This window comes from Heloderma suspectum, chromosome 11 (assembly GCF_057233095.1).
Source record: "Heloderma suspectum isolate Gila_16-S chromosome 11, 16-S_ref, whole genome shotgun sequence".
NCBI lineage: Eukaryota > Metazoa > Chordata > Lepidosauria > Squamata > Helodermatidae > Heloderma > Heloderma suspectum.
The window spans coordinates 5,709,777-5,769,926 of NC_139468.1; the positions used below are offsets into that span (position 1 = coordinate 5,709,777).

At 43.9% G+C, this 60,150-nt stretch overlaps 1 protein-coding gene across 1 annotated transcript; it reads right to left on the reverse strand.

Annotated features, from left to right (window-relative positions):
• Positions 1 to 688: 688 nt before the first annotated feature.
• Positions 689 to 51,702, reverse strand: KLF13 (KLF transcription factor 13). The gene is made up of 2 exons (XM_084816693.1): positions 50,603 to 51,702; positions 689 to 11,069 (listed from the first exon to the last, which is right to left on the reverse strand). The coding sequence occupies exons 1-2, from the start codon at positions 51,144 to 51,146 to the stop codon at positions 10,789 to 10,791; spliced, it is 825 nt and encodes a 274-aa protein (XP_084672819.1). The 5' UTR covers positions 51,147 to 51,702; the 3' UTR covers positions 689 to 10,788.
• Between the last annotated feature and the right edge of the window lie 8,448 nt (positions 51,703 to 60,150).

Here is a 60,150-nt window from a genome sequence, read left to right on the forward strand (position 1 = left end):
CACAGTACTAAGCAGAATTAGGTGCACAGTATCCTCCCTCCAGCCCCAGACATCCACTCTCATATTCTTTTTTTTATTTTTCATTAATGAGGAAAGCCATTACTCCCATTCCTTATACACACAGCGTGCATGTAACCACTTGAGAATCTGGTTGTCTTAGTCAACAAAACTGACTGTTTAAATCGACATTCTGCCAGACACCTTCACCAGCTGGGAAATAAAACTGTCCTGACCACTTGATAGGATGCTAACAGAAAGCTTCCTGTGGGCATCTGTCTCATTTTAGAATGTCACCCTGCCAAAACAGAGTAGAAGCATTAAACATATACAGAGAATTTATAAACTTGTGTAATTATGTTGAGAACATAGCCTAAAAGAGTTAACTGACTTAATTGGAAACCATCTTTAAGGGACTTTGCTCTTCACTGAGTGCAGAACCAGAAATCATGGGCTTTTACCAGGAAAGTAAAATTAGGAAAACATCTTATTGTAGGAAAGAGCACTCTAGGGAGCTTGAGGAGTCACCACTGTCAGATGTTTTTAGGGGGAAAAATGGTCCAAATCCAAATGTGACCTATCAGATTGAGTTTCTGGGCTACTGGTAACTGATGGCATGGGGATAGGATTGATTTTCCTGGGTCTCCTCTACAGTCATTCCCCCTCTCCAGGAAATTTTTGGGAACAGTAGTTCTGCGAGGGTGGGGGGTGTAATAATCTCTAACAAACAATTCTCAGCACCCTCACCAAACTGCAATTCCTGGAATTCTTCAAAGGAAACCAGGTTGCTTAAACTGGTATAAAGCTGATATAATTTTATAGTGTAGATTAGATGACAGGTGATGTTCAGTATAGTTAAGTGCTGATCAAAGACAAAATTCGCTGGGTGTATTCCTTTTGTGATAAGTTGGGAAGCAATGCCAACATTGTTGCATAGAGTATAGTGATTTTTTCCCATTGTGTTTCAGCCTCCGTTCCTCTACGCCATCACTCTTTCCTGTGTTGTTGTAGCTTTAATTAGTCTCCAGTGAATAGTAGGTGGACACACTCTGGGGTTGTTTCCTTGAAAACCAGAGGTTAAGCAATGCTCGATTGTCAATCCCACATTCATTATCTCCAGCATAGATGGATGCAGGCCAAGTCTCTACAGAGTTAATGATAAAGTGTTGAGTCAAGGGCAAGGCAGAAACTCCCAGTAAACTATTTGCCAATAGTATATGCATTCAAATGTGTGGGCGTTTGGGCGTGGAAGCTGCTAACATTATTTTCTGGGCAGTGACGGTTGAGAAAACCCGTGCCTATACATTTCCCAAGAATTAAAGTTCTAGAAGGGCAGCTTCGTGTTTTATGTTTACTCTGAGGTAGGTCCCACCAAGTTCTAGGGGTTTGCTTGCTAGTAGGTACACTTAGGTTTGCAGCCTACATGTTCAAATATGCTAAATAAGTTCAATGAAGAGAAGTTATATATGACACATTCAATAGCTTTGAGCATAAACCACCTGGAAATTATCCTGTACAAGTCACATTGAAATCAAGGCCCAGTAATGCTCTTCTGCAGCTGCCATTGCTTTCAGTAGAGCTTGTGCAGGAGAATGTCCAGGTGGATTATGAAGAGGGAATGACTATTAAACCAGGTCTGTGATGCCGATATACTCTGAATGCTATGTATGAGTAAATTGATAGATGCCTCTTAATCATCAACTTTATTTAGAAATGCAAACATCACTAATCATGCATACAAGTTGACATTTGACATTTGTTAGTTGTCTTCTTTTCTGTTTGTTGCATAGGAAACTTGCCACAATATATAAATCTATGCAGTACAAAAACATTTTTAAAAAAACACACCAAAAGATTACAGAAGAGCAAGTAGAGATCAACATATGGCTGTACAACTGCAATACTTCAATGTAGTGATTCTATTAAAAAAATCCCAAAAAGTGACCCATGAAAGCATTGAGGTGCTGCTGAGAGGGGGAAATGATGACGAGTTGTCATCTTTCATCCCAAAGTGAAGATACGTATGTAAACATGTATAATATCCACATACTTCCATTCATGTACTTACACACACAGAATATATATCTATACCACTCTATACATTTCTGCACTATAGACAGTATACCAGTTATAACTTCAACAGAGAGTGGACTCTGAAATTTTTTACAAGTTGCATTTACCATGCAGAAACACCTCTCTGTCTCCATGTTGCCAGCCCTCAACCTGAGATACTTAGCATTCTCTGGGAAAGGTTTCAGGAGGATGAAGAAGAAGAAGAAAAAGGTGTTCTCCCCCCCCCCCAAACACACACACACACCACGTGAGTCTCTTGTTCCAGGCTGGGGGTGAGGGAGCCCTGAATAGAAACACTCCTATCAGGAGCTGGAGATGTGGCAACATCTTGCAGCTCTGCACTTAAAACCTAAACATCGACGGTGGTGAGAGATACAAGCAGGTAGGGATGGGTGAATCTGTCAAGCATGGTTTTGCTCAGGTTCTCATTTCTCCAAAGCAAAGTTGGTTCCATCCTGATTCCACATTGGACTGCAATTTTATTTTAGTCCACACAAAAAATTGTACCTATTTCCATGTGGATTTTTTTTTTAAATGCATGTTTTTGTATGCATTTTTGTGTGTACTTTTTCAACCATATGCATGTTTTCAAGTGATTTTTTCACTGAATATAGTTTTTTTGTCCACATGTTTTCCAAATATACTTCTTTTTTGTGTGCATCTTTTGAAATGTACACATTTTTGTAGACTTTTTTTCTTTGCAGACTGTATTGCAAACTTCAGAAATGTATGGATTTTGGCAGTAAACTGTTCTGGTTCATATTTAGGTTTGGGAAGTACACATTTGTTAAGTTCCCACTGAAATACAAACTGAACAAATTTCTCACCCATCCCTACCAGAGGGTGCGGTAGAAAGGGGTAACAAATACTGAGAAGGCAATGGGAAAGACAAAGCTATTAAGGGAATGAGAGCAAAGTGTTCATCCCTAGACAAATAACTTGTCACACCAGTAACCACATCCTACTTCCTCCTCACCTGGGCATATCCATGCCAGTGCCACACATTCCTGGGGGTCCTGGTGCTGTTGTGTTTATACCCTGTGTGATGGTGTGTGTGGTGCTGATGGTGATATAGCCCCTGTAATGTGGAAGTGGGGTGTGTTTACTGATGCTGCTACATGTTATGAGGAGGAGGAGGAAGAGGGGGAGGAGGACAGGTTATTATGAGCTGGCATTTCCTTGTGTAGAGCAAATATGTAGACCAGCCCTAAGTAACAGAGCATTGTTTGGGATGTTTTACTTCATCAAGGTTCAATGTTTGTGCCCTAAGTTTTGTCTGGGCTCATCACTATTTGTAATGAAATGAATACCCAGACTTGTTCTAAAGATCCCCCCACTCAAGTGTGGGAGAAATATGGATATGTTTCCATATATGCTGTACTTGATACATGAGGGACAAATCAACACAGCTCATTTCTTTTCCTCCACCCTGCCTGGACTATATTACCATCCCTAATGTGTAGGAGGCTATTATGCTGCTCTCTGCCAGGCATCCTGGTACACACAACAGGTGCAGGATGCCAACAGATCATCCTGCACAACTCCATTGAAGTAAATGAGAGCCACACACGAGAGAGAGAGAGAGAGAGAAATTGTTTCATATAATTCAATAGGGGCTGTTGATAGCAACAGCCAGATCAAGTGGTAAAGCTTTTCCTGACTGTATTACTTGTGCAGCAGTCGCAAATTTGAATATTCCCTCATTAAAAAATAAACCACAGCCCAGCAGATAGAAAAATAATATTTCTGAGAGAAGGCTAAGCTGAACCTTCCTCCTTGACATGTCAGTAACATTCAGACATGAAAACTACCTTCACCACCCCCATCTGCACCCTGAAGTGGTACAGTCCAGGAAGAGCTTTATCACTTGGTTCTACTGATTGTACATACTGACCTTGAGTGGTAACCTGCACAGAAAATCCCAGTGGATGTCTCCCATTTTTTTTTTTTTCATTTCAAGTTCTACATGGAAGTAATAGCACATAAGGCAATCGGTGTGCAGGTGTTGCCCGTTTAAACTAGCAAAATAAATGATAATGAGAAGGCAAGGTTTATAGTTATTTACAGAGTTTGTTTTCTTTATACTTCAATACAAAAAACTTGTTTCCAAAAGAATGCATAACTCACATGGATTTAACTTCTAGAATGCTTACTCTATTTCCTGGATGAAGCTAGGGGTGAACTAGAATTGCCTAAGTGGATGACAGTCTTATGTGCCCATGCCCTGCAACCTAATTCTACACTTGAGACTTAGCCTATATTTACAAAGCACTCCAATTGTTAAAGGTAGTGAGGTTTTAAAGCCCCAGTGGAAGGCTGCAGGGCTGGATGTTATTGTGAGATGTCTGCAGTAAAGGAAGCCATCTATTACAGTAAATGTGTATAAAGTACAGAAATCTTGTTGAACATCTATATGTGTTCAGTTATCAATATACATTGTCATACACCATTCCCAGGACACAGTTGTAAACAGCTCTCAAATAAGAATGGCAAGGTAAGAAGCAAGGAAAAACTAGATGGGAAAAAGGGGGCCATCCAACAACACAGAGCCCTAGTTGGCCTGTCATGAGCCCAGGTGTTTCATTAAACTGGGATACAAACCAACACATTAGACACTAAAGTTTCCACAGAGCTTTCTGTCACTAGATTCAGACAAACAGGTCATGATGGGAGAAGAGGCAGTGTGTGTGCTTGTGGTGTTGCGGGTGGGGGATGTATTAAGTTGTTTGATTTTTTGTGGGAGGGAAGATTTCAAAAGAGCAACAATTCATCCGAATGCTCCAGAATGTTTTTGATTCACAGGGAGGTCATGGCCCATCACATCCTTCCTCAGTCCACATTTCATGTGTGCTGCAGGATCTGGTGACCCAGGAACTCATCATGCATCATTGATCTATCCCAGCATTCAAATAAATGGTAATCATGTCCCAATAATCTAACCATGGTTATGCCAACACAACCTCAAGCGGACATCAGAATACCACGTTCAGAATGTTCATGTTGTATTCTTGATGCCAGCAGCCAACAGCCAGGCCACATAAACAGTCAAGGAGGTGGTAAAACTGTTCTCAGCCCATACCACTTCAGATGGCAGGTGTGGGTTGGGATGGCTGTTTGAATGCTCCCCTGTGGGAAAACAACTCTTCCCAGTTCATAGAAAGCTAGGCTAGGCTTCCTCCCTGATATCTGGTTTTATATATCCCAGCCATGAATTTTTGGGAGAGCATTCAATCATGCAAGCTCCCACCTGCAGACAGAAGTGGCACTGTCCAGGAACAGCTTTACTACCTGCATGTGTTGTGGCATCAGGGCCTGGCAACCTTGTGCAGCTGCCAGGGCTCCAGGACCCTTGCAGTGCCCAGAGCTAAAGTCTGCCCAGGACCCCTCTCAGCATTTTGGGGGGCCTGGCACTCTGGGCAGCAACAGGCGGCTGGATACGCAATGCCCCCAACGTAACATTGTTCTGGGGCACTGCAGGAAATTTAAAGGGTGGTTAGACTTAGGATCACAGCACACAGGTAAGTCCACCAGAGCTCGCTGACAGAGGAGGGGGTCCATCAGAGGACACTTTGCCCAGGGACCCCTCAAACCTGGGGCTGGCTTTGACCATCTCTGCTGTCTGTGAAAACTACCTCTAGCGTTGGTCTTCTTCAGATCACTGCTGCAGGACGGCAACTGGGATGAGATTACTGTTCATATGGCCCAGCATAGGCAGTAATGCAGTTAGGTTATTTTAGACCCTGGATTTAGTGGTTTTACGGGACAGGGGCTTTAGGTGGCCATGTACATGACTTCCGTTGTGAAGCACACAACTAACATGTCTCTTCTCTCCCTACCCCACCAAGTGCTTCTACATTCCTGATCTGTTAGAGGAGGAAACCTGTTTGCCGACCCTGATAAGGATTGCTCTAAGCATGTGCAGTGTTGCATTGTAAGCTTGCTTAAATCATAGTACTATCATGGCTACAGGAATAAAAATGGAGCTTGCTTCTGCTGCCCTGATGTGAAACACATTTAAGTGAGAATAAGCTCTATTCTCACATAAGGATAATATATTTTTAAAGCAAAGGATAATAAAATGAACCTGTGTACATGTTATGTGCATGTCTGGCTGGCCGCCCCTGACTATAAAATGTCTTTAAAAATAAGAAGAAAGACTACTGCATCAAGCAGTGCTAGCTCTGGTGGGCCCCATGTGTCCATGCTGGACCACATGCTGATGCCAGGCTGGTTTGCCATGGCCCCCATCCAATGGCCCCGTTGCTCTCTGGGTTCTCGTCGAGGGGGGCTAGGCTGCGGCCTCCTGGACTTTGGCCACAAGGTCCAGTTCCAGTGCGCTGCTGAGCAGAGCTGAGCCTCAATGTGTACCATTTGTTGGATTCAGATGAATACTGTGGTGGTTAGTCCACCAGGGAATTGGGATGTAGTGATTATTCATGGGACTCCTCTGAGTATCACCCTCTCTTTTTAAAGCACCCTGTGGTGTGTTCACCACCTTCTAATTTTTGGCTGAATCTTTCTGTTCCAAGCACATGCACACCTGGGACCATTGCGAAATCTCTGTGGAAAAGTCTCCACGTTGTTTATTCGACTGGATTGCGACACTGCAGAGCACCCTAAGGCTGGGCCCGTACCTGCTGCTATGAGGGTGCTATAGTAAAACAAACAGAATACATGTTCAAAGAAAAAACATGTAGGACAGAACAAACTGACAATGACACTCTCCTGCCTGAATGCAGAAACGGACCCATCCCATGGGCTGGTTGTGCATGTGCATGTACCACCCATCCCTGGTGCAGGGCAGATGAAGCGGGTATGTTCACTGGGCCATGTGACCGCTTCACAACAGAGTTTGCAGATGTGCTGTAGAGCAGACGTAGCCAAAGAAGCATGAAGCTGAAAACCCCTGGAGATTAATGCTTTATAGTTTTTTGCACAGGAGGTCTTGACAACTTTTGAGATAATTGCTACATAGAATCAAATACTTTTAGAAAAAAAAAAGAAAAATACAGGAGGAAAATGCATATTTGTTCTCATATCTTGCTCCATTTAAAAATCTAAAACAGAAATTTCATCAGATTGGATGCAGTCTACCCTAATAAAGAAAGAGTTCCCAGCAAGGCTAAAATGAGGTTTTGTGTCCTCTCTTGTCACCAGACAGGAGACTGATATGAACAAACCCTGAGTATTTTGATTATGTTTACTATGGTTTATGAAATTGTAAGAAACGGAAATAGTTTATTTTAATCTTAGAGGCATGTCAGAAGCATGGTTCATACTTCCTCCAAATCTCAAATTAGCAATGCCCCAAATAAACAGATAATGTTTTCCCTTTTGTTTGGGGCCACAATCCTGACCCATATATACTTGTATGTTGCATTGAGATTAACGAGACTATAAGCAGGTTTAAGGGAGCAGCAACCCCTATGAAACAGGGTCCAGAGCTCAGTGGTAGAGCACATGCTTTGCATGTGCAAAGGGTGCCAGATTCAGTCCCACGCCTCTCAGTAGTGAGGTTGGAAAAGACCTTGGAGAGCCACTGCCAGTCAGAATAGGCAGTACTGAGCTAGAGAGACTCATGGGCTCCCTCAGTATAAGGCAATGTCATTCAGCAAGCCAACTCTGAGAAATCAAGCAAAGGTAGGAATACCCCATGGACAATTAGTTCGAACTTGCACCATCGTTAATTCTTTGGCATAACTCTTGGATCACACATGGAATATGTCTTGAACCACATGCTGCTTCATTATGTACCCCTAAAATATAGCCACTCCAGCAACTGCTGTGGTTGCTTGTGCACTTGGGAGAGCCCTTATTTGGAGAGAAGCTTCAAAGGCACAGTACCATTCATTATTGCAATTTCACACTGCTCGTGACAAGGAAGAAAAATAGGGTTCCCTGGGAGATATAATAATGTCGTCTTAAGTAACTTCATTACAAAAGGTGATGTGGTTAGATTAGACTTTACTGTCCTTTATATCCCACCTACTGCGTGAATATCCGTTCCTCTCTTATCTAATCGATCCCTAATGCTAGCTATGTTCCTAGTGAGAATTTCTTTTTATGGGCAATTAATATTCCTTCTTAGTTGTTCTGGATGATTCTCAATACTACAACTGATACCTACTTCCATCCTTACCTACAAAAATGATTTGGAATCTGAATTTCTAATCTCTGAGTAGCCTCACATGGCCAATCTCATTGAATGCTGCCAAGGATATTATTGCGTTACCTCTAGAAACAGAATGCAGTGCCTTTTCCTGAACCTCTAGAGGCATAACAACTCATTACACAAAATGAACAAGATGTTGACCACCCATAATGGTAGCCAAACTGGTGTGTTGTTCCTGCATATAGTAATGAATCCACATCGAGAAGCCTTGCCTAGCCCAAAGGTGAGCTTTGAAACCAATGCCCATAAAATACTGGAGTATCTAGATTTTGACTTGTGTTTATATAGTAGGTGGCAGTATAGTAGAAAGAGTGCCTGACATTTGGAACAATCTTTGTACCTAGGAACTACTTTTTAAATTGATGACATATTATTTTCCTCTCTCAATTAATATACAGTACGCTTTTGTTTTTTAAACAATCTGGCAAAACGGAATTATTGCAAAGCAGGAAGGAAGATCTTGGTTAAGACACTTTTGGAATGTAGAGAGGATTACAGCTAATGTAAACAGCAGTTTGGGTTTTGGAGTTTGTTTTACTGTGCTACAGTTGACTGCATTTATATTTACAGTATTGTGTGTGTGTGTATGTGTGTATGAACAAGATCACAGAGAAAAGCACCTGAATGTTGAATATACAGCATCGGAACCTGCCAAGCCAACAATAACAAGGTCTTTTTCAAAAGTAGACCAAATTCTAGTTAAAGCACCTTGGTATTTATTGGGCCTGATCCAGCTGTATGTGCATAACAACTGGTGGCCTCAGATGTAGATGCACATCAAAAGATGCTTCCAGCCAGTTAAGTGAAGCCCAGAGTTTCATTAAAATGCAACTCTACACCAGTAATGCTCATGGAAGTCTACTTTTGCACACGGATCTCTCTTGCTGAGTTGAGTTGTTTGTTTTTGAAATGGTCAGAAATCCTTTTTTTGAAGGTAGCCAGTATAGGATGTTGCCAGAGTGGCTGGTCGCACTGTAGATGAGGGAGATTCTCTTGTGGATCAAAGCCTAGAGACGTGAGGTGAGATCTGTAGAAGGATGACAGCTCCACTGTGGTAGTCAAGGAAATGGGAAACCTGTCTGGGGAACCCTTGACTCGCTGACTGTGGCAGGAGGATCTCATATGTACATATATGTGTGTGTGCCCAGTCAGACCGGACACAATGCTAGGGCTGTAGGAGAAATAGAAAGTACTGTTGAGCTAAAACACCATATTTGTAACACTTTCTAGATGCAGGTTTTTGTTTTGTTTTCCAAGTAAGAGAACATTTTCTGATTACTTCTTCTTGGTTTCATCTTATTACTTACTGACTATAGAGCTACAATGCAGTATTGTTCGGAAGCGTTCTGGAACCTGGATTCTTTATAGCAGACAAGTACCTTGATAAGGTTTTGATGAATTTGGATACACAGTTTCCCCAGGCTTAAAAAATGTTTAAGTTCTGCATGCCTATTTTTGTTAGTCACATAATAGACGAGCAGTACAGAGGCTTAGGGACATGGCGGCATGATCCTCCAAGACGTTCTCCTGTGCGTGCCTAATTCATTTCCATGGATTTTCCACAGGAGAACTCCCTGCAAGACTCCAAGTTGTAATGCCTCAAAAGCATGATCCAACCATTTGTACTTAAATAAATTGTTCCCCAGTGTAAATACATTTACCTATATTTAGAAAATGCGATTAAGGCATCTAGTTCATTGTTGTTATTTTTTTTAAAAAATCCCACCACACCCCCAAAACGAAAAAACAAAACAAAAGTATTGAACTTTGTAGATAAACTTTTTGCAACAGGAAGCTGGTGGTGATACAATCATCTCAATGTGAAGTGACATGAAGAATAAGGAGAAAAATAAGAACAATTGAATGAAATAGTAGAGGGGCATGCCATATACGGTCCTCTTTCCCCAAGTGCATTTATACCAACTGTGAAACCAAACCATCCAAGCACAAAATCCAGCATTGGTTTCCTCCTCAGTGTGTGAAAGAATTCGACACCGCTGTTTCGAGTGCAAAATGTGTTTACCAAGTGAGGCTGTAGAAGGGTGTATCTTTATTGTACTTACTGTGTTACATAAATACATATCCCTGAGAAAGATTGGAGGTGGTGGTGGTGGGGAAATCAACCCGACTGAATTAGCTGTAGAGGCGTTCCTGTTTTGCAGTCTCTTCCTACAAAATTTGCTTTATCACCTGAGCAAATGTCTTTTTAAAATATGTGTGTATGTGTGTTTAAAAACTACTAACAGGAGCATCTTTTTAAGGCTTTGAAGAAAAAAACAACAGGAAAACTTGACCAAGAATAACTTGCTGGCAGGGAGACAGGAGGCCCTTTAGTTTAGGAGTTTCATTCTGCTGTGCCAAATATTTTCTGTTGTGAAGTTGCAGTGAAAGAAAACTACATATTTTGTTTTTGTTGATTTTTTTTTAAAAAAAAGGAAGCAGAAGTATTTGTTTAAAAACATTAAGCAAAGTGTGCAACGCAAATAAAATTCCAAAGATATATAAAAACTGTAAGAGCAAAGTGCTGACATCCAGTGCAGGCAGGTCTAAGGGGAGCTTGCGGGACTAGAGGCATCTGAACGGCTGTAGTCACTCACAGATCCCGTCCGGGAGCTGCTCCCACTCCTCCTCTTAAGCATGCTTGGGTGGAAGTTGGCATGCCGACGGGCATGCTTTGTCAGGTGGTCGCTGCGCATGAAGCGCTTCTCACAGAGAGGGCAGCCAAACTTTTTCTCCCCAGTATGAGTGCGGAAATGCCGTGCCAACTCGTCAGAACGGGCAAACTTCTTGTTGCATTCTTCCCAACGACATTCAAAAGGCCTCTCGCCTGTGTTGAGAGAGAGAATGAGATAGCCTGATTCGTTATATTATTTTTATTACAATATTTTTATCCTGCCTTCTCAAGTCAAAGATGCTAGAGGCAACTCACAACATTTTAAAATGATAAACATTAAAAAATAATTAAATTTAAATTAAAAAGAATAAAAACCATCTTCTATCTATAACAATAAATGAGGATGTCTGTCTGTCTGTACCATAGCACCAAGACCATGAAACCTAGTATGGCATACATAACTAAGGGGACCCACGTAGTGTGCACATCAGGGTTATTTTGTTTATAAAATGCATTAATTTTAATTAATTTCAATGTGTCTGTGTGGTTGAAGCCTGCAATAACATCTTCAATAACTAGGGGCAAACTTATTTAACCAGCACATAGCTCTGCAGCCCATACAGTTCGAAGCCAGGGGAGACTAGCAGGCTGTGGGACACAGCTATATGCCCACCACCTCCCCACTGCTGTGTGACAGCCACCCCTCTGGGGAACTGAGTGAACAGACCCCTCCCTTGGGGGCTATGGAGGTGTACCATGGCAGTAGGCTGACCATACGTACTGTTTTGAATGGGACAGTACCGTTTTTTTCATACTTCCTGACCGTCCCATCGTTTTAATATGTCAATTTTGTCCTGTTTTTAATTTTTGTAAAAAAATGAACGCATTTATCATAAGGCTCTATGCTAATCAATGCGTGCAGTAAAACTACTAGTGTGGCGGAAGAGGAAGTTCCATTTCCTTTGTCCAGTCAGGGCCAGGCTTCTTGAGCTAGCGACGATCAGACGCCGCCCCCTGGCTTGTCCGCAGTTGCGGGGAATTCGAGAGGCGGCCGCTTAAGCCCCATTCAGCATGTGGGAGCCAGGCGGGTGAGTCTTACTGTTATTTCTACCATCATTTTGCCCATAGAGATTCTTTCTACCCTACATTCAGTTTGATTTGGACTTTTCAGACTCATATTTTGGTTCAACAGGCTTTTAGCTATTTTTTTATTACAGCGGAACTCTCCAGTGGGACATTAGCATATACCGGCTTGTGATAGCCATCGGGGTGTTCATTCCTTTTTTTTTTCTTTTTGGTGTATGTTTATGATTTTTTGCAGTTTGGCCACTGCAGTCCTGCATTAGAGTGTTCAGTGTGGTATGCCATACAGATTTGTTTACTGCTCATGTGATATTTTATATATGTATATTTATGAGTGGGTTTTTTGTGTATATGCAATAAATTAGTGTTATTCATTTGCGCCCCTTTCCATGTTCTTTTGCAGTGAGTTTAGGTTGTTTTTTAGGTCTCTTATAGCCTGAGAGACCACAAAGGGAGCTGCAGTTGTTTTGTTATATTGTGTAGTACACAATAGGAGGTACAGCACCTGTCGAGAGAATATTTTCTGTTATGGACGGTATGTGGTCAAAGGAGAAATCTAGATTAAGTGTTGAGACAATAAGGGCTGTGTTACTTTTAAAACAAAATTGTGTCATGGAGTGTGAGAAGTTTTATGATAAGGTGTTGAAAGAGCCAAATTTGCTGCGTAAGATTACTTCATCAGAGAAATATTCATGGTACGATCATGGTGAAATACAGTCCCCCTCTATGTCTACCTAAATTTTTGTATGAGTTCTGTCACTGAAGAATAATTGTTAGCTCAATATGTTCATGTAATAAAACTTTTGTTATCGTCTTACTTTTTCATGAATAAGGAATATTACATAAGCCCGTCCCGTTTTTGTCATCCCAATATCCCGTTTTTGTCTCAAGGAAATATGGTCAGCCTACATGGCAGGGATACCAGTGGGCTTCATTCAGACAGGGTGGGGGGGTGGGGCATAGACACAATGCGTCCAGCTGTGGCAGCTGCATAAGTTTGCTCAAATGCTTTGCTGTATCAGACAAAGGGCCATTCCAACCCATGCAAAGCCAGGTCCTGTGCATGCTTATGCCGAAATAAGTCCCACTGTGTTCAGTGGAGCTTACTTCCAAGTAGGCGTGCATAGGATTGCTCCCTCTGTCAGCAGGAGAAATAAAATTGGATTCCATTAAATGATAGAAGGCCTTCAACGGTGGGTTAAAAGCCATGAAAGTAGGTGCCTGACTAACTGAAATGGGTAGAGGGAGTCAAAGCTGAGGCGCTACAGCTGAGCAAGGCCAGCCCTCCATTGCCACTCAACTATACGTCAGAAGGTGGGGCACTCTGAGCAGGCCCCCCAAGAAAGATCTCAATGGTCCAGCCGGCTTGTATTGGAGTAGGCGGTCCTTCAGGCCTAGATAGTTAAGGGCTCTAACAATGGGCTTTCTACATGGCAATGCTGTGGTGCCCACCTGCATGCTCTCAGCGTAAGTCTCTACTAGGCACCAAATGACACTTTTCCCTTTCCCTGTTCTAAATGCGATGCCTTATCTAAAATGGTAGTGTTCAGACATCCTTTGTTAGGGCAGCCATGCAAAGCGCTTGATAATTATGTATTTATTTAAAATATTCCTACCCCGCCTTGCTTCATAGACTTCAAGGAGGCTTAGAAAAATAGTAAAACGCTACACAATAAAAACAGCAAGCATCAAAAGAAACAGCAATAAAAGCTAACAACAAAACAGTTTAAAAGCAACTGCAGGAAGAAGCATCATAAAACATAATAAAAAGACAGAGTGAAAAAGAAACAAAGTAAAAAGCAAGAAGGATTGCACATAATTATGGTAGGCAAGCAGTCATATCCAGCCTCTAAAGGCCAAAGGTCTTTAGAGGAAGGTTTTAACAATGACACAGAAAGCCAAGAAGGGGGCAAGATGAATCTCCCTAGGTAGGGCATTCCAAAGTCCGGCTGCAGCAAAAGAAAAGGCCCTTTTCTTTGTCCTGATCAAACATGGGTTTGGAACTGACAAGATGGCCTCTGGAGATAATCTTAATAAGTGGACAGGCTCATATGTGAGAAGGCCGTACATCAGATACCCTGGTCCTAAAATGTATAGGGCTTTAAAGACCATAACCAGCACTTTAAATTGAACATAAGAAGAGCCGTGCTGGATCTGACTAAGGGTCCATCTAGACCAGCATTCTGTCCACACAGTGTCCAACCAGCTGTCGACAGGAAACCCACAAGTGCAACAGTATCTTCCCACCCTTGTTCCCCAGCAACTGGTGTACATGGGCACTCTGCCTCTGATACTGGAGGTAGAGAACTGGAAACAAATAGGGAGGCAGCGCAGTTGCTTCAGCAGTGGGGTGATGTGCTCCCAATGCCTGGCTCCAGTTAACAACCTGTCAGCCACATTCTGAACGAGCTGAAGCTTCTTGGCCCTTTTCTATGTAGAGCAGAGCACAAGCCCACTTGTGATGTAATTAAGGTACGAGTCACCATAGCCAGATCAGCCTTCTCCAGAAACAGGCACGCATTGCTGGTGCAACCAGCTTCAGCTGCGCAAAAGCCTCCCTTGGCCACAATGGTCTTTGGGGCATTTGCCTTTGGGGGCCTCCTAGCTGATGCCCTTCATGATCTGAGAATGTGACCCGAAACAAACCCAACACTCCCCCTTGGCTGCACTCAGCCGGGCATGATCAGTGCAGGAGCTAGTGCAGTTCCTGCATCATATCTGCGTGCTGCCTGACAAGGAATCTTGTCCCCAGACCCCGTTCCATATCTTCTCTTTGTGGACAAGCTTTCAATGGAGCCTATATGAAAATAGCAAATGGTATTGGTATCACCCAAACCACTAAAAAGGAGCTACTTGGGGTATAAGACAGCTATAAAGGATGGGTTCTTTGTGGTTCTTGTGTGTGCCACACACACAATCCATGCACTAGTGCAGCTCCTGCATCATAGCTGCAAGAGGGTTTCATGGTAACAATTTGAGGTAGACTAAGATTGTCCCATCCTTGATCCAGCATAGTATTGTTGAATTGTGCTGATCTGTTGAGCAAAGCGGGGCAATCACACTCTCCCTAGAGGCATGGCTTGGTCACTGATGGGGCATAATGCACAATGACGGTAATTTGGCTTCTTTATCTAGAGCAAGAGTAGGCAACTTGTGGCCCTCCAGATGTTTTGGCCTACAACTCCCATCCGCCCTGGGCAGCATAGCCAATGGTGAGGGCAAATGAGAGTTATAGGCCAAAACATCTGGAGGGCCACAGGATACCCACCCCTGGTCTAAAGCTAGCCATGGAATATACCATGTGTTGCACCCACCTGCAGAGTCTCCTGGCAGGATTAAGTCTACCATCATTTTCTGCTGGATGCTGCCTCTTGCATGGGTTGTTTGCTGATATGAATCTCAGTTTGGTGGGAAAATCAGCAACATTGACATGTTTTTAAAATATAGACTCAGGGTCTAAAGAAAGACCAGCTATCCTGAGAAACTGAGTTCTGTCATAATATTTTGGTTAAAAAAAGTAGTTTGGGGAGACAGTGTTGACAGAACTATGTTGGGTTCTTAAAAGAGATTTTAGGAGCCAGAGCAGTCCACCCCATCCCCACCCACCCTGTTTAGACTGAACTATTGTTAGAAACCTGCCTGCTGATATTCTAAGTCGCCATGATTTTGGCTGACTCTTTTTTGAACCTCAATATACATCCCATAGCAGTGAGTTCCACAGGTGAACAAGTTGATGATTTTTAAAATATGTTCAGAATTTGCATGAAAACCACACGCCTGTTTTGGGTTACTTTCACTGGAAGCTGTTTATATTATCTGATAGGCCATAAAACTACTCAGCCTCTCTGTTGCCAAGCCATTCATTCCTCCATTGCTTTCCCTTGCCTTCCATTGTTTAGGCAAATTGCCTGTTTCTATAGAGCTTCTCATTGCATGGTAGAAGAAATAATAAATGCAATGCATGCATCAGATTTGTGACCAGTTCCATGGGTTTTGACAGGGAGATGAATGAGGAGGCGTGAGGAGGCTGCCAGCCCCTTTTGCCCCTTGAATTATATCAGACGTGCTCCTCTTAATATAACAAGCACTCTACACTTTTAATCAAATCAGACCACAGAAACTGGAGGTACAGTGCCAAGCCTTAATAATGCTAAATCTATGAGGGAAGAATATTGGTCAAGTTGCCAGTGATTTCGTTGACTGCTAAGAGGAAAAGATAAATAACCAGACTATTAATGAGACCAGCTTGGCTACTCCGACTTCACCACAGAGCTCCCACTTCCTCCTTTCATCCATCAAGGAAATGTGAAATGTTGCATTCAATAAGGAAGGATGCTTGAATTGACTATTTCTTCCAAGGGGGCAGGAGTGCTTGCCACAACTCCTAGGACCAAGTACTCCCTCCTCCAATTCCCCCTGTGAGTTAAGAGCTATTGCTAGAACTTCCTGCAATATTATAATCAGTTCCAACATGTGACAATATTGTATGTTGTAGGAGCATTTCCAGGGTTAGTTTTGGCATTGGCCCATCAGTAGAGTAAATCAAAGAGCCACAGTAGGGCTTTTCAATTTCGGCGCCATTATCAAGACCAACTAAAATGTCACAGAGTAGTGATCAAGTCTTTTGAGTTTCCCCAGAATTCTTCTTCAGGCTGAATGTTAAGCAAAACAATAGGGGGAGTGGGGAGAAAAACCTAGGCACAATGAAAGACCCTAAAGCTTTATAGGTATCTGGTAATAAAGGTATGACTGTAGTTTTGGGTTTTCTAATAGCCCAACATGGCTACCTATGATTTCCATTTGTAGAATGCAAGTGTAAAATGTATTTTCTTTCCCCTTCACAAGATTCATGTGAAACAGCCTTCATTAAAGGACGGTCAAAGGCTTCCAAAGTTCATTTCAGGTGGTTACTCGATCCTTCCATGAAATTACTGCTCTTTTGAATGCTTACCTTCTGCCGAGGATGGAATGGGAACAAGACTGATTTACATCATCCAGTGACCCTATGCAGAATGAAGAACGTCCTTCATTTTGCTTTTCCTCTGTGTGCAATGTGCATGTGATATGGTGATGGATATATTTGAACTTTTCCATTAGTTCAAGCTACCAAGTGCAAGATAGTGTTAAGGGAGTGCTGGGTTTTCTCTCTCAGCTGGACCAAAGGCCCATGGCTTCTGATCGTGTTATCAACAGTGCTAAGTATCAGGTTAGAATACATTTTCATAGCAACGGCGATAAGCAAATGACGTTGTCAAGGCAGATATGATTTCTAACACCAGGATTGTAAGCGGGGGGGGATGCTAACTTTAGCTTTTTGCAACAACAACAACAAAAATTGAAATACATGAATGTTATGTTTATTTATTTGCAACATTTTAAGTGATGGATACTCTTGAATACAGAGTGCAGAGTGAGGGGACTTAGGGGGAAACTGCAAATTTAGCAAAATTATCATCAAATTCTGAATGTTCCAATATTTTAGTGCGATCTGGTTTTGGTTCTTATTATTTAATTCAGTGGCTATTGTTAAATATCAAAACTATATGTGAACCTGAAAGAGTTCTGGCTTTCTTCTATCGGGAATTGCTCCATAGCCTTGGAGCCCAAGACCACTGCAAGCTTCCCTCCACTTTGGGGGAGGTCTCCTACCTCCCAGGAGGCAGCCCTTGTAAAAGGAAGCAGGGAGGAACTGCTTCCATTTGGAGCTATTGACTATGCCTGGAACCCGCTTGCTCATTGTCGTGTTTCTGCTCTGACTTCTCCCTGAATCCTTCCTGGCCTGTTCGCCCATTTCTAGCCTATTCTCCTTAAGTTGTTCCCCGATCCAGTTAATGTCACTCACATCTCGGTCTTGTCCCCGTCTCCCATCCCCGCAACAACAGCCTCAAGGAAAAAGTGGCTGCTGTCTCTCTCCTTGGTCAGCTGCTCGTTCCTACTGTTGCATTTAGCTTTCGACATCAGTTTTACGTATCACCTTCCACTGTTAAAGCCTCCACCACAGCAGCGTTCTGACATACTGTGTTAAAACCCAATTTAGTTAGTAGTGCAATAGCACTTTAAAGCTAAGGATGCCATTTTTGTCTCTTACCCTTAAAAATGTGAATATGATTAATATGGCATGCCTAGAATATATAGGGCAGGCATTTGTTTAATTTGAATATTAGCCACTAGAAATATGGCTCAAGAATTTGAGACAGGATCTGAACTCCACAGACCAGAATGCTCTTGATCCTGGGAATCAGGTGATCTCAGAGAGCCAGTCCCATGTGGCTGCTTGATATACAGCTTCAAGGTGTGCGGTTGAGGCAGGTGCCCACTGCTGAGGCAGCTTGTCTCTCAGAGAAGCCACTGGGCTGGCTAACAAGCCAGCCAGGCCGGCACTGTCCCCTCCTGCTCCAGGCACTTGTCATGTCTTTACAGCCAGTGGGGGATGGGCCTTGCCAACATGCAGACCTGTCAGGCACAGGACCCCCCATGCTAGCAAATGGTGGGCATAGCATTTCCAGGCACCTGGAAGAATAAACAACTGAACATGCATGATGTGTGTTGGTGTGATAGCAGCATGTACTTGTGGGAAATGCAACAATATTTGTAGGTATCTCTTGGAAAACAGCCTATAAAATTAGCAGCTTGAAGCGTTGCATAAATGCCGCAGGAACAAACCTGCCTGAGGGTATTAATTAAGATGAGACTTAGCTCCGCTGCACAGCACCAACACCCTATATGGAAACTCTTGAGCTGTTATGTCATCCTTGTCTCTCAAACTGGGGTTGAAGGGTGGGGATGTGGTTTTCTGTGCAGGTGAGATTATATAAAGTGCCTTATTACTGGCAGGAAAGAAAGCAATCAAGAGAAACACAGATTATCAGAACTCATTGCCTCATAGGGAACTAGCAGTGTGGCAAAGTTTTCTTGCATCAGCCCGAATTCTGCAGAAGTCTTCTGCACGAAATAACTGTTCATCACAAAGCAATGCTGGCCACCTAGGACTTGGGGAGGGGGGAATCAAAAATTGCCCTCCCCACCCCCACCAAATATTTTGTTGGCAACCAAAGGAAGGATTGGCAATCATTTAGCTGGCCTAGAAACCATTCACGCCCTGCTCAAAACATTGCTAGCCCTTCTTCCTATCAGCTTCTCGTTTAAGGCAGCTTTGGATTATGGCAGAGATTAAAAAAAATAATGGTGTCCTTTTGCCAAAGCAGCACAGTGAAGATGCAGCCTAGCTGCAAGTCACACTCCTTTGCCAACACAAATTTGGAAGAGGCTGAGAATCTGGCTGAACACATTCATACATCCAGTGGATCTGGAGCAAATTTACTCCCTAAACCTATTCACACATTCCCCAAATTAGTGGACCACAGAATTTGGTTTTTTGGTCTAATCTCTCTTTCTCTTTCTCCCTCTCTCTCTCTCTCTCTCTCTCTCTCTCTCTCACACACACACACACACACACACACACACACACCAGAAATAGAAATGTCTTGGCCCATCCATCACCCACACTGGGAATAGGAGGAAGGAGCCTCAGAGCAGACAATGCAAATCTTCTCATGTGATCTCCTACCAAAGGAGTTAGCACTTGCATAAAAGGCAGGGTAGTCCCAGGGATTATGGAGCAGGAGAGAGCTGTAGTAAATGAGCTTAACACTTCTGGGGTGATAGAAATCTAAAATAGGCTATCATTTTATTTTCTACCATGGAAATTATATTGTAAATTAAATTATGTGCATTCCTCCTCATAGGGATGCACATAATTCAGACACATGTAAAACCCTAAACAATAAAAAATATTTCCAAAAATTATTTAAAAGCAAAATCTTGAACGCATCTATGTAGCAGCTTCATTTCTGTCCAAGAGAACACACAGAGCATGAAGAATAAACCCTGTCAACACATTCTTTTTAAATTGGATCCCTGAGGACACTTAAAAGCTGGGGCATTGGATTTGAATTCCTGCATTGAGCAGGGGGTTGGACTCGATGGCCTTGTAGGCCCCTTCCAACCCTACTATTCTATGATTCTATGCATCATCTCAGTGGCAAAAGGAGTTTCTTCCAAAGCACATGGCATGTTGCTGAACTAGCAAGCATTGTATGCTCTCAGAAGGAAGGAAGGGAGAGAGAGAGAGAGAGAGAGAGAAAGATTATTTGCAGCTGGAACAGGAGCAATAACACAGGCCCTGAGGTTGGCCAGGCACCATACAATAGCACTGCATATTGATTCCCAGTCACCACAGATGTTAATACTCAATCCTCCGTAAGATGAGTTTCAACTTTCTTTGAGGAGAGCAGAGAAATGGGTGAGGGGGTTATGGGTGGACATGCACACGCAGGCATTCACACACGCACACACGCGCACACACACTGATTTCTTAATAGTGATATCCTTGGGCCAGCAGGAGGCTGCCACTGACGTACACTTTATGCCATTGAGAATCCACCAGCGCAAGGGAGAGGCTGGGCAAGGAAGAGTTGGGAGGGAGGGATGGCAGAAGTAGACCTCAGTTGACATTCTAGGCTGCCCCCACCAACAACATAACATTATGCTTGCAAAAGAGGCCCTGTAAGTTAAAACACTTTCACTGGAGCCTGTTGAGAGCCCAGTCACTACCCCTATTTCCTGTCTCTATATCCCCATTACTTAATGGAGGCTGGAATTCTGACTAACTCTGCAGCCAATCACAGTGCACTAGATCTATTATATCAAGACACACAGCCCCATAGAGTGGCTCCCGCTCCCTCCCCCACAATATAGGGAAACTGTGTACTAAATTTAAAAATCATCTTTATTATATCCCACTTCTGCATGGGGCCTCCAATAGTCTTCCATACAGCTTTCTGATAAGGGCGGCAGTTGCTTAGCCTCAAACATGCTGCAGCAAAGATGCTGCCACACAATTCAGTGGGTCCTGACTGTATACTGACAACAGCTGTCCATTTTCAACATATGGATTGGCAGTGTTCCCACAGGACTATGAGCCCCTGTGTTCTCCTTGCAGCCCCCCAATGCCTCTTCATGGCAGCTTGTGAAGGGGGAGGCACCGTGTCCTTTTTCTGACTGTCTGACTGTGTGTTCCTTGTTGACAGAGTATGTGTACTGGGTATGGTAGGATCATGGAATCATTCAACTATTGCTGTGTGTTGATTCATCCTCATCCTCATCATCAACAACATTATTTATACCTTGCTTTCCCAAATTATGCTCAAAGTGGCTCCCAAGGACCGTAAACAAATTGTCAATATATACGTACAATAAAAACATAGTCAAAGATATGTCAAAACACATTTCCTAATATAATACAAACATGAACATTGTTGGTGCCTTCCATGCACGGATAACATGGGGGCATTATTAGTATGCAGAGTTGTGACTGGTGGGTAGTTGCAGAGATGCCAGGGACTCTGAGAATGCTTGTTGGCACTGCAATGCTAGCTTCTGTTTTTACAGCTCTTAGGCCATTGGTTAATGCTGGTCGAACATAGGATTACAACTGCGTTGTGCTGGTGTTAGTCCTGGTGTCATATCCACCCAGTGTCCCGGAGCCATAGCATCATTCTGCCCATGTCACTTGTAAAGTCACCTAGAAATACGTTTGATTAGACAGTCTTTAAATACCTGTCAGATCAGGTGTTCCTTGTATACATATCCACAGTGGCTTGGTTACTAGAGTCCCCTCCTTTTTGAGGAGGAAAGAAATATCACATGAAACCATTGCACATACCGGCCTTTGTATGGAGCACCCGCTGCACAAATGGAGGTGCGTGCATGGGCAAGGATGCTCTTCCACCATGTGAATTAGAGTGCCCGCTGTATTGCCCCATCCGTGGGCACTGAACTCTGAGGTTAGAGGTGCCAAGATAGTGATAAATCAGATTCAAAGGTTACTTGTAAGGAGACTTATTGGGTAACTTACAGCACATAGGCATACCCAATGGTTGGATCAGACAGCTTCTCTGAACCCCGAGCCATTGGGTCCAATGGGCCTTATAGTCTACAGGTTAGCAATAAGCAGCATTTCAGCAGCACGCGCCCTTAGCGTCCATTCTCAGCATCAACCAACAGCACTTGGTTCTCAAGCATAGCTACCTAAGATAAACCAACTTCGCTTCCCAGGCAGAGTGCTTGATAACACTCTCACTCATTAGTATGGGATGTGCTAGGCCGCGCTATCGGCCCTTTGAATCATCTTCACATGCTCAGAGGCTTACTAGCAAGGGAATTGCAACAATAATGTACTTAAGCAAGCATTATGGATCTCTAGGCCCCTCTGACACTATAAATGACTTGGCTACGCTCCTGGGGCCAATACACCAGCCCAGTGAACAAACCAAGACCAGTTTATTCTGACGACCACATAAAAGAGCAGCTGGAATATTCTTTCTGCAGAAGGAAGGAGTGGTTGGGATCTTTCCAAAGTTAGAACCATCATACATGATTTCTTGGGGTGGAACTGTAGTCTTCATCTGACTGAGCAAACCAATGAGTATTTTTAAACACAGCATCCTTAAATAACGCTTGGCGTGGTTTGGGAAGTTATTACCACTTCCACTGTTTTTACATAGGCACTTCAAACTGACCAACAAGCCAAACCTCGAACCATCCTCAAGGCGGCTGAGGCATGAAAGCATTTGCTTTGACTTTGCTTTGAAAGCATGAAAGGTGCTTTCTTTGAAGCATGCATAAAGGAAATAAAATCAGATCTCACTGTGCCCTCTTTCTCTAAGCTGAAAGCATGGCTGTTTTAAGTGCTGCAATTTATTTATTCCCTTTAAACTTTTCATTTATCTTTGGGTTTTCCATCCTCTGTACAGTTGCAAAACTCAGAGTCTCCAATACATACATACACCATCGTATGTGTCATCATGGCCTGATCTCAGTTTTAACTTTGGAATTGGTGTTGTTATTTTTTATCCCAAGATCTGTGCCACCATGAAGCTGGAAAGATGTCTTGGAATAGCTCTTCTCCTTTTTCCAAGAAAAATATAAAAATGAAACCTCACCCATGCCCCCCTCCCAATATATTACTCATTTTCTCTAGTTCTTCTGGCTTCTTCTTTCTCTACTCTCTGCAAATATTAATGAAGTAAAGTCATCTTGACATCAGTGTTCTTGATGAATATTGGATGGTTCCATATAGGGTGACTCCAAAGTTTACTTTTCCTGAGCCAGATAAATTATCTCAACTTGTCTGACCTGGGTTAACCAAGGGGCTTGCTCTCGTGGAAATTCTAAGCCATAGCAAAAGGGATGCCCGCCCGCTCTTTCTGAAGCCTGAGGAAACTGCCCATTGCCGACAGTTCTGCAACAGTTTCCAGTCTGGGTTTTTTAGGCTTTCTGCTGGCTACAATTGCCGTGAATTTATGCACAGAGCAAGCTTTAAGCCTATGAGAAGAGCAGTTTTAGGTGCTGAGAAAGGAGGATGGAAGGTGCCTTTCAGGGAAAATTAAGGTTTACAAATATTTCAATATCTTAGCAACAGAATTTCTAGTCATAAAAACAGGTGTCTCTCTGTTTTAAGGAATATAGTGTGTTTGGAGGATTGGTTCTAAAGGCTCGTGTACTTGTGAATACTTCAGGCATGAGGAAAAAGTTCATTCCCCTGACAATTCAAATGTGATGGAGCAGAAGAAAGTGGTATACAGACGGATCAATAGAAAAGGGGAGCGGCCAGAACTGAAAATGAGAAGAAGCAGGAGAAAGTAAGCAGTGCCTTTATAAAGCAGGCAGAGATTCAGGGCTGTTGTTTCCTTCTAGTGTTCTTCACAACATCAGCCAAAAAATCAAGGCCGAAGAATTTTCAAAAGCAACTTCCTTGGATTAGTGACGAAACGCTGAATAACCTTAAAATGCTTCACCCAAGCAATCTGTATTCTGTGCCCCGAAAGGCTGAATGCTGAATAAATGATGCAGAACGCTGTGGGGGTGCTGTGGAACACATGATGCTCTCTGTACAAATGAATACCCAGGGGTGGCCAAGATGTACTGCCCTGAGAGAACCTTGAACATCTCCACCAGCCCAGAAGCTGAGGAGAGGCAACTAGGGGCCCAGGGGCTCAATCCAGCCCTCAAGCTCTTTCCATCTAACCTTCAACAAAGCTGCTGGTCCAAGGACCTTTCCTTATTCTATTCCTCAGCCACTTTCTCCCATGTGAACTAAGACACAGACAAAAAGCTCTTGAAACATCCACCCCCTCCACACACACACACTTCAGTCACATATAATAACAGAGTTCTCTTCCTGTGCCCATCAGTCATTCACTCCTTCGCATTTGTCTGTGCCTTCCTTGGCTCATGCAGGGGAGTGAGTGGCTGAGGAATATAATAAGGACATGAGAAGGGCAGATCTCAGGCTGCTCACAGTTGGAGGGAGGGGTGAAAGAGCCCTGTGCCCATTACTCAACACATGTGCCGCTGTGTCAGCCAGCGCACACAGCCAATGTTGGTGGCCCTTCGGCTTCGATCAGTTCAAAATATGACCCACCTGAAAAAGAAAAACAGGGCTAGGTCAGCCACTTCCATATCACCAAAGAAGAGGAGGATATGCACCACCGAAAAAGAGGACACAAATTTGCATGACCATCGCATGTGCTAATTTATATGAATAGATGTAAATTTAGAAATAATTACTAGGATGTAAATTTCACAGAAGGCGTGCCAGTTAAGTTGCCATCCCAATCACCCCAAACCCAAAAACATTCATTTGTACCCCACCCCCAGTTCACCCCAAATCTTTTCACACTCTCAATACCAACCCTCCACCTTTTACTCCTCCAAAGCATAAAGAACTATAAATGCTGCATTTTCTGTGTGCGTGTAAAAATGGAGGCAGCAGTTAGGATGCAAAACAGGACCCTCCGAAATCCTCCCTCAGAGCTAGGGAAAGATAGGCTGCTTCTTACCACCTCTCCTTCCTCCTCACATTGCTAGGAAAGCTCATGCTCCTTTCCTGCCTTAAAAGTTGAGGTATGTCAAGAAGCACTTTGTGTAATCCTGGATATACATGGAAACTGGACACCACAATGGACAGAACTTGAAAAACTGGGCTGTCCGGTGTGAAAGAGGATATCTGTCCACCCTAAACAGGATCATAAATCTTGTAGATTCTATATATGCTGTATTCACACAGTGAATTAATTGTTCATTGTCCCCTTAAGCATAACCCAGCATCTAGATTCTCTCCTTCCTCACTTCCCTTCACCTAGGAAAAACCCTACTGCACGGTTGTATTACAAGCCCTGCCAGGGTGATGTATAAAGCTCTGCCAATAAAACCAGTTAAGGTACCAATGCATGTATGGAACCTGAATTCCAGAATCAAATTTCAACAGACAACGCAGCACACATGCCCACCTCCGATCTGTGGAAAAAATGCTGGCACTGCTCAGAATTTCTGGAAGTGTAACTGGTAGCTCTGTGTGGCTGGTAACTAGAGGTAGCAGTGGTGTCTCCGACATCTTGCAATAACCATGGCCACTTGCCTTAGGCATAAACAAGATGCTTCATGGAAATGTTATGTAGACAGATAAATAAGACCCATTTTCCCATTTCCCCATTTTGCACATACACACCAGAAAGGGAGAAGATGCTGCCAGACTGATAAAACTGAACACATCTATGAGGAACCTCCTGGCTGAGGTATCAGAAAACACACATTTTCTACTACATTGTGCTGTCCAAGTACACAACCCATCATGAACCCTGATGGAATGAAAGTACCATGCTCTTGTGCAGCTCCCATTAATTTTAACGTGGCTTGCTCAGAGAACTTTCTGATGGATTGTGTCCCAAGGCTTTCTTCAATGATTGGCAAGGGAGATTTCCCATCTTAATGATTCCTTTCACAGGGGAGAATCTGCAAGACACTCTAGGGCAGCTGCATTCATAATATTAAGTAGAGTTTATTCCCTGTGTCTAACAGCAGATTGCCAAGTTACAACAAACCATTTCTGAATTTGGAGCACACCTGTGTCTTACTCATCATGAGTCCACAGAAATCCTTCTCACATGAACAGTTGCCATCATGTGGTCTTATCTGCCAAAGAAATGTTGCATTTGAAGAAAATAAGCAAGCAAACAATGTTCAGAGACCCTCACCAAGAGCCCAATCATCAAAGTTGTGTGTGGACTCTGCTTTTTTGCATCAAGAAAATCTGAATTCTTCAGCCTGTATAAATTATGATATTTTGTATGTTTGTGCTTTTCTTTTTTTAACCATGATGTATTCTGCTTCTGCTCAATGTGGAGAGGACAAGATATATAGGACATTGAAGGCCTGTTCACAGATGGCAATGCACTTAGTTCCTCTCAGGCTTCAGAAATCATCTTAGCAGGACTGCCTACACAGGGACTAGAAAGTTGCCTCTTTCGTCCCTCCATTTTCTGAATGAAAGGTCTGATTCTTAAGATGCCAACGTCTGTTTTTTTCTGTATGTTCGTAGAATTGCAGAACACACACACACACACAGCCCTGTCTGTCACTATCCTTCCTCTAACCCCCGAAACAGTATCTTAGGTTCCACCTTGGACACCAGAGAAGTTGAACCCTATTTGACCTTCCCCTTCCTTCTGCAAAAAACTGACTTCCCAACGTCACATCTACCTTGGTTCTTACTCCGCACTGCCAAAAGCTGCTGAACTGCTGACTTCTGCCCTTAGGCACTGCCAGTATTAAACTAGCTAGCAGACAAGAGATTGGTACTTCAGCTCTAATTCAGCAGTGCTCAGGTGTGGAGATGCCTGAGAATTTTGATCTTTGCACATTCTGATACAGACTGACCTGATCTGCCCTACCTGCACGAACTTGCAGATTGGAACTTGGTTATTCACCTGATTTTGCACTTCCTGGACTCCTGTGTAGTTCACAGAAATCAAAATACGTTTTAAAATGCATCGTTTGAGAGAAAATACATTTAGAAATATATATTTAAATATGTATTTAAATGTGGATTTTTGTGCAGATTAAAAAAAATATCGCAAATTAATGCAGAAATGGGATGGAATGGAGTTATGGATGAGCACAAGCAAAAGTAACATAGACCGGAAACAGACTGGTTTGTCCTTCTCAGGTCACACACAGGAGCCAGTACGACTCCATCTGACCTTTTGAGGCCTCAGACTTTGGCCTGGCTCCTCAGACTGAAGAACTTGTTAACTGAGTGAACATGGCTTTCAGACTGCCCAGATCTGCTTAATTGCTTGAGATATCTCCAGATCATTGCTGAAAGTACCAAAAAGCAAAGCAGGAGTGAACAGGGTACACCAAGCCAGAAATACCTACAGGCTACATATTGTTTAGTAAAACAATCCAAATGACTCAAAGCCAACCAGAACACTGCAGGCAAAGACAAACACACCAGAGCTGCTAGACAACACAGAACTGGGCAACATTCCTCCTAGACCCCAAATTAGGCAGTCAGTGCTGTTCTCACAAACTACAGAGGAGTTGGCAAACCTATTTCTGGACTGCACCACTGCATACTTAATTCAGGTGGGGCAATCATGATTGAACTCTCCTGTTCCAAAAGATATCCTTGCATATAGAAAACTTATCAGCAAAACGTCTAGGCTAGAACCCCTCCTTCCTAATATGCAAGAAGGGACATGCAGGCATTTTGATTATTTATGCATTTATGGTATGGAGGAGCATTCAGGTGTGAGTTTCCACCTGCAGTCTAAAGTGATCCAGACCAGACACAGCATAGCTGTTCTTTCTAAGAACTAGACCACAGATCCTGAGCATATTGAGAAACATTAAACTGCTTCAAGATAAGCGTTTCTTGGCCCTCTAACACAATTCCATTTCTCCAAGCATTCCAAACCACTATCTCCCTGTGGGTTTCAAATCCAGATTGAAGGTTCTGGTTCTAATATTCAAAATCACAAATGGTTGGGGAGCTGGATATCTCAGGCGCCGCCTCTTCCTGTATGAATCTGCCCAAACGCTCCCATAATCTATGGAGTCTTCGCTTTACATGCCTCCTCAGTCAGAGGGTGGCAATGAGGTGCAGGGACCCCAAGGTACTGAAATGGACTCTGCACTGAGGCTTATCTTTCTCCATCTTTATTAGTTTTCAGTCACCAGGTAAAAACAATTTTATTTCTGAAGGTGTTTGGGTCTCATTGGTTGTTGTATTTTACTCCTGGGGTTTTGGTTGGGATTTCCCATTTTGCAAAAAAAATGTTTTATTGACTTTGTTCTGTTTTTAAGCTGTTTCGTGGGGTCAAAAAAAGCAGGGATATGCATTTCTCAATTAAATAAATAAATAGTTGCCACCAAATTTTGCCCGAAGTGAAAGTTCAAGGCTTAGGAAGTTCCTGCCTAGGTAAAAAAGGCAGGAAAGCCAAAGCAATGTCAACAAGACCTGTGAAATACCTCAGTGGGATCCCACACTTCCCCAACTTCTTTTCACTGGCTGTGGAATGAATGTCAAGCTATTCTGACCAAAGAAGGCGTCAGGATTGTTGCTCAGTAAATGGCTGCTTGATGTCCAGTCGCTCAAAGTCTTCATCAGCATCTTGCCTGCTGAAGGTTATGACTTTTGTCATGACTGGCTCTCCATAGTTCTATTGCAGGATTTCATTTGCACCTTTCAGATGCTGAGTTTTGAATAGAGTAGAAAATGGCATAACAGAGACATTCCCTGTGTGTGTGTTTTGAAGCTTTTAAAACCTGTTTATCAGAAGCCCTCTTCACACACTAAAATGAGCACACCTGTGGGCAGGGAGCAGTACTCTACTCACTGTCCTCGCTTCGGTCCCCCTTGTGTGTTCATCCTAACTTGTGAAAGAGCCAACATATGTATAGATTGTACACTGCGTCCACAAAGACTGGGAACCCTGGAAAAGGCCGGGTTCCTGATCCCATGTATAGTCTGTATGTTTGTCGGGTCTTTCACAAGATATTCTGGATGCGTATCGGGGTGGAAGCAAGGACAGCAGGCGTGACCCAGCTCCACCCTAAGTACACATTCGTTATAATGTGTGACAAGGCTAATGGCCACAGTGGGATAAGCATGCACGCCACAGGCAACAAAGCTTCTTTCATTCCACCTTTGGTGTCTCAAATGCACGTGCCTTCAAGATTGCTTTTCTAATGGGACAGATCACGTCTCCAATATTCTTCTCTGTGGGCTTCAGCATTGCTTAGGCAGCAACTGTACAGTAACTGTCAAGGGCTCCTTGGAGGCTTCTCTCAGTCTAATCCAGTAGCCAAGTCCGGACACAGACAAAGGAATTCCTTTCAGAGCTTTATTCTTCTTTTACAACTTAACAACTATACCGATTGCAACTAGATCTGAGCAGCACAGTACCTATGCCCTAAGTTGGAACAGTTGGTCCCCGTTTGAAAGGGCAGACCCCTGAACTTAAGGACTAGGGAGAGTCCCTCCCCTTTTCCCTTGGATCCTCTGGGCGCAGCCGTTGTTTGCGCGCCAGTCGGGCACTACGCCTCCTTTCCGCACCCTCCATCTGGCGCCGCTCTCTGCGTCTGCTCTCTGCGTCTGGCGTCGCGCATCCACCAAGTCTGCTATCTGTGCTTGGTCGCTCCCTGGACTGCTAACTAAACTAGGAATGCTGGTGGGAGGAATCTCCGTCAGCTGTTGGCCATGGGAAAGAGGAGCGCGCTCCTCTCCCAGGAGCGACTGCTCTTCCTCAGAATCAGAACTGCTCTGGGATTCTATGGGCTCAGTGTCCACCCTGACAGTAACCTTAGTGCCCAGGATAACAGAAGGTGCTTTAAAACAGAGGCACAGTCTGATATCATGAGCTCATGGCTGTTATACAGTGAGAGGAAGGCGGCATTTCCTTTATTTTCTACTGATTATAGAAACACAAAGGAGTGGGGTGGGAACACTTAAGCAGTTCACAGCAGCTCCAGCCAACTGAAGCAGTGCATACTGCTACTGCCAGTGGGGTGGTCTGAGAAGGTGTTTCATTGGCCAATAACTCAACACTAAGACTGTGTTCCAACAGCCTGACAACATGCAGTTGCTGTTTGCTGTGCATATAAACCCACCACATCCACTTTATAAAAGCTTCTTCCTGAAATTAAAAGCTGCACTTGTCATTATAACCCTTGGACATACGTGCAGTTACAAGCATCTGTGTGTCTAAAGAATTGGAGCTGCGTTCTACAAAGCAATGTTTTAAAGCGTTTGTATTTTAGGTAGCCCTTCCCCTTGATTCAATAATTGTTTCTTGGTTGATCACCTACCTTTTTACGGATTAATTAAAATAAGTGTGAGTTTATTTTAAACTTCACCAATATATTACCTTTTTGTGATATTGAAGAAAATGAGAGATAAGTAAATCCAATAAACAAAGGCTACGATTCAGTGTTTGGGGGGGGGCATCCTTAATAGTTTATTTTTTATTTCCCTAAAAGGGCAGTAAGAAACCTGGAGCAAAATCGCTTGAAAGAAAGAATCAGGTATACCATTAACCAATTAAAAATAGGTCCTGCAACAGTCAATCAACTAAAGATTAATCGTACCAAGTAAAGATTGTGGACTCTTTAAAAAGCAGCATCTAAGACAGGGATGAGCAACTTGTGCCCCTCCAGCTATTGTTGGACTGCAACTCCCATCATCCCTCACCATTGGCTATGCTGGCTAGGGCTGATGGGAGTTGCAGTCCAACTATGTCTGGAGGGCCACGGATTGCCAACTCCTACTCAAAGATGCCACCCTTAACAGTCACAAGAGAGTTGGTTATCCTGACATTCATAGGCCATCACATTATCTTTTCCCCTTATTCAGTCCTGCCTGTCAAGTCAATTCCAAATGCACAGAGCAGAGTAGCAGGGTGAGATTTTAAAACTCGAATTGGGTTAGTATAATCCCTTTCCCCTCATATTTCTTCAATTTCCTAGCTTACCTACTTTGGCCTCAAAACCAAGAGCCTTGTTGAGTCCTCATGAGAGTAGAATAAACAAGTTGCAGCAGCTTTCAGAGGTAGGTGCATCTAGGGTTTGTCCCAGCTGTTCAAAGAACCCTGTACTCCAACCCCCAGCTGTTCAAAGAACCCTGTTTGAAGATGGCCGCGGTGGCTTAGTCGGGCCGCGGTGGCTTAGTGGTTAAGACGCTGAATTGCAGACCGGAAGGTTGGCAGGACAGCAGTTCGAGAGCCGAGTGCTGCGTGACGGAGTGAGCTCCTGTCTTCAGTCCCAGCTCCTGCCAACCTAGCAGTTCGAAAGCAAGAAATTGCAAGTAGATAAATAGGTACCGCTTCGGCGGGAAAGGTAACAGCATTCCGTGCACCTCGGTGTTCAGTCATGCCGGCCACATGACCACGGAAGCGTCTTCGGACAGCGCTGGCTCTTCGGCTTAGAAATGGAGATGAGCACCACACCCTAGAGTCGGACATGACTGGTTGGGGACACCTTTACCTTTACCTTTTTACCAATTTAGGCACCCACCTGATCTCCTAGATAGGGTGGGTTGAGAATCTACAATATGTTTTGATATACTGTAAAGCACAGGACATGGAAAATAGCTTCCTTAGCAACACTTCCAATTGGTGCTTCCCTTTGCACACTTTATTACTCCTTGCGACATTGCTTTTTGGAAAAGGTATAGCTTGGAAAATGGCCAGAAATGTGTAAAAAAAAGAAACAGCATGGCCTCAGCATATCATTAGGACTTAAATAAATAAAGGAATGAGTGGGAAATCAAATGTAAATGCTGCAGGAAGACTTTATTTTCTGTAAAAGCACTGCAAAACCTTTTTGTGTTTTGATATATGCCATGAAATATAGGCTATTTCTGAACAGACCCTCTGTATTCCAGAAGCCACCTATATGATTATATGGTGTTATGGTTGCCATGATGAGCAGGGCATTACTAAATACACAAGCAGCAGGAAGCAGATCGTTAATGGCCAAAGCATAAATTAAGAGTGCCCAGGGCCCATTTACTTCAATCGCTGTTATAATCCCATGATTTATAAAAGTAGCCACGAGCCTGAGCCAGCTAAACATGCCTTTTTATTTCATGTTCTTGGTGAGGAGAAGATAATTGTGATCCCCTTGGCCAAAATATATTTTGGTTCTCTGAATATGCTGGGGCCACATCACCAGTTTCTCCCAAATGACCTGTCATTTCTGACATTGCCAGAGTTGCCGGAAAGGAGCCGCATGCTGCTCAGAAGGGCCCCTGAGTATTTTTAAGGGCCGGGCTCTTACATTTTACATGAACACAGGCTTGATGAGAAGTATGTGTATTTGGTATTCATATAACTGCACCCGAGCAGAAAATGTAACACCAGAATCATCCCTGGGAACTGTTCTTGGATGATAGGAGAAGACACGACAGAGTCTGCCTAGCAGAACATGCTTTGTTGAGGTGGAAGTGTCAGTTGCCCAAAGAATCATAAAGCTGCAAGGCCGTCTAGTCTGGTTGTTTGAAAACTGTGTTCTGAGGAGCCCTGAAGTTCCTTGGAAGCATATCAGGAATCTCCCAGTAAGAGGTTCAGTAGTGGTGGACAGTCTCGCCTTAATGACATCTTGCCCATCACTCACCACCCATCTTCTCCTGCAATGTACAGGAGAACATGGGAGAGTTGGGTGTGTTCTTGAGCACATTGTCAGTTCACATGAGATGCTGGTGAAGCTCCAGAAGCCTAGCCAATGGGTCATGTGCCCTGGAACATATCTCAGAATTCTTGCAACGCTCATGAGCTCTGTAGCAGATGAAGAAGGGTTCCTCAGTAAACATGTCAGTGATTCCCTGGAGGTAGACAGTTTGAAAAGTACTGATAATAGACAGTTTCCTGCCTTAAGGCCACACCCTCCATATATTGTTTCACACCACACCACACCCGAACCATTACAAAGTACCCACTTATTTTTGTCGGTGGTATGCTACAAGCTGAGAGCTAAAGAAGACAACGTGCTCCATGCCAGAGCTGCCAGCATGATTCACAATACAACTTTAATATATTAACCTCCTCCAGGTGCCTCCTCCGAAGGAGGCTTGGAAGGTGGCAACAAGGGAGAGGGCCTTCTCAGTGGTGGCCACCCAATTATGGAATGATCTCCCTGATGAGACTCATCTGGAGCCAACATTGTTGTGTTTTGGTGCCAGGGTAAGACCTTTCTCTTACCCTTGCCAAATGCGGGCATTTGGCAGGACGTGAGGTCCTGGATTTGTCTTATGGTTGATTACTTAAAATTGTTTTGAGATATATGTTGTCTCTGTGTGTGCTGTCTGTTTATATGTTTATGTAAATGGTTTTACACTTTGTATAATGAATTTTTAATGGTTGTAAACAGCCCAGAGTGTTTCGGCTATGGAGCGGTATAGAAATGTAACAACAACAACAACAATAATAATGAAATCTAGATGGTTGAAACAAGTGACCCTGTTAAGGTTCATTAATGGCCATTGGTCAGAGCAGGACCATAGCTCAGTGGCAGAGCCCCCGCTTGGCATGCAGAAGTTCCCAGGTTTGATCCCCGGCATCTCCAGGTAGGACTGGAAAAAGTCCTGCCTGACGCCCTGGAGAGCCATTGCTGCCAGTCAGTGTCAAGAATACTGGGCTAGATGGACCCAGGGTCTGACTCCCATGTTCCCATTACTTGGGATCCACATCGGAACGACTTTCTCTGCCAGCAGTTTTCAATCTGTCCCTGGGCTTCCTTCAGAGCTTATCGGGGAGCTCCTTGGCAAGGTCAGTAAGGGTGGACGAGCTTCCCTAAAAGACTGCTTGCTCAGCACTGCAGATCTGCTGGATGTGGCTGTGTTGCTTGTGCTCTAGAGTGACCCTCTGCATTAACCCTGGGAGACAGTGAGTCCCAGGAGGCCTTGCAAGTGCTCTGTGTGAATGAACTCTGGCCCCTCGAAGGTGCCCCGAGAGTGTAGCTCTGTCGCACTGTGTGTAACTAGGCTTCCGGCAGCCAGTCTGTAGTGCCTTGTCGTGCACCCAATACTCTGTCCCAGGGCCAGCGCAACGCACTGTGCCACCCGAAGTGGCCATGGCCGCCGCCTCTCTCCCCACCCCTTTTTAGACAGGGGTTTTGGTATTGCATTAGTAGTAGCACCATGTGCTCTCCCACAACTTCTGAGCTATCACACCCCTCAGTGCCTTTAAATGCCGCTGCCACCGTGCCACTGTTGTAACGGCAGCAACACAGGCGCTCCCCAGGGCGACCTCAACAATGCATTGTTCTGTGATAGCTATCTTGGATCTGGTTCTTGACCCCAGCCTGGCTTTGACTATCCATTTGCCTCTGGCTCCTCTGATCCTTGTTTGCAGTTCTGCAACTTGCTCCTCTCTCGTTTTGGGTCACACACACACACCTGGGCCCCTTGGATCACACTCATATCTCCCTCCAAGTCCCCGAACGCTACTGCTTGGGCCATAACCTTGCTGTGGGCGGCCTGATAAATGTGCAGGGGTTCTGTGGCAGACACCATGATACTGAAAGGTCTATTCCCTGCAGATAGATAATTTGAAAACCACAGCTCTATGCCAATTATAAGCTGTGTGGGTTTTAAAAAATTTGCCAGACCTAACAGAGTCCACAATAGCCAGCCCAAACAAGAAATTATGTATTAAACAGGAACAGAACAGCATTGAAATGTAAAAATAAACACATTGCTGGAACAAGGTTATTTCCCTCTGATAAGATGAGGAGCTGTGTTTTCCCTTTGAGATCATGCAGTACCTACTACAATGTCACAGATGCAGGAGACAAGGTGGGGATGGGGCTCTGACATGTGATCTGCCATTCCCCGTCTAAGACTCTGTGGCATGAAACCTCTTGAGGGGCAGTTTATACAATCAACAGAACCAAGTGAGTAAAGCTTTTTTTTTATACTGCAGCTTTTCTGGCTGCAGATGGAGCAGTTTGCATGACTGAATACTCCTCAGTATCACAAATCTCCTTGCTGGTGAAAAGCTAGCAAGTCAGGGAGAAGGGTCCAGCCTGGCTGTATCCCCACCATCCTCACTTTGAATGAGAGGGGGTGGGTGGGGGTGTTAATGGCAGAGCATAGGAAAATGTGTGCTTATTTTGTAAGGAAACAATTTTCCCATTAAAAACAACTGCAGCAGCAGAAATAATAGCAAAAACAACAATAATGAGTGTTTCTCATTGTTCTCAGACTAAGAGGGTGTGGCCAAGGCTCAGTACCAGTTACTGGGGGGTGGGGGGGGGGCGGGACACATTGGTGATGGCACCACTACAACCCCAGCTGATTCACAATACTACGTGGGTGACTGTGCCTCTTCCCCCTGTAGCCCAGACAGGGCACATCAAATGCCTAACACGCCTGTCTGTAACGTGCATGTGTTCTTGCATAGCTACTCTTCATGTCAATACATTTTATGCAGAAGAACTTCTGGATGGATTGTGCTCCAAAATAATTAGTGAGGATCCATTTGGATTTTTTGTCTCCAGCACCAAAATGTCTCGCTAACACTGCTCCAGACATCAGTTCACCAAAAAGTTTCCAACTTTTCTTTGAAGGCCAAGTGGATCTGCTGTATTTAAACTGCTGAAAAGGCAAGCTTTGCAAAACACAGGAGACATTTGTCTGGCCTCTGAGCCTGCACTTAAATAACCTCCATTGTCTGACTGTTGTCTCACCAAAATACAGTAAGATAATGATCTCACCGACCACGTGAGCCTCGTCTCCGGCAGCCAAGCGGGTGACCAGTAAACAACAAAAATAGAAATGTACACAGAGGAGAGATCTTTCAAGAAGCACTTCTGAAATGGTTGCCCTTATTTTGGGTTGTGGTTTTTCCTCTCTATTTGGCTGTGTCAGCAATATCTCGCATCCAGACAGCTGATCCAGGATTATGTGGAGTGGAGAGCTGGGGAAGGGGGGGGGGGAACAGGCCCACGTGAAGTTATAAAACAGAACTACGAACCACGTGGCCAAAACAGGCTCATTCCAGGTTTGGACATGCCCCAACCTCACAGAGCCAGACAATAGATAAATATGAAATCTGCACTTTGAAAAGTTAATGTGATGCTTTCTCTTCAAATGGATTCTGAATTGTTGTTTTGTATTAATGTTTTGAAGGCTGAGTTCATGGCCATTTTGTTCCCCTCCCTCCCAGTGAAAACACACGCGCACATCTTTTTCTTCTGTGCGGTAAAGAGATGTGTGAAGTATTATTAAGCATTAAGATTATCAATAGAGGCCCTCTTGTGTGTCCCAAAGTCACTGCAGACCGGGACAAGGGAAAAGGGTTTTTCAGTGGCCACTGCCTGCCCAGGAACATGTGCCTCACCCCTTCCCTGACTGTCTTCTGCTGCAATATGTAGACCTTCCTTTGTAGGAAAGCCTTCATTTTTTAGTGTCTTCATTGAAACCTGCTTGGCTGGTTCTGATGCCTGTTTGTATTATTTTATCTGGCAGTCCTCTGCTGCTGCTTTCTTTATAATAATGATTTTTTAGAGGTTTTGCTGTATTTGTATTTCCCCCTCCCCTTTTTGAACTTCTTAGAAAAGGGGGGATCTAAATATTTTAAATAAATACGTTTGTGCAATATCTAGTGCCATGCTCCGAAACATTGGCACAGGCAGACAGATCTGCCTTCAGCGCTGGTTCCACATCCTTGCAACACCAGTGTGATGATGCCATGTTTCCTAGCAAGATGTTGAGGCAAGAGCTGATGCCCCATTCTGAGGATTTCTTTGCTCATTTGCGTTTTGCTTACGTTTGAGAGCCAAATGACATCTGACGTTAAGCGTGCACAAGATGACCCACTTTTCTTTTTGACAGAAGGCCACGCAGGGCTCCAATCTGGACTGGGTCCACAGCATGTGGGAAGAATTCATCCTTTCCTCCCCACTCCATTGTTTCACCAAAAATTGCTCCGCAAGCTGCTCTTTACCCCAAAGGTGCTGTTTATTGCAACAGCACCTCTAGGGGCAAAAAACAGCCGAGGAGGGTGATTTTGTGCATAGGCAGAAAGGCGTGATAGCTGGAGGGAGGGACAATACACCATAATAATCAAGGACATCGATCCCAGGGATAGTGGGAGCCAGCACTGCTGATAGGATTTACAGGCTCAAAATATATGTAAGTGTCTAGTATACACACCTCAACCACACTGCCATGTTTGGTTATAAATATAAATTAGGCATCCAGAAAAGTAAAGGGTCTGAACAAAGGAAACCAAAGCAAGCTGAAAGACAACAATCAATCCTCCAGTGTGTTCTACTACCACCTCCCGCAAAAAAAACAGACAAGGCCTTTCTGAAGTCTGGCTCTAGCAATACACTAAGTAGGGAAGTAGATGAACAAAAGCAAGATGAAAATGATTTCAATATAGAGAAATTACTGATGAAAAAAAGTTGCCAGGTGGACTTGACCATGGCAGAATCTAAAACACGTTACGGTAAGCTGGTATGCATTTTTTAAAAATTGCAAGTGTTCTACTATGGGGCAAGAACCGTTAAGCCACTTCGGGTGCAATCCTAACTAGATAGGCGGCTGCATCCGACCTCAGAGGTGACCACTTATCCAAAGCAAGGCAGGAGAGGCATGGGGGGATCGTTCCCTCCACGCCTCTCCTGCCTTGCTATTTTTCACTAGACAGCAGTTTTTGGCTGTCTAGCGGCAGGGGGGCCAACCGGGAGAGGAAGCTGCTGTACGACACATTGGATGTGTCGTACGTGCAGCTCCGCTCTCCCTGCCCCGGAACACCCCTCGCCCTGCCCCTTTTCAGTCACTCTGCGCTCTCTTGCGTGGAGGTTGGGGCTTCTCCGCGCTGCCTCAGAGGCAGCGCAAATGAGAGGGGTGGTTGGTTTTCCGGGACCCAATCTTGGAGTGTGGACTCCGAGGTCGATTCCTGGAAATGAGCATATCCTATGGCCCGTTAGACAGTGTCTAGCGGGCCATAAGATTGCTCTCTTAGCTGTTTTGTCTATCAGGTGTGAACTTGCATGATACATTTATTTTGAGGAGATCATTCATGATTTGACAATTAAAGAAGACCAGAAAAATGAATTCGTCTGTTTATTAAATGTTTGCATCTGCGTTGGTCTATTAGAATGAGAGATATAAAACATTAATAGGATAATTAGTTTATTAAGGTCACCCCAAAGTTACAAAATAGTCAGCAAGCTTTGTAGGACTCTTTTTTCAGGAGGATTATGTTCAACAAAGATAGCAAAAAAGGGGAAGCATGGTAGAAAAGTCCCAATGTAAGCCATGGTACAATTACAGAAATGTAGAAAATATCATTTCCGAATTAAAATAGAACCTTTTCTTTCATGACTCCTGGGACTGTACGTACGGTGAGTGATCTGTGTGCGTGGGTGCCCCTGTTACAGGTTTGTTCTGGACTACAAAAATGAGGCCCGCGCCCTGGGTGCACTGGCCCTTGTGTCACTCAGCAGTTCCATGCAACGCGAGGGGGGAAGCAACCGTGTTACAGTGCTTCCACACAAATATCAAGACATGGATTGGCTCTTGCCACACCTTTTTATGCATCATCCTGGTGGAAAAACCCTTTTGGACTGAGGCCGGGTTCGCACAATCAGTAGGGGAAACTACGCAGTATGGGTTGTTTCCTGCGTCCCAAGTGTGCTGCTTGCACGCCTGGCATTCCCTTAATTGCCTGTGCCACGGGTTGCCTGTCATCCAAACCCAGTGCGCAGCGTGGCATGGATGGCTTATAACCCACCCCACAACCCCTATGACAAGTCACATCATCTAAACCCGGCACGTGCTGCACCACATGGCAGGTTTAGATGACATGGCAACGTATGGCACGGGTAACTAAACAACCTGTGTTTAAACAAATGGTGGGCACGCGCAGGGGCAAGAGAAAGAACCCATACTGCGTCGCTTCCCCCGTTGATCATGTGAACCTACCCTGAGCCTCCCATTCTTGAAAACATTCCTGTTCCAGGAGGTTTTCCACTTGCAAGCAAGATAATGTTTTTTGTGGTGAATCTTGTGCTGGGATTTTATCTGCTGCGCCTGTCTTCATTTTTTGATAATATTTTATATGTCTTTGCTTTGTATATTGTTTTTATTGTGTGGTGTGATATTTCACATTGTTGTAAGCCACTCTGAGCAATGTGTTTGCATTGGAAGAGCAGGTTATACATCTTTTGAACAAGTAAATAAAAGAAACTTAGTACATTACACAGGGTCCGGCAATAAGACAGTGTTTGCACTGGCACAGAGGGTAGGTGGGGCATTACATGACTGAATGCTCCCCCATAAAAGAACTACTTGCAATTTTTAAAAAATAAAAGCTCCATGAGTGCCAGCTCCAGATTTTCAATGACCCTTTGGCAAGACACCTGCAATGAGCCCCCTCCTTCAGTGAGCCTACTTCTCACCGCCATTGTCACCATTTGCTGTTGCTCCTCCTCTTTCTCTCGTCATTGCTACCACTTGCTTGTTTGACAGGCAGAGAGCCAGGGAGCAAAGAGGCCGTGGCACCGATCGCTCCTCTTTGTCGCCACCACCCTTGTCTTGGCCGGAGCAGGAGGCAGGTAAACAACCAGGTGCCTGACCAGGCCTACCCTTGACGCCAGTCCTTGGTCAAGGAGAAGCGTTTTGTCCTTGTCTCCTCACTAACTGGGATTTCTGTCATGGGGAAGTTTTTGAAGGTGTTATTCCCTCCCCTGCCTGCATTCTGGTGCAGTCCAGAAACAATTTAATCATGTGATCTGTGGTTTGTATAGATGGGCCATGCACACGTGGAAAAAGAATTTCCGTTTCGGGTCCAAACAAACCCTGCCTATAAAGTACAGCTCCAAGTGAATTGCCCTTAGCTTTTGACAAACCCACTCAGAACGTATTTTTGTCATTTCCATTCAGCCTTTTTTCACTGTGCCTTTCATGATTGCTGTGCCCGGGTGTTTGGAGAGACGTTTCCAAGCTCCACAATGACAGTTTTCTCCAGCCTATCCACAACAGATGGCACTGGTCTTCTGCCACCGAAGGTTAGGCTAAACCTGTTAAACCAGTCTTGTCTTCACCTTTGGGTGAATTTATATTGTAAAAAACAGAACAAAAACTAAACCTCAGAATCCTTTTTACCTTTTAATTTTCTGTTGGAAAATGGAGAACAAAGTCTACTGTCTTAATCAGGAGCTTGTTAGGTTAACAGGGCTAATTAGTCACTTGGCACTCCCTCGTCATTATCGCTTGCTAGTGTTGCCAAGGAACTGATACGAAGCAATTCGGCTCCTTCTTGAGAAGAGATTGGAAAAGGGAATTGTGGGTGTTGGATAAACAGAGACCCGGAGACAGAAAAAACCCTCCATCACTTATTCTTTTGCCCACAGGCCAATTTATTAAAATGAGAAGTGCCATTCAGAGCAGCTGAAAACAAGATAGCACACTGGGCCTTCCTCTTGAGAGTCTAGATTCCGACAAGAAATGCTTCTTGACATGTTACCTTTTTAGTCGTACACCTAAGATGGTTTGAGTATACGCTTACAAATGTAAAAGTGCAGATGTGACAGAAAGGTTTGGAAACACACGCATCACGCAGGTGCGCTTGGGCTGGCAGTGCGTGTACGCTTTTGGTGGCAACACCCGGGTTTGTTGCTGTGTAATGCGTGGTCGGCCTCCCCCAACCGGGTGTCCTCCAGATGTTTGGGACTTCAACTCCCACCAGCCCCAGCCAGCAAGGCCAATGTCAGGAATTCTGAGAGCTGTAGTCCAAAGCATCTGGAGGGCACCGGGTTGGGGGAGGCCGACCTAGGGAATCTGCTGCAGACCTGCCAAATTGGCTGCTGTGGATGGTGAGCCATGGACCGCTTTGCACATTACTTGGTATACACTTGGAATATTTTAAATATACCTCTAAAATGGAAGCTGTATATGAGGCAAACACATGCTCTGAAATGTGTATTGGCTGCAGCTCCCTGTCAAGAAGTGGTAAACCTCAGTTTGCTGTTGAAAGATAATGTGTGGAGTGGCCCTGTCACTATCAAGTCTGATTCCTTTCCCAATAAATTCCATGATTATATCATCCAACCCTGCCTTTGCTTGATTCACACATTTGACACTGCGACATTGTTTGTTTAATATGCCCCAGTGTTTATTGCATGTTTGCAAACACACAGCAGCATGCATTTGGGAGAAGGAAACATGATGCCTCTTAATATTATCCCAGCTGTTCAAGGGAAACAATCTTGCTTGAGTTGAGGAATAACAGCTTTCTGTGCATGAAAGCACTCATGCTTCCCTGCAAAGAAGCATTTATCACAGTCAACATTAGTGAACCTAAAGCTCTCGCTCATTCTAGCCACCAATTAAAAAGCAATGAGGGCCAAAGGCTGTGGGAGTGTGTGGAGGCAAGTTGAGGAAGAGAATTAAAACAATCAACAGTGAAGATCCCCTCTCTTCACTGATAAAAGTAAGAGAAGAGGGCCAGGCCAACACACTGTGATTCTTGGAGTGGAAAATCCAAAGGCACCCATCCTCATGGGCTAAACATGCCGGACAGTTCACTGCAAATTGTTCTAGTGCAAGCCTCATTGACACAAATGGAAAGTGCACTCCATGCTCTTGCCCAGCTCCCATTTGCTTCAGAGGTGCTCGTACTGGCTGACCTCCCAGTGGATTGTGCCTCCTGGGTCTGACCTTTCTGTTTTCTGCTTAATGGCCCCCAAGGCCTCCCCAGGTCTGAACGCAGGTCTGCCCAATGGCCACCAGTAGAAGTACCGGAGGAGCGAGCCTACCTAGTGGTCTACGGATACACTGAAAGCAAAACTCCTGTTAATGATAACAGTGGCCTTGATTCCAGACATCACTGGTGCCTTTCCATAGTGTATTTCTCTAAGTGAAATGACATTTCACTCCTCTTGCATTTTAGAATATACTCCTTCCCTTGACCTGCAGGAATTATTGGGATTTTTGTCAATATCTCCAAAATCATGGGCTCCTGAGAAAATCAAACTGAAGAGGAAAAGAAGTACTCTTGCCAGGTAGGTCAGTTGCTCCTCTAGTCAAGCTTAATTGTTTATTTCTATGACTCAAGTATTTTGGGACATTTCCTGGGGAAAGTTTTCTGGAAATATAAATATTAACACTATGCCACTATATGATGTCTGTTTTGGTTTGGATCAGGACTTAATTCGCAAAAAAGAAGAAGAGAGAAAATGGGTGGAGGGGCTCAGGCGTATGCCCCTTCCTGAGCAGGAAGTCCTAATTCCAGATTGGCATTCAGCACATGCTTAGAGGCACACTGTCCCAGAGTGAGCTAGTGTTTTGAATATGACATTTAGGTCTTTGGTAAGTGAAAAGGAAAAGCAACTTATCAAGGTTGTTAATAATGTATAGTCATGGTTTCTTGTCTTCCCATGCTGCTAGTGCGTTTCTGCCATTGTGCTTTACTTCCACAAATGGTTCTCCACTCCAGGGACAATAACAAAATATCACATGCAATAGATTGGGAAGAGAGCCATGATGATGCTCAACTCTTTTGTTTTCTTTCCAAGTCAGGCTACATGTGCACCCATGTGCCGGAACCTTATGGCAGTAAATGCTAGGGGGTAGCTGGCAAGGGCTAGATTCAGCTCTTCTGAATCTGGGAGGCTAGGACCCTGGGGAGCTGAGCTATCTCCTGACCTGTTGGTTAGGGTTGGGCATATGCCTCAAACAACATTTGAAAACCAATTCAAACTCTGATACATTCACAGTTCAGGTTTTTAATGTTGACATTTGACCACCAAATTTGCCATTCAAAATCTGGGATCTAAATTAGACATCAGCATTTGAATTCTAAGTGGTTTGGATCCCGCTCCCCTGTCCAGTGGGATATTTCCTGATTGATTGGTTAAAGAAATTGGTGAAATTAGGAGAATGCTTACTAAATGCTGTTGCAAACCAGCTATCAGGGCTCTGTCAAATACGAACTGCTGCCACATCCCAGATGGTGCTACATCTAGAGTCGAGATTACAATGTGCTACTAAAACATCATCCCAAAAGTATTTTAGATGGGACAGAAAGTTAGGGCCCATTTCTAGGTGCCCCTATCACAACCTCTCATTCTCCATAACCCAGAATGGGGCCAGGGCGAACCCTTGGCCCAAAATGAAGTAACGTGCTACTTCTAGGGCTTCTGTGGGATTCAAATGCTGCAGTATTGCAAAGCTATAATTTGATTCTATATTTATATGCACAACCAGACTATGATCTCGCAGCACCATCCTTATTCTTCCAGTGGTTCCTGCATTCAGAATCTGATGGGAGCTGAACCAACCCCATGAGCCATCAATTTTTTAATTATATTTTTATCATGCCCTTCCTCCAAGAGCTCAGGGCTGCATACATGGTTGGTCCTCTCCCTGCTTTATTCTCCCAACAACCCCATGAGGTAGGTTAGTCTGAGCATTGATGATTGGCATGAGGTCACCCAGTGATCTTCATGGCTGAGCAGGGATTTGGACACGGACCTCTCCTTGTCTAAGTCTAACACTCTAACCACTACACCAAACTGGCTCTCCGATGGAATCTTTGACATCTATTTCTGGAGATCATCTTGTGGCGGAAGGAGAATGCTGTGCAAATACCCTGTTGTGAAATGAGATATGGACCCCAGTTCAAAGTCTCACTAGCAGTTTTTTAGGTATACACCTAAGATCCTCTTGAAAATGCATACCCTCCTCAAGAAGCCAAGATGAGAGAAGCAGTTAAGGGGCACCTGAATCTGCTCGTGCTGAGGGCTGTATGCATCCCATGCTTTAAAGAATAATTTCAAAAAACCTGCACCAATTAGTCCAAATTCTAATGCTGGATTCTATAACTTGTATTGGGGTCACGAAGAGTCGGACACGACTTAACGACTGAACAACAGCAAATAACTTGCATAAATTATCCAAATAAAGTAGATATGCATGATCTCTTTTATTTTTGTATAATTTATTTTGGGTTTCCTGGTCAGGGGGAGGGTGTAAAAAGCTATATGGGGCATGGAAGCCCTAAACCTCTTGTCTTCTGACATTTCAGGAAGCATTCCAGATCCACCTTTATGCTTCTCTTCATATTTATGAGGACTAGAAATCTGGTTCTTTATTTCAGTGAAAGCTGAAATTCTCATAAGCTGAATTCTCTGCTTGGTACCATGCTCTATGCTTTTTCTGTGCACCCAAAAATGTACAGCATACACCCAGCCCTGTTCCTGTTCCAGTACTCCATTAATCCCAACTCTGTGTTGCTTCTTCTTTCTCCTTCTGGTAAGCGAATTTAGGTCCCTTTGATCATCTTGCAATTGGAGAAGTTCTATTTATGAGCACAGCAGCAAAAAAGAAAAGAAAAGACACGCAGGCATCTCTAACAAGTACAAGGTGTCCCATATGTCTGTGTCTCACTATGATCAATCATTATGTGATAGTTTGCTTCTAGCCTGAAGGGCTGCTCTTAACTTTCAACTGGCATATAAAACCTCGTACAAGCTATTCCGGTCTTGCAAAGCATATGAGCGACCCTGTTCCATCATAGCTTTGTTCATGCAGGAATTGAGACACGCTGGGGGATATTATTCAGGCAGAAGGTTGTTAGCACCTTGCAGCCAAGGTTCTGAGAGCAAACTGCAGATGCTGAATCCAATAAGGCCAAAACAGTTGATGTTTGGGGATGACAACCACGGTTTGTTGTCCTGTTATATTATAGCAAGGCAAATTGTGACAAACATGCTGTGTGTGGCCCTAGTTTAATGCAAGTCAGTGCTAATTCCAAAAAGAACCATCAACAATATGAAGTCCTCTTCTGCTCCTCTGAAGCACAAGTACAAGGCAAGCCCCACCTCTCCAACCCTAATGGGAACAGTTCTGATCAATTTCCCATCTGGGTATTTTCCTAAGTTCAAGTTCACCTCTCCCAATAAGCATATTTCCTTCTGTCTACTTGAACTTCCTGTTTCCATAGATCCTGTGAAATCCAAATGTTTCATATCTGAGCAAGATTTAGAGGTCCTACCAAAAAGTGGCATTTCCAAAGCAGAATTTCAGCTAGAATCTAGCTGGTCCTACTCATGCTGTCAATTCTTCTCTTCTTAACAAACAAGTTCTAGATCTTTTTGTATATGCTTGGTTGGTTTGCAGTTTCATTACCTCATTCATTCAGTGGATTTTTAGTCGATACTTACTACATGCAGAATTGGTATGCAGCAGATATAAACTTCAAATGCCATGATACAATGCAACTGTGAGCAAACTCAGAATGTGTGACTGATGGAATTGGTGGAGATCACATACCCCAAGCAGAGGGTTAATTTGATTGGTTTTTTTTAAGCAGTTAGTAATTACCATGACAGGGTACTGGAGGTGCAGAGCTCCAGTTGAATTGAAGAGCCTTGGGTGCAAACAGGGGTCAGAAGCGTGGGGGGGGGGGTGTTGCCTAGCAGCCAGATGCTTCCTTTTAGCTTGGGTTTCTTGTATATGAAAGGACTAGAATGTTGAGTATGTACTGTAGTAGTAGTGGTTTCATTCTGTTAGAAGCCTGGCCTGATTTGCTTTGCCATCTTGTACATCTGGCTTCTTAGCCAGGGGACTGTTTATGACTCGGTAAAGTTTGCCAAGCCCTTCACTTTCTGGATGCCATCTGCATAATTCAGCCACTTCTGCTAACATTGACAACATCTGGGCCTGTCTAATTTTAAAGAAAGAAATATTGGCAGCCTGAATACAGCCAGGCATAATCTAATGGGTTCCATCACATTTTTCCTCTTCTGGACTAGGCTAAGGGGAATTCTTGGGAAATTCCTCCAGGGAAGGGTGTTGCCAGCTTACGTGTTAAATCCACCATATAAATACAGCTTTCAACTGGCACGTGGCACCTGTTACTACATGATTCATTCACTTTCCGCAGGTCACTATGCATTTTGAGTGCTGCAAAAATTTTGCATGAACATTTGAAGGGGTGTGGTGGGGAAAAAAATCCTGATCCACATGGTGAGCTATTCCACAAGGACTGTCACACAGCGAGCAATTGAATGTGGCCTCATTGAGGCAGCTATAATGTGTAAAACAGGGCTAAGATGAAAGGGGAGGGATAATTTTCACAAACACCTTTGTCACTTTGGTGACTTTTGGAAATTACTCCAAAAGGGGATGAAAGTTCTCACCTGTTTAAGAAGCATTGCTCTGAAAGGAATAGGCTTCCTTTGCTCTCATATATCTGATTGGGTAGAAACATGCATGTGACCAGTCTAGGAAGCATTGCCCTCACTTGAAACAAGCTTCATTTGCCTTCAGTAACATCATCACATTCACTGCATATTTCCTGCTAGGCTGGGGTCAATCTTAAGGCGAAGAAAATTCTAGCCAAGAAATAAACAATGGTGCCAAAGTAGCAACGTATACGGGAAACAATGGCAGACAACAGACATTAAGAAAAAGTAGAATATTCTCAGTAATTAAAGAGTTTTGGGAAAAACTTTCCATCCATTTTCTCAAAAAATCTGGTTTTGCCCCTAATATAGCAGTGGGTGAACATCCATTGCAGCCCTCATGTAAACATTTTCAGTGGCTAACTCACAATTCAAAGACTTCCTTTTGCTGAAGAGGAACCCTTAGCACCTTAAGTGGAGCAGGATCTCCCTGCTTGGACTGACCTTTGGGTCTTGAGGATAACTCAACAAAGGAAATGGGAAAATCTCAGAGAAATTTTAATCTGATAAAATTAGTTGCAGGACAGCTCCAGGCACTCTTGAATGCAACAGATTATCTAGATCCATTTCAGTAGGACTTCAGGCCTGGTTTTGGAACGGAAACTGCTTTGGTCACCCTGTAGGATGACCTCTGCCGGGAGAGGGAGAGGGGGAGTGCAACCCTGTTGATTCTTCTGGACCTCTCAGCGGCTTTCGATACCATTGACCATGGTATCCTTCTGGATAGGTTGTCTGGGTTGGGAGTTGGAGGCACTGCACTACAGTGGTTCCGCTCCTACTTGGATGGCCAATTCCAGAAGGTGGTGCTGGGGGGTTATTGCTCTGTGCCGTGGCAATTGTGCCATGGGGTTCCACAGGGCTCTGTTTTATCCCCCTTGCTGTTTAACATCTACATGAAACCGCTGGGGGAGGTTATCCGGAGGTGTGGGCTGAGGTGCCATCAATATGTGGACGACACCCAGCTCTACCTCTCTTTCTCATCAAACCCAGGGGAGGCAGTGGCTGTTCTGAATCAGTGCCTGGGCACGGTAATGGACTGGATGAGGGCCAATAAACTGAAACTCAATCCAGACAAGACGGAGGTACTGTTAGTGGGTGGTTCATCTGCCTGGCTAGGTGATATTCAACCTGTTCTGGAGGGGGTTGCACTCCCCCTAAAGGATCAGGTTCGTAGTTTGGGGGTGCTCTTGGATCCAGAACTGTCATTCGAGGCACAGGTGAACTCAGTGGCACAGACCACTTTTTATCACCTTAGGCTGGTATACCAACTACGCCCTTATCTGGACAGAGATAGCCTATCTACAGTTATCCATGCTCTGATAACTTCTCATCTGGATTACTGCAATGTGTTATATGTGGGGCTGCCTTTGAAAATGGTCCGGAAACTTCAGCTGGTCCAAAATAGGGCAGCAAGATTGTTAAGAGGGACTGGCCAGCAAGCTCATATTATGCCAGTACTTTTTCAGCTGCACTGGCTGCCAGTCCATTTCCAGGCCCTGTTCAAAGTGCTGGTGTTAACATTCAAAGCCCTTAACGGCTTGGGGCCAGATTACCTGAAGGATCGCCTCCTCCCATATGTGCCTGCCCAGACCTTAAGATCATCCTCAGGGGCCCTTCTCCGTGAGCCCCTGCCAAAGGAAGTGAGGTGGGTGGCTACTAGGAGGAGGGCCTTTTCTGCTGTGGCACCCCAGCTGTGGAATGAGCTCCCTAGTGAGGTTCACCTGGCACCTACACTGTATTCCTTTCGGCGCCAGGTGAAGACCTTTTTATTTTCCCAGGCATTTTAGCATTTTAGCTTCCTAGACTTTTAGCTTTACTGTTTTAAATCTGTATTTTAAATCCCTGCACTGCTGCTAGGTTTTATTGTGGTTGTATTGTTATATTGTAGTTTTAATGTTCTGTATATTTTATATTGTTTTATTGTGTGCCGTTTTTGTGAACTGCCCAGAGAGGTTCGGCTATTGGGCAATATACAAATGAAACAAATAAATAAAATTGTAGACGATTTTGCAGGAAGCAGCAATTGCTTCAGTTACTGTCCCAAACATTTGGGATGAAACAGGCTATGAATGAATCATCATTGGAAAAACTTCAGATTTTGCCCCATGTATACTTTTCTATTCATCAGGTTGCTCTCCGGGTCAATAACATTAGACTGGATGAATCTCTCCCCAAACAAAAAGCCCAGAAGAGAATGTGACCTGTCACCAATTATGAAGCTGCTAAACACACACCTCATTATTATACATGAGTGTTTCCCTCCTTCCTTCCTTTCTCTTGTCAAGGTTTGTTTTGAGCTGACTTCCTGGGCTGCCAAGAGCGATTCCTACTTGTGGAACACACCCACTGAAATAAGTCAGAAAGAAGGAATGTGAACATTCCCCTTGAACCTCATGGCAAAGTATTTTTGTCATGTGGGAGGGTGGGCAGATGGCATTTTCGTCCATCTAAAACTGTATTCAAAGAAGGTTCCTCTTGGAGAATCTTGGAAGGTCTGTTTTCTTCTTCTCTTTAGGGCCTTGCCTGGATGTGAAAGTGTTAAACGAAGGAGCTAGGAAGCCTTTGGGAATCAGCCACCTCCTACAACTGAGCCCTGTTGCCACCTCTGTTTTCCACCTAGCTAGCTATACTAACAGCACAACTAAAGCCTGTAGTCTGGGAGAGAAGTAGAAGGTTAGCATTTTTAAAAACAGCAATAACAAAGAGAGCGTGGCTGAAAGCCAATGTCCCCATTTGACTCCTGCTTCCTCAGCCCGCTCTTGAATGACGTTACAGACTCTTTCCTCCCCTCCCTCTCCCCAGAGGCATGAGCTGCCAAGCCCTCCTTCTCAGTATCAAAGAGAGGAGTTTTCCCCAGCAGCCTCCTCCGCTTAAGTTTCCAGTCGGTTTTATGAGCTTAAAGTCCTTTTGTCTCCGTGTTTAAAAGGAAAGAAAGGAGAAGTTTGGGCAAGAGTAGAGTGGGGCGTGATTCATGGACAATTTGCCAAGTTCAAGTGGCAAGGGAGAGGATAAATATTCTTCATTAGACATGAAAGCTACAGCAAGGGAGGGTGGTGAGAGCTGCAATTCAAAGAATGCTTACTTGGAAGTGACGCCCTTTCAAGCCAGAAGGACGTAATTGTGAAGAAAGCATGTAGGATCAAGATGTCCTGTTTGGGGGGAACTATACCTAGGAAACAGACATGTCCTTTGGGCAGCATGTCTTTTACGCTACTGAATTCCCTTGGCCTATACCAAGCTAAGTTTAACAAGCAACGCCCCGATTCATTTGATATACTAGAATACAAAATGGGAGAAAGGATGGGCCAGAGATGGCCATACTGTGAGGTAGCAACCTCTCCTTGCTTTAGGCAGTAAAAATCTTGGGAACAGTTAAATGTAGCAGTTCCAACCATGGTGCATAATCCATCAGGAAGCTCTCCTAGTTTAAATGTAAGGGAGCTATGCAAAAGCCCTCGTGTGCTTGCAAAGCTCCTGTTCACTTGAGTATACAGGAGAATTTTCTTGTGGATTGTGCCCCATGTCAACTAGCTGTGGGAAGAGTTCCCATTTTCATTTCCAGTCTCAGGTATCAAATTGCCTTGTGCCATCCCTGCATCATGCAAAATCATTACACAGAATAAGCCACATGAACAAATCTAGCAGCAGCCACTGGTTGTATGAATTTAAAAACAGCACCAAGTATTAAATGGGAAAAGAAGGGGGGTCGGAATAGGTATTTGGTTCCTGGCACTCCAGCCTACCGTTCCCTTGAGAATAGCAAAAGTTGAAATGATATGCCACAGTCTTGGTTGGTGTTAAAAGGGGACCCCACCATTAATACTATCTAGCATTAACTCAGCATGGCTAAAATATTTCCAGGAGAGGATTTTTCCTGCCTGTGAAACTTTGTAGAAGAAAAGCCATTAGAGAATCTTGAAAATATGTCAGCAATGTCTGTTCCAGGAAACATCAGGGTACACTTTGCTTTAAGCAGCATTCGCTCCACTTCTCTGCGGAGATTGCTCTTTTGGTGTCTCTTTCTGTTTATGAGTTCTGCTCAATGCATCCCTCTCCTTTTCATTTTATTTAATTTCTATGCCATCTTTCAATGGACACCCCAGTGCATTTTACGATAAGTTCTACTATTAGGTTTGTTGCACAGATACCATACAAATGTAAACTCAAAATTTGCCACTTTTCCACATCGTACATTTGAACAGACACCAACAATGCTGGTTTGCATAGAAGGGGCTGCTCTGCTGATTTCAAGGAAACACCAGAGCAGAGAAGTTGAAACCATGCCTGGAAATAGGGCACTAGGTTAGAAGAGGGCAGGAGAAAGCAGAGAGAGGGAGGAAAAGAGGGCAGCAGGTAGCAATTACAGTTCAGCATTCATTACGTGCGTGCTTGGCTAAGCTACCTGTTATGGTAGCAACAGGAGTTACGATGTAAGCTTCTAGGTTCTCATTAACCTGTCCTGGACTTCAGCTCTGGAAGCATGAAATCCAAACGTCAGCTAGTTCCACCATCACCACCACCAAGCTGTTAAAAATAAGCCCTCAGGCCAGCCAAGAACTAACCTGTATGGGTCCTCAGGTGAGCTTTCAGATGGGAAGACTTGCCGTAAACCTTTTCACACCCCACATAGTGGCATTTATGTTTTTTCTGAGGTAATTCAGGGTCAGGCCGGCATTTCCCTCTCCTGCTTCTTTGTTTGGGGCTTGGCTCGCTCCTTACCACCAAGCTGGTAGGTGTGGCTGCTTTCACTCCTCCACATTTGCCGGCCGGCAAGATACTTTCTTCCCCAAGCTCTTCACAAGATAGAGAAGGATTTTGTTCCTCCCTTCTATTGACAATCTCCAGTTTCTCCACCTGAAGAGAAGAAGGGTTTGGAACATGCTGGTTTAAGTCAGCTAAAATGCTGGCTACGGCATATACAGAGGATCCACCTCCATTGTCTCTCCCAACATCTTTCACTTCGCGTTTCTCTTCTCGGTTTGAGACAGCGAGAGGTGAAGCTATCCCGCCAGGTTGAGGGGCTTGGTCCCCTGTAGGGCTGTGTATTATAGCACGACTGGACATCGAGACAAGGCACTCGGCAGCAAAGTAGGCAGCTGTTGCCATTTTTCACACTTCAGGTGTATAAATCAACAGCAATCTCTCTTTTTGTTGACTTAAGAACAAATATATCTGAAGACTTCCCCACGTGTGCACCTTTTGGTAGAAATGATGATAGTTGGCTTCAGAACTCCCAGAAAAGTACTGTGTTTGTAAGGGTCACACCCAGTTTCTCTCTTTCTCAGGGGGAAAGGCATCCATTGAAAATGTAAAGCAAAACACCCCGTCCGGAACAGCTTGTTGCTTGAAACAGAATTAACGGCAGCCGTCCACAATAACAAGCTTGTGGTTCCTCCAGTCTTTCCATTGCATTCTGATGGCAGAACTGAGCTGGCCCGTTATTGCTCCTTGGATTGCTTCAGACCCCCTTGGGGGTGTGGCTTTGCCAAACATCTGGCCGTGATGTCACAGAGAAGTTGCATCCTGGGCTGATCAGGTTAGCAGCAAACGAAGACTTCAGCTGCCTGCTAAAGCAGCTTCTGCTTCTGCTGCAGCCACCGGAGAGAGCCAGTGAGGAGAGCAGCAGCAGCAGCAGCAGCAATGTACAGAGAACGCTGTGGCTGTGAGCTTGAGCTTGGCAGGAGTGTAAGAGCAAGTCAAATGAAAGCAAGGAACTGATTGGCTTGGGCCAGGCCAATCAAAACAAAAAGATCCACATTGGCACATTTCTAGGGCTAATGAATTTCTCTTTCCTGTATGACCCAACAGAAGGCAAGAAATTCAAGATTAGTCTTTGGCTCCTGTTTTGCAAGACAAAATTGCTTCTTACACAAAGAGGCTGGTAATGACGGATCTTCCTCTGGCAATGACAATAAAAAACAAAACAGTAAATGTGCAATTGAAAAGACCTCTTGTTCGCACACATCTGTCAAGCCCAACATGACTTATGATGTACCATACGATAGCTTCTTATTTGTTTTCAGATGCATTCCTTCTGCAGTGCCTTAACAGCTCTGGGGCACAGTACAGTAAACTGTTTACTAGGAAAGGGCAATTTAACAGGTCTGGAATTCTCCAGGGCACATCGGACGTGAGATCTGAAATGTAAAAGTGACACTGGTAACACCAACCCAGGAATGTTTCACAGAGTTGTGGAAGACAAACGAACCCACTGAAAAACTGGTGAAACAGGGAGGCACAGAAGACCTTCTTTAAGTTAATGGCAGTACCGTACTAAAACAATTCCTTCCAAATCTGGCACACACAAAAAATAGTGGTCTTCTGGTGACTTCAATCATTATCAGCAAAGTGTCATTCAATCCATCACCGTCAGCAACCCTCAAGTGGCATGTTGGGTTGCTGTGTACTTTGTTGACCAATGCGGACAGCTTTGATGGAAACTCCACCTAGATGCAAATGTTTTAAAAGAATAGATGCATAAACGCCCTTGAGAAATTCTGCCAAGCTTATTGAAATTCCTTGGGCTTCTTTTGAAATTTCTACCGAGATTTTGCCCTCTGAAGTTAACTTTAGGCGAAATTCGATCACAACTCTAAAAATAAGCCATGGGCCACACACCAAAGGGTGTTAAGCAGCCCTGCGTTCCTAGCCCCTCACAGCACACAGCTCCCCCAGTGTGATGAAAGGAGTACAATGTAAGGGTGGAAGAAAACACAGACCTTGTAATTTGAAACCTCACTGCAATTTATGAAGCAGTTCAAGCCACTTGATATATGCACCTGGACTTGTTCAAAATCCAGGTAAGGCCAGTTTACAGTGTCAATTCTGGTGAGGCCTGTTTTTCTTATAGCAATTGAATGCACCCATGAGCACATGCTGGGGTTGCAATGCAAAGACAGAGCACATTAAGACCAAGTTGCAAAGTGGAATGGAGAGACATGACTGATATTGTCTAGGGGATTCAGAGAGGCCTTAAGTATAGCCACTATAGGAAAAGCAATAGGGAAAAATAGTATTTGATTTATTGTTTATTACATTTCTATCCTGCCCTTCTTCCAAGGGGCTCTGAGCAGTGTACATGGTTCTTCCCCGCCCGCCCACCCCCTCATTTTATCCTCACAGCTACCGTATGAGGTAGGTTAGGCTGAGAGATGGCAACTGACCCAAGCTCACAGAGTGAGTTTCATGGGATTTTAACCTGAGTCTCCTTGGTCTTACTCTGAAACTCAAAATATGTGGCCTGTAAGGAGATCTAATTATATGGTTTTCTTAAGTTGTAGAATTCAGAAATTCCTTTTCTTAGATGTTGGAGCAATTAAGGTATTCCACACTTTTTAATGCTCTGCATGTCTCTGAAACATGCGCCATTCTCTTGCCCATCCAAAGCCCCCCAGCTACTTTTGGTCTACATTCCACAGATTCCAAAAACCACCAAGTTTTCCATATGTCCATAGTCCACCACCTTATATTCCTTCCCTTCATTGGTCAAAACTGGTCCCATGATCAGGAGCTTGTCCTCACTAGCAACTCCAATTACAAGGGCCCCTTCTTTCAGAGCTTTGTCTTGGGAAGCAAAGAATAATACACTGGCAAACTATGTGCACACACAAGTGTGTACACACAAATGTCAGATGTGCAAGTACATTTTCAGCACAATCCTACGCATGTCTACTCAAAAGTAAGTCCTGTGAGTTCGATGAGACATGCTTCCAGGTAAGTATGCATAGAATACTTTACATTTTTACCACTCTGTGTTTTGTTTACACTGAGAGGGGAGCTTGAGAAATGAACAGCCTCTGCTTCAAAAGTGAAGCAATAATAATTTCAGCACTATTTGGGCTGGTTCAGAGGATCCTTTTCTGCGATTGTGACCCAATGCATTGGGGGGGTGAGTGTGTGCAACATCTCCCCTCTTACCTGGCACACCATCCCCACCTCAGCTCTCTGCTTGTAAATGCAGGCAAGATTTATCTGACTGGCACCTAAATACATGCATTCATAGGTGGCAATCAGACAGGTGGGAACAGTGTATCAGGTGGAGGGGAAGAGTTGTGTGTCCTTCCTCCTCTCCACACATTGGGGAGTCTAGGAAGAAGATCCTCCCAACCAAACCTTTGCATTATGTTAGAGCAAGGGTCTTGAACCTCCAGCCAGGGGCTAAATCTAGCCTATCTGGGGTCGCAGTCTGGCCCTCCAGCTCTCCAGATGACCATGCCCCTTTCCCTATCTCATCAGGTGGTTCCTGCTTTTTCCCTTTGACTGCCAATCATTTGGTGGTTCCCCATATTTTGTGCAATTTCTTCCCTATTCTAAATGGTTGAAATGCCTCTCTGAAGGCTTAGTGACTGGCAGTGAGAGTTCTAAGCTAAAATATGCTGGTATTTTCATATGTTTGCCCCATTCCCTTTGCTGTTGACCCCCCACACCACTGGAATGTGGCCCTTGAGAACTTCTCTGAAATTCAGTTTGGCCCTTGGACTGAAAGAGGTTCGCCACCCCTGTGTTAGAGGAAGGATGACTTTTACTTCCAAGGGTGCCTCTATTCACTACAGAGAGTATTGATAATTCTACTGGAGGAATCAGAGCCAAGACGAACTCTGAGATATCTCCACATGGTTTCAGTGTATATAATCCTCTTGAAGGATTATATACACATGAGGAAACAATGTTGTGTACTCATAGTCTTAAACATGTACAAACAGCAAAGAGATGAGGCATACACTGTTCTGAGTAACTCCTATTAGTTTTGGTACTGAAGTCTGCCTATGGTGAAATTTTGATGAAGATTTGGCTGCTGCTGAGCAAGCAAAATCTTTCAGGAATTCTAAGGGGAAGTAAAACCATTTTCAGGAAAGGCAGGTTCCACCACAAACCCCAAGTTGCCACAGAATTTTATCTAAAGCAAATTTTTGAGTGAAATCGGGAGGTTCCTACAGATGAGAAACATCTGAGGAATACTGAGGGAAGTATAAAAACAGTTTTGTTAAGATTAGAGATATTTCTCAGGGGTGTGTGTGTGTGTAAGAACATAAAAAGAGCCATGCTGGATCAGACCAAGGGTCCATCTAGTCCAGCATTCTGTTCAACAGTGGCCAACCAGCTGTAGAATTTTACTGCTTCTTAACTCCTACAGCAGAACCTAATACTGTTTATGTACATTATATAAGGCAGCATGGACGAGGAGACCTGGGTTCAAATCTCTGCTCAGTCAAGCATCTCGCTGAGTGTTCTTAGGCCAGTCACGATCCCTCAATCTAACTTATCTCACTGGGTACTTGTGATGATTAAAATATGCGGGGAGTAGGAGGGTACGTACATCACCCTGAGCAATTTGCAGGAAAGGTGGGATACAAATGCCGTTAAACAAATCAATACATAAAATGGGGAGAAGGGAACAAAAAAATCTAGACCTGTGTGTCATCTGCACACTGATGACAATTCATCCCAAATCTCCGGATGACTTCCCCCAACAGCTTCATCCTGTTGTTATGTTTACATGCTCACTGGTTTTGCCAAGGGTTCTTCACGCTTTTCATCCTCTGATTCACCCCCCAGAACTTGTCAAGAAATGAGAAGCTGTTACCTCCAGATAGCTGATCAGGCCCTTCAGGATGTAAAATTAGCCCAGACCTCGGCTTGACTTGTCGTGCTTCTGTCTGGAGCTCTTTGCTTATGCTTTCCAGTATTCAGCCACCTTCTTGCAAATCAGTTCTCGTTTGTTGAATGAACCTTGTAAAATTGTGTCAAGAGAAGTGCACCAACCTACAGAATCCTACTCATTTATTGTGGTGACAGAAGATGATGCCATTTAATTCATTCATCAGCATTCTCCCTGAACAAGCCAAGTTTTGTAAAGCAGGTGTAGAGTCAGACTGTCCTTTATTATGTATATTCCTCAAGTTTACACTTGTGATTTCCTCTGAAATTCTAGAGGAAATTCTATTGCAATTCTAAAGGAATTCTAAAACTTCAGTTAAAAATGTGTCATATGCAGACACAGCTGACCTAAGACATTTTGATGCCTAAGGCGCAAAATCGAAATGCCATCCATCCACCTCCATGCACTAATTATCACGGGGTACCATAACAGTGCTCTTGTATAGCCCCTGTTCATTTCATTGGAGCATGTGCAACAGAACATCCTGGTGGATTGTGCTCCATGGCTCAGATCTGTTTAGCTCCCACTCTGCCAGACTTAATGGAGCCCCACATCTGTCACCATAGATGGCTGCCTCTCCTTGCTTCATGAGACTTGCTCAGCAGAATTTCCCAGCGGATGCTGCCCTGTGTAAGTTAGTGGCAGGGAGGCATGTGGATTGTTTGTGACAGGCACCAGAGTGTCTGAGGCCAGCTCTGTTCAACAATGCTGGCACATATTGTATGGCAGGCAGAATTTCGGCCAGTACTGGAAACTTTTATATTTTTAAAATTATTTCCATTGGGTGCATTACAGCCATTCTCATTCCCCTGCCGCCAAGAAAATAGGGGCATTTCTTGAAAGTTACTCCTAAGGCTAAAAATGTTGCAATGGGAAGAAATAATACACATTTCTGCTTCCAGGAAAGATCTCTCGGCTGCTTCTGTTCCCTCCACATGCCTGTGTCTACCCTAGAACTCATTTAAGCAGTAAAAAAATTAGAGGCTGTTAATTCAGTTATTACTGAGAGAGGTACCATCTTCTGCAAACTTGAATAAAGAATTCCTGGGTGTGTTGGCTATAGACACCCTTTCTGTCTACCTTGGCTGGCTTGCTGTGTTTCTCTATAAGGCTGTGAACTCCATTTACCAGAGATAATAACCCCAATATTATTGAGGTGGACTCTCATCCTAGGATGAAAGAGAAGTGGTTCAATAAATTCTAGTCTTGTCAGGAGTTATTGAATCTCTTCAAGCTCAACGCTATCTTACTCACCTCTTGAAAACATGTAAACCTGTGATCTTCCTTTTTGTTTTCCAGATCCAGGATCTATCTTTAACACCAAACTTCAACATAGACCCCCTCCTTTAATTTTTGCCATATATGTCATAAGAACATAAGAAGAGCCATGCTGGATCAGACCAAGGGTCTGTCTCGTCCAGCATTCTATTCACACAGTGGCTAACTAGCTGCCTGTGGAAAACCCACAAGTAGAACATAAATGCAATAGCACCCTCCCTCTCATATTCCCCAGAAACTGCCATACATAGGCATACTGCCCCTGATACTGGAGGTAACATAGAGCCATCAGGACTAATAGCCATTGATGAATTTGCCTGATCCCCCCCTTAAAGCTCCTAGAGCCAATCTGCCTCTTGAGAGCATCTTTCAGGAAGCACTGACTCCATGTTCAATCTACTCTATCAATTATTTGCATCATCTGAGCACATGATGCACTCTATACGTGTTAAACATTTACTGCTAGGTGATGCCAATGTTATTATAAAGCCTGACTATATAAAAGGGCGGGGGGAGCAGAAGGTTTGGACACCACATATACAAGAAAAGATAGTGGCACTCAAGAATAAAAAAGTTGAGCATCCTAGGTTGAAATGATTTGGAAGCTGAAGTGAGCTTGGTAATGAGATTGTCTGTTCAGCTGCATTCTGGACAGGCTTGTCTCAAGGTGCAGCTGCATGTTAAGCATAAATCTGAAAGCAGCTGACATTTAGAAGCGTGCATTAAGAATATCTGCTTTTACTGAATTTGAGCATTGAAACCATCCTTTGGGGTTCTGTTAAACTCATTTTAATGCTGTTGGTGTTGGCCCTCGGTTAGCCTCCCACCCATAATGCTGTTCTCTTGTTTTATTTCAATGTTTTCCTCCTTTGCACTGGACAAACATTATATATGCCACCAACCTTGCACAAATGTATTTCATTTGAAACCCCAAGGGGAGATAAAAGAGCCAGCTCTGAGACAAGCACATTGATCCAACAGCTTTATATATATATTCAGTTATTGGATCAGACTTCTATCCATCTTGGACTGGGATTTGTCAATCAGGCTTTTACCACCTGGCATGTACAGGAAATTCCATGTCTGTACATAACGGCTGCATTACTATTTTGTAATGTTTGATGTTTTATGTTATTGGGGGCGTTTTTATGTTTCACTACTTATTACCTGCCCCCAAAACCCTCTGGAGAGGAGAGGATACAAAATCAAAGCAAACTGCGTATTTATTTCAGTTTAATTGTGAAGATTCTTGCCAAATCCGCCCCCACCTCCTTCCCGGATTCCCTCCATGCCTATCCTCTTCCACTCTTTCTCAGAGAAGGAGATGTCATTTTTCCTTGGCCCTTGAAGTTGAACACGTTCCCCACTTTATGAAGGCCAAGCCTGGAGAAAGGCCCAAGAATATATTGTGTTTTTAATGCTTCGGGTTTGGGTCTGTTACCAGATTTGAGCTCAAAGGACAGGCTAGGACAGAACGACAGATAGAACCGTTGCTCCCTGGAACAGTATGTGATGCCTTTGTCCGAACTCCTGCTGGCATCAGCGAATACGCAATGTTCTCCCAGCGTCGGAAGGCCATGTGACAATCATTTTAAGTTCATTTGCTGTAATTAAGGTGGATACGTAAGAATTACTGAAATACAGCAAATACAGCAAATTCCATCTGAGAGCTTTCATGGGGCCTCTAAAAGACCACTGGAGTTAAACTTTTTGGTGTATTGACTTCCTTGTCAATATTCACACTCCACACACTTTTCGAGGAACACTTAACTTACTGCGGTGCATAATGCGCTCGAGAAAGCTCTCATGATATCAGCATTAATCTCCACACCTAGCAAATTTATGAGGCTTTCTCAGAAACAAAGGAACACATGAAAAGAGTTGGAGAAGCTACTTTAGGGGGTTTCCCAACACTTGTTGTTCAACTGCTGTCATCTTACCTTTCTACTCTGTAGCAGATAGTCCAGACTTGTTTATGGCCCATATATATGATAAAGTCCTATGAAAGGCTGTTGCAATGCTTCCCCCTCCTACCCTCACCACTGATGCATGCTTATAATAATCATTTATTTATTTGATTGAATGATTGATTGATTGGTTGATTGATTGATTTATAAAATCACACCTTCTGCCTAGCAGGGGCTTGGACAATGTACAATAAAAAGTTAAAACTAAAATCCAAGGAACAAAGGAACAAAACCATGCAATAAAATATGCAAGCAGCATTAAAATTAAAGAACGGCAAAAAATTAAATGTTAAATCCTAATGGAACAGAACAGTTTTTCTACTTGTCCAAAGCTGAACAAGGAAGGAGCGGAGTTTCACCTCCCTCAGGTAGGAGTTCCATAATCAGGGTGCTGCTGTTGAAAAGGCCCCGTCTCACACCTGCCAGCCTATTATTATTATTTCTTATTGTTTAGTATTAGTAGTAATACTTATATGCCACTTATATAAGCCCCCCTAGCCTCTCTAGGTAGTGGGATATACAACGGAGCCTCCAATTATGATCGTATGTTATGAGCAGGTTTATGTGGAAGGAGGTGGTTTTTCAGCTATCCCGACCCTAAACCATTTAGGGCTTTGTAGATCAAAACGAGCACCTTGAATTGTGCCTGGAAACAAACTGGAGGCAAGTGAAATTGTTCGAAGACCAATGTCGTGTGGTTTGCAAAGTACGCTCCTGACAAAAGTCCAGCCACTGCATTCACTAGATGTAGTTTCTGAACACTTTACAAGGGCAGCCCCACATAGAGTGCATTACAGTAATCTAAACAAGAGGTGATTCAGACATGAATCACTGTGGCCAGATCTTCCTTCCCCAAGAAAAGGCACAACTAGTATACCAGACAAAGCTGGGCAAAGGCACTCCTAGCCACTACCACCACCTGACTGCCCAGGAGCAGCACTGGATCCAAGATTAGTCCCAAGCTGCATACCTGCTATTTCTGAGAGAGAGCTACCCCCTGCAGAAGAGGCTGTACCCCCCAGTTGCTGGTCAGGTTGTCTACTGACCCACAGAACCTCCATCTTGTCTGCAATAAGCCTCAGTTGTTCACTCACATCCAATCCTTCACTGCATCCAGGTAACAGTTCAGGACTTCCCCGACCTCCTTGGCATCAGTTGAAAAGGAGAGAGAGCTGGACATCATCTGCATATTGGTGAGACCCAATCC

Bases quoted from the DNA above. Each gene is read 5' to 3' on its own strand.
- KLF13 (XM_084816693.1), bottom strand. From the start codon at position 51,146: ATGGCAACAGCTGCCTACTTTGCTGCCGAGTGCCTTGTCTCGATGTCC. The intron at 11,070-50,602 runs GTTAGTTCTTGG...CTCTCAACACAG, and splicing joins TCACCTGAGGACCCATACAG to GCGAGAGGCCTTTTGAATGT.